The 72,089-nt window shown below is 41.9% G+C and overlaps 1 protein-coding gene across 1 annotated transcript; it reads right to left on the bottom strand.

The window, feature by feature from the left end:
- Positions 1 to 17,315: 17,315 nt before the first annotated feature.
- rchy1 (ring finger and CHY zinc finger domain containing 1) lies at positions 17,316 to 66,461 on the bottom strand. The gene is made up of 9 exons (XM_073042358.1): positions 66,349 to 66,461; positions 57,280 to 57,399; positions 34,020 to 34,135; positions 32,117 to 32,195; positions 29,534 to 29,578; positions 28,767 to 28,825; positions 24,024 to 24,053; positions 20,609 to 20,729; positions 17,316 to 17,485 (listed from the first exon to the last, which is right to left on the bottom strand). Exons 1-9 carry the CDS (start codon positions 66,400 to 66,402, stop codon positions 17,363 to 17,365), a joined length of 747 nt encoding a protein of 248 aa, XP_072898459.1. The 5' UTR covers positions 66,403 to 66,461; the 3' UTR covers positions 17,316 to 17,362.
- Between the last annotated feature and the right edge of the window lie 5,628 nt (positions 66,462 to 72,089).

Here is a 72,089-nt window from a genome sequence, read left to right as displayed (position 1 = left end):
AGGAAGGAATGAGATATATTTCAATAAGACAGCATCAGTCATAAAGGATCCCCACTATTTGGGTCTGACCAGTCTAATTTAATTGATAACCAAGTGTATTGATAAGGACAAAATAATAGATGTAGTTTTCATGGAGACTCAAGAATCTGGTGCTAAAAACAATTTACTGGAGAAACTCTGTGGGCAAGACTGCATCTGTGGAGGGAAATGGACAGTTGATGTTTTGCATCAAGACCCTTTATCTGGACTGCTGAGTTACACGAGACTGGTCCAAACAGTTAGGAGATCCAGGATGGTTTGGCAAACTGGACTTGGCAACAGAGGACAGATGGTGATGGTAGAGGGTTGCTTTAGTAATTGTTTGCCTGTGGCTAGTGCTGTTCCACAATGTTTGATGCTGGAATCTATGCTACTTGTATAGGTGAATGAGACAGATGTTGATGTAGGAGATATAATCAGTAAGCTTGCAGATGATGTGAGGGCTGGAGTTTTAATTTAATTTATTTTTATTTAGCGATACAGCACAGTAACAGGCCCTTCCGGCCTGACAAGTTTGTGCTGCCCAATTACACCCATGTGACTACTAACCCGTACGTCTTTGGAATAAGGGAGGAAATTGGAGCATGCGGAGGAAACACACATGATCACGGGGAGAATGTACAAATTGCGTACAGATAGCGCTGGAATTGAGCTCGGGTTGCTGACTTTACACTAACCCCCATGCTACAGTGCCACCACAGTCTTAGGCCGTAGGGTGATATTGATATGTTGGCAAAATTGCAGATGCAGTTTAATACAGATAAATGTGAGGAGATACAATTTGGGAGTACTGATGAGTTTAGAATATATACAGGAGTAATAGCGTCTCAGGGAGTGTTGACGAATAGATGGACATTGGTGTGTAAGTTCAGGGGTCCTTGAAGATTGCTGCGCAGGTAGATAGCATGGTTAGAAATACATATGGATAACTGCTTCGTTAGTTAGGGCATTGAATACAAGGGCAGGGAGGTTATACAGTACTTTAACTTTATAACATTTTGGTTAGGCCTCAACTGTGTGCAGTTCTGGTCACTAAGGTATAGGAAGGATGTGGCAGTGCTGGAGGGGGGATTCGGCAAGTTGTCTGGAAGAAGTTTAGTGATGAGGAGAGACCGGAGAACTGGTCTGGTTTTCCCTGGAGCAGAGAAGGTAAAGAGGGGACATGGTGAGGTTTATGAAACTAGGAGCGGGGTGAGGTTTGGAGACGGTGGCAAGAGGATGATGGTGGAGGCAGAGAGAGCAAAGATAAAGAGTAGATGGAGTGAAACGGGGAGAGAGAAAAGGCTGTTATCACTAGTTACTGTTTGCACACTTGAAAATGACTGCTTTTCTGGTACGTACAGTAGGACATGAGGTTTTCACCTGAAACGTTGATAGTTGCTTTGTCTCCAGAGTTGCTCCAGCAGATTGTGCGTCACCCTAACATACTGTAGATGAATGGTGAGAGAATAGGGGAGTTGATGGGCATGTGAATGAGGATATGTTACAGGGGTGTTGGGATCATTGGTATTGCACTGGGAGATGACATAGACTCAATGGGCTGAATGGCCTTCTTCACTATAAAAAGAAAACACTACCATATGAGGTATGAATGGTTCTATCAGCAGGTTAACCTGAGATCTCTTTGGGATTCCAAAACAACACTACAAGTAAAGCTTTTTGCAGTTGACACAGCACATTAATTACCAGGGAGGGGTCACTTGGGTTCTGTTACATTTGAGCCACTGTAAAGCAGCTGTCAGCCTCACTGAGGATGCATTATTGATCTGACTCTCTGCACAGGAATGACAGACAGCTTAATTGAGTCAATAACTTTCAGGACAATTACAAGAATGAGTCAGCTTCAAGCACAATATCAATGCACTCCTCCTCCTCTCCAGAGGATTGTAACCTCAGTCAGCTCCAACGCGAGCACAACCCTCCCCACAATCAAGGTCATCTTCAAGAGACCATTCCTCAAGAAGGTGGCATCTATCACGAAGGACCCTCCCCATTGGGACGTGACCTCTTCTTATTACTGCCATCAGGGTGGAGGTACAGGAATCTGAAGACTTGACTCCAACAACTGTTTTACTCCTCCGCCATCAGATTTCTGAACGGTCAATGAATCTATAAACACCACCTAGTTATTCCTTTTCTTTTGCACTATTTATTTATTTTGTGATTTATATTAATTTCATGTCTCTTTGCTGTACTGCTGCTGCAAAACAATAAATTTCATGACATTTAAGTCAGTGATAATGAACCTGATAGTAATTCTGATCATTCATTGGACCATTGAATGTGATGCATTGGCTAAATAGATTTGCATATTCTCCACTATTGATTTTATTAGCTTCACAGAATTACATGAATACTGTAAGTGAGATGGACCATTTGCCATCTTTGTTTCATTTACCTTAAATGATGCAAAAATACACCTACTATAGATGACCTGTAGAAATACCCTGGGATACTTGCCTGCACTATAACTCTGCAGTTCAAACCTTTGTCTTGGCAATTTTTGTAGAGCCTTTCCCAGTCCCTGTTTACTCACTGGTTTCAACCTGCTTATTATAAGCACTGCTATTGTGCTTTGTGCTATTGTTTAGCCTAAGTTTATCCTTTTATTTAATGTTCACTTGATACCTCTGGAAGGTTACCGCAGAATCACGGCCATTCATGGGCAGCGAGCCAGGAGTTGTATTCTTTTTCTTTCTTTCCTCCTTACTTACTTTTTCTCTCTCTCTTTCTCTCTCACTCACTCACTCACTCACACACACACACACACACTCACACACACACACACACACACACACACACACGCACACACACGCACACACACACACACACACACGCACACACGGAGACACACACACACACACACACTCACACACACACACTCACACACACTCTCACACACACACACACACTCACTCACACACACACACACACACACACACACACACTCACTCACACACACACACACACACACACACACACACACACACACACACACACACACACACACACACACACACACACACACACACACACACACACACACACACACACCTGGAGACACACGAGACTGCAAATGCTGGAAACTTGAGCAACAAACAATCTGCTGGAGGAACTCCGTGGGTTGAGCAGCATCTGTGGGAGGAAATTAATTGCTGATGTTTTGAATTGAAGGCTGCATCACACCCAGTGGAAAAGGCGACAATTCTTTACTCTTTCCAGGTGCTACTTGATCCTCTGAGCTCTCCAAGCAGATTATTTGCTGTTACAAAGCAGAGCTTTCTTTGTGCCAACATTTTACATCAAGAACAATACTATCTTCATGTTTTTCTGTCAGTGACAAACAGACCAGTTCCATAGGAACATAGAACAGTACAGGCACTTCGACTCATGATGCTGTGCCAACCTTGTAAGATCAATCTAATCCTTCCCTCCCACAGAGCTCTCAATTTTTCTATCATCCATGTGCGTATCTAAGAGTCTCTTAAATGCCCTTGCCTTTCCCACCTCAAACCCTGGCAGTGGGTTCCATTAATTTACATTCTCTGTGTAAAAAACTACCTTTGACATCTCTCCTATACTTCCCTCTAATCATCTGAAAAGCACGTCCTCCCATATTATTCATTGCCACTCTGGGAAAAAGTCTTTGATATCCGCTCTATCTATGCTTGCTGTCATCTAATACACCTTTATCAAGTCTCCTCTCATCCTCCTTCAAGGAGAAAAGCCCTACTCGCTCAACTTTTCCTCATAAGATATGCTCTCTAAACCAGACATGATCCTAGACCATAAGATATAGGAGCAGAACTAGGCCATTTGGCCTAATCAGTCTGCTCCATCATTCGAGCATGGCTCTGATTTATTTTCTCTACCCCATTCTTCTGCCTTCTCCTGTAACCTTTGATACCCATACTCATCAAGAATCTATCAATCTTGGCTTTAAAGATACCCTATGATTTGGCCTCTACTATTGGCTGTGGCAATGAATTCTACAGATTCACAATTCTCTAGCTAAAGAAATTCCTCCTCATCTCTGTTCTAAAGGGATGTTCTTGTATTCCAAGGTTGTGTCCTCTGGTCCTGGGCCCCCCAAAATTGGAAAAATCCTCTCAACATCCATTCTATGACGGGATTTCAATATTTGATAGGCTTCAATGAGATCTCCCCCTCAGTCTTGTAAACTCCAGCAGGTACAGGCCCAGAGCCATCAAATTATTGCTAATTATTGTATTTGCTTTTGTCACTACTGACTCAACCTGATAAATCACCCCTGCACTCTTTCTGTAGCTTCCACATACTTCCTATAATGAGGGGACCAGAAATGAACACAATGCTACAGTTGTGGTCTAACCAGAGTGCATAAAGCTGCAACATTATCTTGGGACTTTTGAACTCAATCCCCCAGTTAATGAAGGCTATCTTAAGCACTCTATCATTTTGCATGGCAACTTTGAGGGATCTATAAATTGGGACCCCATGATCCCACTGTTCCTGCACACTGCCAATAATCCCTCCGTTAACCCTATGCTCTGCCACCAAGTACAACCTTCCAAAATGTATGACTTACACTTTTCTGGATTGAACTCCATCTACCACTACTCAACTCCACTCTGCATTCTATCAGTGTTCTGTTGTAAGACACCACAATCTTTTACACTACCCATGACACCACCAACTTTCATCCCATCTGCAAACTTACTAACCTATCCTTCCACTTCATTGACTAAGTAATTTATTAAAAAATTCACAAAGAGCAGGAGTGTCAGAACAGTTCCCTGCCAAACACCACTAGTCACTGACCTCCAGGCAGAATACACTCCATCTAATACTATCCTCTGTCTTCCGTGGACAAGCCAATTCTGAATCCTGTAGCCAAGTTTCCCTGGATCCATGCCTCTTGACTTTCTGAATGAACCTACCATGGGGAACCTTGTTGAACATCTTACAACATATCCACCATGCTACCTTTATCAATTTATTTTGTCATTCCTTCAAAAAGCCATTCAGCCTTGTGAGGCATGACCTGGCCCTTACAAAGCCACGTTGACAATCCCTAATCAGATTACACTTCTCTAAATGCTTATAAATCATATCTTTAAGAATCCTCTTCAATAGTTTGCTTACACTGATGTAAGACTCACAGGTCTATAGTTCCCAGTGTTACTCCTATTTAGATTTAGTGATATAGTGATTTAGATGCATATCATATTTTTTTACTGAGTTAAGTATTGTATGTAATTAGTTTTTGCTACAACAAGTGTATGGGACATTGGAAAAAAAAAGTTGAATTTCCCCATGGGGATGAATAAAGTATCTATCTATCTATCTATTAGCTTTCTTGAACAAAAGAATAACATCTCCTCTCCTCTATTATTCTGGTACTACTCCTGTGGTCAGTGAAGTCATAAAGATCATTGCCAATAGTGTGGAAATCTTTTCAATCACTTCCTGTAGTACATGGGTTATATTCCATCCAACCTCAGGGGCATATTTATCCTAATATTTTTCAAAAGTTTCAACACTGTTTCTTTCTTAACCTTGACATGTTCCAGCATATTAGCCTGTTCTACACTGACCTTACATTCGTCAAGGACCCTGGTGAATATTGAAACAAAGTATTCATTAAGGACCTCCCTACCTCCTTTTATTTGAGGCATGTTCACTTTTATCCCTAATCGATCATACCCTCACTCTATCCTCATGTTCTTTGCACACATGTAGAATGTACTTGCTAAGACCTTCTAGCTCTCCTAAGTCCTGTGTAGGTGGGTGAGAGTGGAGTTTGTGGGGGTAGAAGGTCATGGGCACATGAGGGAGAATAACTTCCAGGAAAGTAAGCAGGGAAAGGGATCGATGGAAATACTTAGTGATCTGGCATAGAACCAATGAGCCAAATAGCCTCTGTCTTTGTCAAAGAAAATATCAAAAAAAAACCTTGCTAAAACTCCCATCTCTGTCCAGTCATTTCTAAAGACCATCTGGATTCATGTTTGATCAGTGCATGTATATTCAATGGTTCAATGACAGAGTGCGGTTCCATTTATTTGTTGACACATAATGGCCACAGAACCATTATTGTATCACTGTTATTTCAACAGAGACAAGTCTCACTCTGCATACAGTAATGACAAAGCCCATTAAAGTAATATAAGACTCAGAGGGAAAGAAACAGAAGGCATATTTTCATATGGATAGCTATTAAGTGTGAGCCATACCCTCGATCTGTAACAGCACGGACCTCTGTCATTAGCAAGGGGTGTGTGAAAGGGTTGCAGTAAAAGTTTCCCGGAGATTAAGAAGTACAATGCAGAAGCAGGTATAATGCAGTTAGCAGCACAGTAGCTTAGCGGTTAACATAATGCTGTTATAGCGCCAGCAAGCCAGGTTCAATTCCACACTGCATGTAAGGAGTTTGTATGTTCTCCCCATGACCAAGTGGGTTTCCTCTGGGTGCTCTGATTTCCTCCCACATTCCAAAGATGTTAGATTTATTGGTCACATGAGTGTAACTGGACAGTACTGGCTCATTGGGCCAGAAAGACCTGTTACATAAGAAAGTAAGAAGTAGGAGCAGGAGTAGGCCATCCGGCCCATCAAGCCTGCCCTGCCATTCAATAAGATCATGGCTGATCTGTCCGTAAACTCAGCTCCATCTACCTGCGTTTTCCCCATAACCCTTAATTCCCCTACTATGTAAAAACCTATCTAACTGTTTCTTAAATATATTTAGTGAAGAAGCCTCAACTGCTTCCCTGGGCAGAGAATTCCACAGATTCTCCACTCTCTGGGAATAACAGTTTCTCCTCATCTCCGACCTAAATCTTCTCCCCTGAATCTAGAGGCAATGTCCCCTAGTTCTAGTCTCACCTACCAGTGGAAACAACTTTCCTACTTCTTTCTTATCTATCCCTTTCAAAATTTTGTATGTTTCTACAAGATCCCCTCTCATTCTTCTGAACTCCAAAGAGTATAGTCCCAGGCGATGACTCAATCTCACCTCATAGGTTAACCCCTTCATCCCTGGAATCAACTTGGTTAATCTCCTCTGCACTGCCTCCAAAGCCAGTATATCCTTCCTCAAGTAGGGAGACCAGAACTGCACACTGTACTCCAGGTGCGGCCTCACCAGTACCCTGTATAGTTGCAGCATGACATCCCTGCTTTTGAATTCAATCCATGCGGTATCGCTAAGCAAAGATAAATAAATAAAAGCCTGCCAGTAGTGATTTTAAAAACACAAACACGAAGAGATCTGCAGATGCTGGAAATTCAAGCAACACACACAAAATGCTGGCGGAACGCGGCAGCCCAGACAGCATCTACAGGAAGAAGTACAGTTGACGTTTTGGGCCGAGACCCTTTGTCCTGATGAAGGGTCTCAGCCCGAAATGTTGACTGTACTTCTTCCTGTAGATGCTGGCTGGCCTGCTGCATTCCACCAACATTTTGTGTGTGTTGCTGCCAGTAGTGATGTTGTATTAGGGTCTAAATTGGAATTTAATTTGTTATTTTTCCTGTAATCTTATTTTCTTTATGCTCCCTTATATGTTTGTATAATCACCTCTTGGTCTCTAAATTTTCAGATTTGTAATATTGTTGCTTCTGTACTGGAATTTTCATTTTGTCTGTGAACCTGAGATGGCATAGCGGTGTAAATCAAGATTGTTCTTGTTTCACAAACTGTTCTTCTCAGCGAAACTCCCTTTTTTAAGCCAGTTTCTACTAGCTTGCAGTATAAAGAGAGAACAGAAGGTCTAGTCCTTTGGTGTTCCCCTTTTCACTTGGCTTGTTACTTGCTGTTGTGATACTTGCCTCGCTGGTACAGACTCAATCTATCTGACCTGTACTATGATGAACATCAAAGAAATAGCCGTAAACCTAATTCTTGACTTCTGAAGGGCCTCCTGGACAATCTCCAGATCCGGCAGTAACTTTGACCAGGGTGCCAAAAGCTTTCAAAAGAGAAACATGAGAATAGGACACAGAGCTCTGTGTCTTGGAGAGGGAAAAACAGCTGAAAAACAGCTTTTTCCCCAGAGCTGATGTGTAACTGAACGATTAGTCCCCACTCACCCATCCATAGTCCACAGGCAGTATAGACAATCAATAAGTGCAATACATAGGCATGAGCAATATTTCAGTCTAAAAGGGGCAGCTACTTTGATTTCAGAGCTCTCTTTTTAAAATCTCAGCTTTAATTCTAGATGCCATTTTCTAGTTAATTGTTGAATTTAATAACATGGCCATGTGCAGTACTTGAATAGAGCAGCTACTGTTTTTTTTAAAGTTGATTGTTTTTAATTCAATTGTAACTTAGGTGTCACTCTAAATAACTCAGACATTATTTTAAATTTAGTCATGGTGTTTTTAGTAATTGAATTGCCAGGATGCAGTTTTGTGTTGAATGGAGAAGCACTGCAATCTCATTATCTTCAGCAATGACAACAAAGCTTTTAGCTCACTAAAAAAAAGCAGAGGATCATGGCAGAAGCCTAAGGGCCCTCACCACCAGGTTCAATAACAGCTATATGGTTCCAACTAGGTTTCAGCAACACAATGACAACTTTGATTAATTCACATGAAAATTGATTTTTTTTTGTTCTTCTGACTGTATTTCTTCTTGTAACTATCACACGCCGATCAAAAAGCTAACACAACCAAATTAATTTCCCTTTAAAAGATTCACAGACAATAAGCTTACAGAAGCTGTGGCCACTCATTGTGTTGTCACATAATCATATCTATGCTTGTATGCATTTCAAAGTACATGGGGCCACATTATTGCATGGATCATTTGTTGAAAAGTAATGTGTCTTTACCTCAAAAAAGTCCCTTGGTTTCTGACTGGCTCCTCTGACAATATTTATTATTTTCCATTTTTTAAACAAGCTCGGTATTTTTTTTGGATTTCCAATGTACAATGAATTTTACTTTATCCAATTGCTCCAGGGGAGAATCGGACAGAATAGAAAGATCAACAGCAAGACTCTTTCATTTCAAAGGGAAGACACAAAGTCATGTTTATTGTCATATGCACAAGTACAGGAAGATCCCAATCATGTCTTTGCCTCTATAGGTGCTGCTTGACCCATTGAATTCCTCTAACAGTTAACAGATGTTTAAATATTGCAGTGCCTATATATAGATGGAATAATTAACTACAGTCAGCCTGATATGTTTCAGGCACAGAGCAGCAGAACCTCAGTAAAGGCAGTTTCCACTCTCTCCACACCAATTCTAACCTTAACTATGAAACCCACAGACAAAGGGTTTGCTGCTGTAGTGTGGCAGATTTACCTCTACCTTTTTGAGGCCAGGCAGCAATTCTCAGACACCTCCCCTTACTTACCCCTTGAAAAGGGCTCTGGACCATGCGAAAATTATCTCCAACACCATCCCTAACCTCATCAACTCCGAAGAATTCTGTCCACTACTACCAAACTTAGTTCCCTGACCCCGCAATGTACATTTCTATCTCCTACCCAAGGTCCACAAAACTGACTGTCTGGGTAGGTCCACCGTCTCTGCCTGCTCCTGCCCCACTGAACGTGTGTCCACATACCTCGACTCCATTCTATCCCCCTTGGCTCAGTCCTTACTCACCTACATCCATGACTCTTCACATGCTCTTAATCTCAACAGCTTTCTATTTCTTGGCCCTGGCTGCCTCATTTTCACCATGAATGTCCAGCCCCTATACACTCCATTCCCTATCAAGAAAAGCTTAAATCTCTCTGCATCTTTCTCAAAAAAAAAAAGACCCAACCAGTTCCTCTCCACCACCACCCTCTTCCATTAGGCAGAACTGGTCCACACCCTCAACAATTTCTCCTTCAGCTCCTCTCACTTGCTCATAACTCAAGGGGTAGCCATGAGTCTCAGCAATGCCTGGCTTTTTGGTAGCTACATAGAAAAGCCCATGTTCTAAATCTTCCCCAATAATGCTCCCCAATTCTTACTCTGCTATATTGAAAACTCCATTGGTGCTGCTTCATGTTTTCATGCTGAGCTCATCAATTTCATCAACTTTGCCTCCACTTTCCACCCTGCACTTAAATTCACTTGGCGCCTTTCTTGATCTCTCTGTCTCGATCTCTGGTTACAACTTGTCTACCAACATCTTTTATAAATCTACTGATTCCCACGGCTGTCTTAACTATACCCCTTCCCATCCTGTCCCCTGTAAAAATACTATTTCCTTTTCTCAGTTCCTTTGTATCTGCCAAATCTGTTCCCAGGATGAGGCTTTTCTTTCCAGGATATCAGAGATGTCTTCCTTCTTCAAAGAACAGGGTTTCCCTTCCTCATAATGCTGACCTCACCGGCATCTCCTCCATTTCCTGGACATCTGCGCTCACCCCATCTTCTCAACACCTTAAAGGGATAGAGTTCCTCTTGTCCTCACCTACCAGCCCATACGCCTCTGCATCAAATACATCTTTCTCTATCACTTTTACCATCTTCAACAGGATCCTACCACCAAACACACCTTTACTTCCTCCCCACTCTCCGCTTTCCACAGGGATCACTCCCTCCACAATTCCCTCGTCCATTCATCCCTCCCTCCCCACTAATATCCCTCTTAGCTACACCTGCTCATTCAGCTCTTCCCTTACCTCCATTCAGGGCCACAGTCCTTCCAGGTGAGAAAATTCACCTGTGAATCTATTGGGGTAATCCATTATGCCCGGTGCTCCCGAAGTGGCCTCCTCTACGTCGGTGAGACCCGACATAAATTAGCGAACCGCTTTGTTGAACATTTCTATTCCATCAGCCAAAAGTGGGAATTTCCTGGTGACCAAACATTTTAATTCCTATCCACAGTCCCATATGTCAGTCCATGGCAGCCATAGTAAGGCCACTTTCAGGGTGGAGTAGAAACACCTCATATCCCTAGGTAGCCTCGAACCTGATGGCATAAAGATCCATTTTTCCTTCTGGTAAATTTTCCTTCCCCCTCCCTCTGCTTCTATTCCCCACTCTTCTCCTCACCTGCCTACCACCTCCCCCAGTACCCTTCTTCCCTTTTTCCCATGGTCCACTTTCCTCTATCAGATTCCTTCATCGCCAGCCATTACCATTCCCACTATCTGGCTACACCTCACCTTCTAGCTAGTCCTTCTTCCCCTCCTCCTGCTTTTATATTCTGGCATCTTCCCCTTTCCTTTCCAGTCCTGAAGAAAGGTCTTGGCCCGAAATGTTGTTTATTCATTTTCATAGATGCTGCCTGAGCTGCTGAGTTCCTCCAGCATTTTGTACAGGTTGCTCTGGATTTCCAGCATCTGCAGAATCTCGTCTTAACTACTGAATAGCTCTCTAGTATGTTAAGATGGATGCTTGAGCTCACAATCTACCTCGCTATGATCTTGCACCTTATTTGTTTACCAATTCTGTTATTGGTTTCCCTTTCTCTACCTCAATGCACTGTGTAATGATTTGATCAGTTTGTACAGTATGCATAATCTTTTCACTGTTTCTTGATACGTCACAATAATAAACCAATCCAATGGTGGATGAATCATTAACTCAATAGTTTTCTTTCTTCAACTGTCTTCATCTGATGCCTTGGATTTCAAGCTCTTCATGTGTGCCTTTGTGGACTGCAGCTTTCAGTAAAATTCCTGAGATGAACAGCACAATCAATCTGAAAGAATCTGTCTATAAAGTGATGCTCTGAAGCTGCAGTCAGAACCACTGTACTGTGTCATGGTTAATTGCAAAAGGGAACTCAGAAGTGTGTAAAGGGTAAGGCTGGAGGGTAACCTGAAATCATGAAACATTGAATAATGTTGACATGATGTTTCTTCTTGTGGGGAATGTAAAGTGATGGCTAAAAAAAAGCAAGACAGTTGACTTTCTCAGGGAGTAAATCAGACAAAACATATCGGCACATCTAAAGGAATCTGATGAACTTCAGCACGGAGGAAGAAGACTAAGCTTCACCTTCAGCTGGTAAAACCACTGTCTCTCAACTCTCGGGCCTCCTATTCAATCCTGACCTCTGGTGCTGTCCGTGATGAGTTTACACATTCCCTGTGACTGTATGGGTTTTTCCCCCACATCCCGAGGACATGCAGTTGGTGTGTTTAATCAGCCAAAGTAAATTGTCCCTACTGTGTGTAGGTAGGTGATTAAATCTGGATAAGAGTATTCTGTTATGTCCACCTAGATTTGTTCAAAGTAAATTTATTTATGTCTATATTGCCATATATTATCTTGAGATTCATTTTCTTACAGGCATTTATACAAAAACTACAATAAAATTTTATAATAAAAACTACACAGAAATAAAGATGGACAAGCACTAATATACAAAAGACAAACAGCAAATAAAAATAATACTAAAGCTGTAAGATGTCAAGTCCTTGAAAGTGAGTCTGCAGGGAACAGAATCTGTTAATAGTGGTGAATGAAGCTATCCTTGCTGGTTCAGGAGCCTGATGCTTGTAAGGTAGTAACTGCTGAACCCAAGGCTTCTTTACCTCCTGGATGAATGACGGTAGAAGTTTGAAGAGGACATGGTCTGGATGGTGGGGGTCTTTGATGATGGATTCTGCTTTCTTGTTACAGTGATCCATGTAAATACACTGAACAGTGGGGTGGACTTTGCCTGTAACGGGCTGGGCCGCATCTATCATTTTCTGAAGCCTTTCCGTTCCTGGGCATTGCTGGTTCTAAACCAGCCCATGATACAAATAGTTAGGATACTCTCCTTTGACAGACTGACTAGGCTCCAGGTCACACAAAAACAAGGGGTCAGTGTGGGCATAGTGGAGGATTACAAATACCTGGGGATACGAATGGACAATAAACTGGACTGGTCGAAGAACACTGAGGCTGTCTACAAGAAGGGTCAGAGCCATCTCTATTTCCTGAGGAGACTGAAGTCCTTTAACATCTGCCGGATGATGCTGAGGATGTTCTATGAGGCTGTGGTGGCCAGTGCTATCATGTTTGCTGTTGTGTGCTGGGGGAGCAGGCTGAGGGTAGCAGACACCAACAGAATCAACAAACTTATTCGTAAGGCCAGTGATGTTGTGGGAGTGGAACTGGACTCTCTGACTGTAGTGTCTGAAAAGAGGATGCTGTCCAAGTTGCATGCCATCTTGGACAATGTCTCCCATCGACTCCATAATGTACTGGTTAGGAACAGGAGTACGTTCAGCCAGAGACTCATTCCACCAAGATGCAACACTGAGTGTCATAGGAAGTCATTCCTGCCGGTGGCCATCAAACTTTACAACTCCTCCTTCGGAGTGTCAAACACCCTGAGCCAATAGGCTGGTCCTGGACTTATTTCCACTTGGAATAATTTACTTATTATTATTTAATTATTTATGGTTTTATATTGCTATATTTCTTCACTATTCTTGGTTGGTGAGGCTGTAACGAAACCCAATTTCCCGCAGGATCAATAAAGTATGTCTGTCTGAAAAGTCCAAGAAAGAAGCATTAATGAAGCACGGCAGAGAGTAAATGGGCCTGCTTCCATGTTACATCCAGATTGTGTAAGGAGCTCAATTAGCCACGTGTGAAACTCCTGGCTACTCGGAGTTACTTTTCCAGACTTGTCCCTTTACTACACTGCCCAACCATCATCACAATGCCATAGAATCAGGTGCTGAGAGTCCATTTAGCCCTTCCATTCTACACTGGCACTGTAAAACTCTCTTTCATCAATCATTTATTTGTTCACCACCCCACCTCCACCAGTCTTTCTCCGAATGCATAACTTTCACCTTGAAAAAGCAAATTTAAACTGCTTCCACTGCACTTTCAAATACCACATTTTACATTAAAGCATTTGTTACAAAACATTCTCATCTGTCTTCCAGTTTGGTTGCCAAACTGAATTCCTTAAGACCATAAGATATAGGAGCAGAATTAGGCCATTTGGCCCATTGAGTCTGCTCTGCCATTTCATCATGGCTGATCCATTTTCCCTCTCAGCCCCAATCTCCTGCCTTCTCCCCATATCCCTTCATGCCCTAACTAATCAATAATTTATCAACCGCTGGCCTTAAATATACCTAATGACTTGGCCTCCACAGCTGGCTGCAGCAATGAATTCCACAGATTCACCACTATCGGGCTAAAGGAACTTCTCCTTATCTCCGTTCTTAAAGGATATTCCTCTATTCTGGGGCTGTGTCCTCTGGTCTTAGAGACTCCCACCAAAGGAAACATCCTCTCCACTCTATAGAGGCCTTTCTATTGAGGTCACCCCTCATTCTCCTGAATTCCAGTGAGTAAAGACCCAGAGCTATCAAACACTCATTAGATTTGCCCTTCAACCGCAGAATTATTCTTGTGAACCTCCTTTGAACCTTCTCCAGTGTCAGCACATCCTTTTTTAAGATAAGGGCCCTAAAACAGCTCCCAATACTCCAAGTGAAGCCTCACCAGTGTTTAATAAAGCCTCAGCATTACATCCTTGCTTTTATATTCTAGTCCTTGAGATATTTGGACAAGTACACAGTAGGAATATGGGTCAAATCTAGGGAAATAGAATTTGCTCAGAGAGGCAACTTGGTTGGCAATGGACAAGTTGGACCAAAAGGCCTCTTTCCATTCTGTACAACTCTGACTCCTGTTACTTATTTAGTGATAAAGGTACATCAGCAGCTTAGTCATTCCTATATTTACTGATAGCTTCACCTGATCTGGTTGTGAAATCAAAGCAGCAGCACCAGAAAATGGACAATAATTGCAGGGCAGTGTTCTGTCTACACCCATTAGGTTTCAGTGACAGTGAAAAAGAAACATCACCAGCAAAGCGAAACCTTTTGGAAAGGGAGAGTTGGAGTAGGAAAACGAGAGAGAGCAGGGAGGGAAGGAAGGAAAAGAGGAGAGATGGGTGGGGTGAAGAGATGAGTCGGATGGGAGAGAAGAATTTGGGGAAGGGGAGAGTTAGGAGAATCGGGGGGGGGGGGAGGGTTGAAGGGTTGCCTCCCAGCCAATAATTAGTATATTTCTCTATTGCATAATTTTGTCTATTCCATCGTTATTGTGTTGGTCATCTTAGTTCATACAATTTAAAGTGAAATTACACTGGCGGAACACTCAAACCCATCAAAACTCATTACTGAACACAAACAAACTTTTACAGATGTACTGCTGAAAGTAACCTGACTAGTTGCATCATGGTCTGGTACAGCACTTCCAATGTGCAGGAATTTAAGAGGCTGTGGAGAGTAGTATCTATAGGAGGTACTGACTCAGGCATCTATCAAAGCTCACCATCATCCAGGCAATGTTATTTTCACACAGCTAGCACCAGGCAGGTGATACAGAAGCCTGTTGTCTCACATCACCAGGTTCAAGAACAGCTACTTCCTTTCAACTATTCGGTTCTTGTACCAACCAAAACCTTAAACATTACCTTAGTACAGCAACACTATACCACTTTCCTTTTGTTCTAATTCTTTTCTGTTTTGAAATTTGTGCATAATTTCTGTTTATGCTTTACTTGTGAATGGTATGTGATGGTATGTGTCTGTGACACTGCTGCAAGTAAGTTTATAATTGCACCTGTGATATGACAATAAACTCCACATTGACTTTTCATACATCCTCTGCTTCCATTGTAGTGAATGGCACTTAAATTCTAGGCATGGTCTTCTGGTCTGTAAGAGACTGGCGCCATCTAGCAGTTGAAAAGACCAAGATGCATAATTAAAACCAAAGCTCTCACTGCTGTTCTACACGAGGGTGAAGAGATAAAGCTGTGTTACCTGCTGAAATGAGACATTTGGAATGATAGACATACTGCTCACAAAATGGGGCGGCCTGGTAGTGTGGTGGCTAGTGCAATGCTATTACAGCTTGGGCATCAGAGTTCAATTCCACTTTCCTCTGTAAGAAAGTTTGTATGTCCTTCCAAAGAAACATAACATACCGGTGATAGTAGGTAGGGGAGTGTGTATCTGTACGTATATATGTAAAAAAATAAAATCAATGTATAGTGGACAGTGAAGAAGACTGTCTACAAGCTTTTCACTCATCTTGGTACATGTGACAATAATAGAAAGCAATACAGTTGTTTCAAGGTTAAAACATAATATTGCGTTTTGAGCAATAATTACAATCCATAGAGATTCACCTTCATCTGATTAAATGACAGTTTAAGTAATTTGTACACTTGTCCCTGCAATCACACCAAATCAAAATGTCACCAGGAGGTAAGTAGCTGGGATCTATCTGCTGTATTAGGCACATTTCAGATCTATGGATTCCAATTACATTTCCAGAATATATACACTCCATGTTGTAACTACCATTCCTTTATTATAGAACTTCTCATGATGTCAGAAAATCTTAAGCAGCTTTGAAGCCAAAGTATCTTTGAATTACTGATAAAATGGAGGAAATATGGTGCATACTTTTCACATAGCAATTACATATTTTAGCTGTTGGTTGAGGATAAAGAATCTAGTCCTCAAGACTGCCACAGGATGCTTTTTAAAATCTGATTAGGCAGCAGTTAGTTTCACAACTGGCACCTTTGACAGTGCTGCACTCCTTTACTACTGAACTGGGCCTGATGAAGGGTCTCAGCCAGAAACATTGACAATACCCTTTTCCATAGATGCTGCCTGGCCTGCTGAGTTCCTCCAGCATTGTGTGTGTTTTTCTTGGATTTCCAGCATCTGCAGATTTTCTAGTTTCTGACATCAGCCTAATTTTTTGTTTGAACTCATAACCTCCTGACTCAACGGAAGATGTGCTACCCACTGAGCTAATGTTAATTTATGAATGGGTCGCCTGTAATTATTGGGCTGTGCCAATAAGTGTTGTAACCCAAAATGGACCTGTTAAAATCACAGAGGAAATTGTATAAAACAATACAGCATTCAAATGTCACAGAGTAAACTAAAGTCACCTTAGAATAAATGTTATACATTTATCATGCTTAAAAGATCTTCTATTTCTAGAGTATGTTACCAACATAGGTACTCTTGGAAAGAATAATGAGACATGGAAAACTTGCATCAGAAATTTTGAATTGCAGACTGAAAGCAATTTTTCCAATAGCCAAAATTATAGATCATGAAGATGTCCAAAATAAAGTGTCTTACAGAACATTATGATGAACAATAAGAACACTTCTTCTAAATACAATAATTGGCTCTTGTAAAAGGCAGGAAATTGTTAGGAAATGGAGACAATAACAGAACATACTGCTGAAAAGCTGAAAAGTATGACTGGTTTCTGAATCAATTAGAATCAAGATTGCTGGTTGAAAAATAGTCCAAAGGAATGAGATATTGCAAGGCTACTTTTAAGAGTTTAATTGTGTATTCTACAGAATATGGGTTGTGTATCATTGCTGGAGAGTGATTAGTCCTCCATCCTGGGCCGTGTTGTACGATCCACACCCACTGCACTTCAGACCCAACACATGAAATGGCGCAGTACTGTGGAGCTGACAGTCATTACACATTATCTACAGAGGCAATCAAAAATATAAAGTATTCATTAGAAACAATGACAGAACATGATGAGTACACAGATGCTTGTATTTCTATAGCACCTTTAATGTCCTTAGGACACCCAAAAGTATTTTCACCCCATGAAGAAAATTGATTTCTGCACAGTAAGCTCCCACAGGCAACAATACGATAACAATTAGAAGTTGGCAGAGAAAAAGCAAGAGAACGTCTACTACCAAAAGGGAAGTTAGGACCTTGCTCCCTTGGCTCTTCCCAAGGCATCTGTTTGCTTATTGTGCAGTATTCCTCAGTACAAGCACTGGGACTGCCACAATGGTTTTGGTGCCCTAATCACTGGAGTGAAACGGGAACCAGTCACCATGTTCTGATTCAAGAACGAAGATCAACTATCATCACGGACACTACTTTCAAAACTAAAGTTACATAACAGTAAAAACCTAGAATGTTATAAACAGAGCAGAATAAAAAAGATATTCAGAATCAGATTTAACATCACCGGCGTATGTTGTGAAATTCGTTAACTTTGCGGCAGCAGTGCGATACAATACATAACAATAGAGAAATAAACTGAAAACATATTATATAGTTAAATAAGTAGTGCAAAAAAATAGAAATAATATAGCAGTGAGGTAATGTTCATGGGCTCAGTGTCCATTCAGAAATCAGATGGCAGAGGGGAAGAAGCAGTTTCTGAATTGTTAAGTGTGCGCCTTCAGGTTTCTGTACCTCCTAACTGATGGCAGCAATGAGAAGAGGGTACGTCCTGGGTGAAAGGGCTTATTCTCAGAATTGTGGACTGAAATCAGAGGGTGTTGCAAGTGAGGAACAAGCTGCTAGCGGAAGTAATGGCTGCAGGTTCCTTTGCAACATTTAGGAAAAGTTTGGAATGGAAAGGGTATGATAGATAGATAGATACTTTATTCATCCCCATGGGGAAATTCAACTTTTTTTCCAATGTCCCATACACTTGTTGTAGCAAAACTAATTACATACAGTACTTAACTCAGTAAAAAATATGATATGCATCTAAATCACTATCTCAAAAAGCATTAATAGCTTTTAAAAAGTTCTTAAGTCCTGGCAGTAGAATTGTAAAGCCTAATGGCATTGGGGAGTATTGACCTCTTCATCCTGTCTGAGGAGCATTGCATCGATAGTAACCTGTCGCTGAAACTGCTTCTCTGTCTCTGGATGGTGCTATGTAGAGGATGTTCAGAGTTATCCATAATTGACCGTAGCCTACTCAGCGCCCTTCGCTCAGCTACCGATGTTAAACTCTCCAGTACTTTGCCCACGACAGAGCCCGCCTTCCTTACCAGCTTATTAAGACGTGAGGCGTCCCTCTTCTTAATGCTTCCTCCCCAACACGCCACCACAAAGAAGAGGGCGCTCTCCACAACTGACCTATAGAACACGTTCAGCATCTCACTACAGACATTGAATGACGCCAATCTTCTTAGGAAGTACAGTCGACTCTGTGCCTTCCTGCACAAGGCATCTGTGTTGGCAGTCCAGTCTAGCTTCTCGTCTAACTGTACTCCCAGATACTTGTAGGTCTTAACCTGCTCCACACATTCTCCATTAATGATCACTGGCTCCATATGAGGCCTAGATCTCCTAAAGTCCACCACCATCTCCTTGGTCTTGGTGATATTGAGACGCAGGTAGTTTGAGTTGCACCATATCACAAAGTCCTGTATCAGTTTCCTATACTCTTCCTCCTGTCCATTCCTGACACACCCCACTATGGCCGTGTCATCAGCGAACTTCTGCACATGGCAGGACTCCGAGCATGAAAAGCTATGGTTCAATGGGATGAGGCAGAATAAAATGTCAGCACAGACTAGATGGGCCAAAAGGTCTGTTTCTGTGCTGTAGAACTCTATGACTCTAAGTGGCAGGCTAAGATTTAAATTACCAACTGACTCGTCAGACCACTTCTGAGAGATTCACGTCAACATGCAGTACAGAATAGGAGTCATCTGCAGACCAGCTGGGAAGAGTAGAGCCCCTTTTGTGAGAGATATCTCACGGCCCTGGCACATGTAACTGGAACTCCTGCTGTCTGGGTTAGTGGTCCATCACTACAGTTACTGAACTGTCAGAAGCTAAACTGTCCTAAATATAGCAGTAGAGAAACAAAGTGCAGATTTTGGAAATTTGTGCAAAGAACAAAACATTAGAGGAACTCAGCTGATCAGGCAGCATCTGTGAAGGGTAATGCTTAGTTGGTGTAACACACACAAAACGCTGGTGGAACACAGCAGGCCAGGCAGCATCTATAGGGAGAAGCACTGTCGACGTTTTGGGCCAAGACCCTTCGTCAGGACTAACTGAAAGGAAAGATAGTAAGAGATTTGAAAGTAGGAGGGGGAGGGGAAATGCAAAATGATAGAAGACCGGAGGGGGTGGGGTGAAGCTGAGAGCTGGAAAGGTGATTGGCAAAAGGGATACAGAGCTAGAGAAGGGAAAGGATCATGGGATGGGAGGCCTAGGGAGAAAGAAAGGGGGAGGGGAGCACCAGAGGGAGATGGAGAACAGGCAGAGTGATGGGCAGGGAGAGGAGAGAAAAAAAAGGGGAAGGGGGGAAAAAAAACTAAATATATCAGGGATGGGATAAGAAGGGAAGGAGGGGCATTAACAGAAGTTGGAGAAGTCAATGTTCATGCCATCAGGTTGGAGGCTACCCAGACGGTATTTAAGGTGCCAACACCTTCTGGGAAGAGGGATGGCACAATGGCCAGCATAGATTGGTTGGGTCAAGGGACCTGCATCTATGCTGTATTGATCTGTGACTCTAGTGTAAATGGGTGGTTGATAGCTGATGTGGAATCAGTTGGCCAAAAGGCCTGTTCACTGCAATGTGCCTCTACATTTTGTTCCATGTAATTGCATGTGTTTCCTAGGTCCATAAGACAGTTAAGTGAAGTTTAAACAAGGACACTGTCAGTCATATAATCACAGCAGAATCTGTTTAACAGATTAACTTTGCAGTTTTTGGCAGTGCCTGGAATTATGGAAATGGTCAGCTTGGGTTCACTGAGCCAAATAGTCTCACGGTATGGCTCTAACACTCTTATGACTAACACATTAGTTGTGTACAATTGAACTCTTACCTTAACAGCCATGTTCTGATAGTCAGATGGCATTGGTGTCTGAGCGATTTCTGTATCCAGCTCTTCCCAGTACTTACTCATGTCCGTCGCAGACTGCATACACAAAGGACACCGATAGGCTCTGAAACAACAGATGAGTTTAGGTAGGCCAGTCAAAAACCATGGGCTGGATTTCACTGTTATCGGAGGAAACACAAGAGACTCTAGAACCAGGAATTTGGGGCAACAAATAACTTGTTGAAAGAACTCAAAGGGGCAAGTAGCATCAGTGAGAAGAAAAACTGTTGATGGTTTGAGTTAAAACTAGAAAGAATTCCTCCCCCCCCCCACAGAAAACCTTGAGCCACTGAGTTTATCTAGCAGCCTGTTTGTTATACAGCTGTTGGACTTAAGCTGCCAGGAAAGGTATCCCTCTCTTGGCTCTCCAAAAGTACCAAGTGCCATGAAATTTTGGCCAAGAAATTAAGTCACATTGATGTCATATGATACACATGTGAACATTTCTTAATTTCAAAGCAGAGCACAACTGCAATCATTTCTAAGTTAAGTCCACAAGACCATAAGATATAGGAGCAGAAATAGACCATTTGGCCCATCGAATCTGCTCTGCCATCATCATGGCTGATCTGTTTTCCCTCTCAGCCCCAACCTCCTGCATTCACCCTGTATCCCTTCATGCCCTGACCAATCAAGAAACTATCAACTTCAGTCTTAACTATGCATAAAAACTTGGCCTCCACAGCTGCCTGGGGCAAAGAATTCCAGATTCACCACTTTCTGGCTAAAGGAATTCCTCCTCATTTCCATTCTAAAAGGACACCCCTCTATTCTGAGGCTAACCCTCTAGTCTTAGGCTCTCCCGCCACAGGAAGCATCTTTTCCACATTCACTCTATCAAGGTCTTTCGCCATTTGATAAGTTTCAATGAGATTACCCCTCATTCCAGCAAATACAGGCCCAGAGCCATCCAGCACTCTTCATATGACAAGCCAGTCAATCCTGGAATTATTTTGTGAACCTCCTTTGAATCCTCTCCAGTTTCAGCACATCCTTTCTAAGATGAGAGGCCCAAAACTGTCACAATACTCCAAGTGAGGCCTCACCAGTGCTTAATAAAATCTCAACATTATATTCTTGCTTTTATAGTCTAATCCTCTTGAAATAAATGCTAACAACATATTTGACTTCCTCATCACAGACTCAACCTGCAAATTAACCTTTAGGGAATCCTGTACAAGGACTCCCAAGACCCTTTGCACCTCAGTTTTTTTAATATTTTCTCTCCATTTAGAAAATAGTCAACCATATTACTTCTATCAAAATGCATGACTATACACATCCCAACATTGTATTCCATACGCAGTTTCTTTGCTCATTCTTCTAATCTGGCTAAGTCCTTCTGTAGCTTCTCCACTTCCTCTCTACTTCAAAACTACCTATCCATAATCATCTGCAAACTTTATAAAAAGCCAACAATTCCATCATCCAAATCATTGACATATAACGTAAAAAGAATCAGTTCCAACAGAGACCCCTGAGGAACACCACTAGCCACTGGCAGCCAACCAGAAAAGGCTCCCTTAATTCTCACTTCTTCCCTCCTGAGTCAACCACTGCTTTATCCATGCTAGAATCTTCCCTGTAATATCATGGGCTCGTAGTTTGTTAAGCAGTTTCGTGTGTGGCACTTTATCAAAGGCCTTCTGAAAATCCAAGTACACATCAACGAATTCTCCTTTGTCTATCCCGCTCGATATTTCTTCAAATAATTCCAACAGATTTGCCAGGCTAGATTTTCCCTGGAAGAAACCATGCTGACTACAGCCTATTTTATCATGTGCCTCCAAGTACCCTGAGACCTCATCCTTAATAATCAACTCCAACATCTTCCCAACCACAAGAATATAACTAGTCTATAAATTTCCTTTCTTCTGACCCTCTCCCTTCTGAAGAAACTTTTGGTGTCCTCTTTAATATTATTGGTTAGCTTACTTTCATATTCCATCTTCATCTTCTTAATTACATTTTTAGTTGCCTTCTATTGGTTTTTAAAAGCTTCCCAATCCTCTAATTTCCCACTAATTTTTCTTCTATTATATGCCCTCTTTGGCTTTTATGTTGCCATTGACTTCTCTTGTTAGCAACAGTTGTGTCATCTTTCCTTTTGAATATTTCTTCCTTTTTGGGATAAATATATACAATGCCTTCCAAATTGCTTCCAGAATTTCCAGCCATTGCTGTTGTGCTGTCCTCCCTGCCAGCGTTCCTTTCTAATTAATTCTGGCCAACTCCTCTCTCATGCCTCCAATTCTCTTTACTCCATTGTAATACTGATATATTTGACTTTAGCGTCTCCTTCTCGAATTTCAGGGTGAATTTGATCATATTCTGATCACTTACCCTCAGGGGTTCTTTTGCCTTAAGCTCTCTATCAATTCTGGTTCACTGCACAACACCCAATCCGGAATTGCTGATCACCCTAGTGGGCACAGCCATGAGCTGCACAAAAAGCCATCTTGTATGCACTTTAGAAACTTCCTTTCCCGGAATCCAGCACCAACCTGATTTTCTCAATCTAGCTGCATAATGAAATTCTCCGTAACTATTGTAACATTGCCTTTCGGCATGCATTTTCTACCTCTTGTAACTGTAGACCACATCCTAACTACTGTTTGGGGGTCTGTATACAACTCCTATAAGGCCTTTTTACCCTTGCAGTTCCTTAGCTCTATCCACAATGATTTAATTCCTCTTCTAATTATCTGATTTCCTTTTTTACGAACAGACCAACACCTTTCTGCCTGCCCTTTTGATTCAATGTGTATCCTTGGACATTAAGCTCCCAGCTATAATCTTCTTTCAGCCATGATACAGTAATGCCTGCAACATTATACATGCCAATCCGCAACTGTGCTACAAATTCAGCTACCTCATTCTGTATATTCCGCACATTCAAATGTAACACCTGTCCTGTATTCGCCCTTTTCAATTCTGTCTGCCTTCTACATTACAACTCATCCTGTTGACTGCGATTTTGCCGTCAACAGCCTCTCCTCACTACACATTGCCTGTTTGTAATCCAGCTACCTCATCTTCAGCACAATCACCTGTCTTTCCCACAATACTTCTTGCATTGATATTTACGCAACTCAAGACACCAGTCGCACCATGCTCAGCCTTTTGATTCCCAACTTTGTCAGAGGTCTTACCAACACCTGCCTCCACAACCTCTCCACCAAGAGTTCTGGCACTCTGGTTCCCATCCCCCTGCAAGTCATGCCACTCTGGAAATTTAAACATACACTTCTGACGGGCTGGGAATGTTACACATGTTAGTCTCTAGGCAATGTTTGTTTGGTACGTTGCTCAGAATTTATTTTGTTCTCCTAAGATGTGTCAGGAAATATAGACTCACCCTTTATTAAACAGCATTTCATGGCAAGTCCTGGAAAGAAAAACAAAAAGTAAATAAAGTTGTGTTAAAGTTCACACCAACCAATTTTCATGTCTACCTACATCTGCATCAGAAACTGGATGCATGCATTCATTTTCAGGGAAAAAAAAAATGATGCATTGTTATTGAGTCTCTATAAACAATTCTAGTCCAGGTAAAATAGTTCAAATTAATCCAATCCTCACAAAACCTAAAATTTAACACTAAGGAACAACAAGTAACTTGTAAACTTTTCCTCCTTTCCTGTGATAAGTTAACCCGAGTACAACCATGGCAAGGGAATTGAAACTGCTTCATTATTGGAACTGCTTTTTTCAATATTCACTGGGCCCAGGCGTAGCATTTTGTGGTGATTAATAGTAACCTATGGAAGGTTTGCCATGGGAAGAGGACCTGCATGGTTAGGAAGATGCATTTGATAACTACCATTTAACTTTTAGACATTTTATTTTTAATAGTTAGCACACTAACAAGGCTATAGGTCATGTGAGCATAATAGACCCCAGCACGGTTCTGAGGGGAGTGCAGTCTTGTCAAAGGCCTTAATTACCTCAATTTCTTCACTTGCAGACACCAGTCAGTTCAGATTGGCAACATTTCCTCCACAATCGCCATCAGCAAAGATGCATCACAGGCTGTGTGCTGAGCCCCTTGCTCTACTTGCTTTATACTTATGACTGGGAGGCTAAGAGCAGCTCCAATGCCATATTTAAGTTTGCTGATGACACCACTATCATTTGCCAAATCAAAGGTGGTGACAAATCAGCATATAGGAGTGAGATTGAAAATCTGGATGAATGGAACCACAACAACAACCTCTCACTCAATGTCAGCAGCAAAACCAAAGAGATGTTTATTGTCTACAGGAGGAAGAAAGTGAAGGCCTATTAACCTGACCCTATCAGGGGATCAAAGATGAGAGGGTCAGTGTTGATGTTTCGGAGAATCTGTCCATCTAAGTGCCATTACAAAGAAGGCACAGCAGCACCTCTACTTTCTTAAAGTTTGCTAAAATTCAGCATGTCATCTAAAACTTTGACAAACTTCTATTGATGCACAGTGGAGAGTATAGTGACTGATTGCATCATGGCCTGGTATAGAACACCAATGCCCTTGAACGGAAAAACCTATAAAAAGTAGTGGATCCAGCCCAAACACAAGAAAGTCTGCAGATGCTGGAAGTCCAAAGCAACACACACAAAAAAAACACTGGAGGAACTCAGGTCAGGCAGCATCTATGGAAAAGAATAAACAGTTGATGCTTCGGGCAGAGACCTATCTTCAGGACCCTGGTCATACAGCCCAGTTTATCACGGTGAAGCCCTCCCTACCACTGAGCACATCTGCACTGTTGCAGAAAAGAAGCATCCATCATCAAGGACCCCCACCATCTAGGCCATGCTCTCTTCCCACTGCTGCTGTCACGAAGGAGGTATCAACCTCAAGTCCCACACCACCAACTCCAGGTGCAGTTATTACCCCTCAACCATCATGCTCTTGAACCAAGGAGGAACAACTTAACTCACCCTACAACTGAACTGATTCCACAACCTATGGACTCACTTTCAAGGACTCTGCAAAACTCGTGCTCTTTCATTGCTTTTTTTTGTATTTGCACAGCTTGTTGTCTTTTGCATATTGGTTGGTTGTTTGTCTCTGTTATGTATAGTTTTTCATTGAGTCTATTGTGTTTCTTTCTACTTACTATGAATGCCCTCAAGAAAATGAATCTCAGGGTAGTATATGGTGACGTATATGTAGTTTGATAATAAATTTACTTTGAACTTTGAGGTATTAGGCACTGACCTAAAGTTGTTAAGAGATAGAAGAGCAGGAAAGTTCTCTCTAAAGTTCCTGATAATACTTAATCCTAAAATGACATTACCCTATCACTGAACGTAAACACATTGAGCTTGTGAGAGCTTGCTGTACACAAATTGGCTTTTGCATTAAAATGGACACTACAGAGTCAAAGATAGTGCAATAGTTGTGAATCAGTTTCAGACATACTAATAGATGCAAGATGCTAAAGAAATATAAATCTTTCTAGATTTTATCTAATTATACACTGTAAACTCAAATTACCCTTTCAAGTGATATTACTGGCCACTTAATTTATTGCACCTACACTGCCTTTTTCCAAAAACCTAGTAAGAAGTTCACAAATACATCTCCAATTCTGCTTTGAAAGTTCCTTCTGCATCCACTTCCATATTTTAGATGGCACATTCCCAGAATTTCACTACATTACGTAAAAGAGCTTGCATTTTCTTCACATTTCCTACACAGCATTCTTTTTTTTTACCTTGAGGAAGACAACCCCAGCTTCCTCAGTCTCTCCATGGAACTGAAGTTCTTCATTCCTGAAGTCATTTTAATAACTCTCCCCTACGTCAAACCCAAGGCACAGCATCATTCCTAAACTGCAAAGCCGAGAACTGGACAAAAAACTCCAGTTGAATCTGAACCAAGGCGTTTGGCACACTGTCACTCTACTTGAATGAAATGTTTAAATAATTGGAACTTCCCTACCAGGTTGATGAAGCCATCTAACATGAAGCTCAATGATGTTAAAGGTTTAAAAACAATAAGCAATTTACAACTTGATGCTTATTGTATCATAATGGGGAGATTCTTTGCAGGATTGTTGCCAATCAGAATCTGATATTAAGCCAGAAACATACAGCATGGATACAGGCCCTCCTGCCCACTGAGTCCATGCTGACCCTACAATATTCCCTTCTTTCCCCACCATACAGTCAACTCAAGATGTATGCTAACCCTTCCCTACATAAGACACAATTTACAGTGCCAACCTGCTGCCTTTAGGACATGGGAAGAAGCTGGGGCAGCTGTGGGAAGCCTACAGGTTCACAGAAAGTACAAACTCCACAAACAGCACCGGAGGTCAGGATGGAATGCAATTCACTGGAGCTGTGTGGCAGCAGCTCCACTAGCTGTACCAGTATGGTGACCATGTATGAGATACTAGGCAGATGATCAGAAACATTATCAAACGTGAGATTTAAACAGTGGTCCTGAAACCGGAGAGTTTTATAAAACTAATTCCAGATATTGGGCAAAAATAGCCAAAGCCATGGCCAGTGATGATTAATATCAACACACTGTAACGTTTTTGAGCTAGAGGTGAAGGGAAAGGTCCCATAGAGCATGACTCACTTGGACAAATTCAAGCCCATAATTTCTCTCTACTTGGCCACAACAGAACAGAAATTTCCACTCTATGCACTAGTTTGTAGCCTGGCCTGGATTCCTGTCATGAGTAGTATTGTAACTCTAACTGATGTGATCACTGAGTCTCAAAGATTCAATACAATTCATTCCCAACATACTGCAACAAGCTCAATTAAGTTGAGAAAAATGGTGAAGATTTCCAACTTTCATTTGCACCACTAAGGTGCTGACCATATAAAGATGCAGCTACAGAGGCAAATTACAATCAATAACGTAAAGAATTCCAGTGGAAAAATAAATCCAGGCAGACGTGGGACACCAGACAGGCAGTATGCCATTTCCCATTTTGCTCTTATGTAAGACAAGGGAACGATCGATTTGTTCTCTCTTAGCCTGCTTAATTTCAAGCTTTCCACTCCAATGACAAAGATGTTCATGAGTACATGGATCACTATTTAAAGAACACACTATACCAAATGTTATTACTTCACCTGTCAAAGATACACAATGTACATTTACATTAACTTAAACTTTGGCAGACACAGTGCATTATCAAAATGATTCTTAAGAATGCTTCTCTTGTACATTCTGCATCATGTAGATGGTCACATTATAATAAAATTCCAATAATCTGACTTTGGTGGTGCCATATTGGCAGATTTCCAAGACAACTGAATGTTCTTCCCATTAATGCCTCATTGACGTTTAATTTCACACCATATTATTCTAAATTTTCCAGGAATTGGGGCCTGCAACTGAAACCAGAGTAGGGTAGAGAGTGCAGGAACCAGGGCTACATGAGTGGACAGGGAACATGGCAAATATCACCTGGAAAATGGATTATCAGATCAGTGATATTTCATGTTGAAACTGTACAGAGTGGAGAGGCAAGATCTCCTCTTGGGACAAATACTGCTCAGCCCAGAGTTCCTCCATTAGATTGTTTGTTGTTTCAAATTCCAGCATCTGCAATCTCCTACATCTTGAGCAGATTAGTTTTACTGTAGAATGTAAACAGCCCCTAAGGGAGAACTTAATAGCATACTGTACCAGCTTACCACTAAACTATTTTAAAACCTTTAGGATCACAATAGTATGTATGCTACTGATAATACTCCAAGAGTAAACATTAGCCACCAAAAGAGATGAATTAAGAATGTGCCTATTCATAGCTTAAACTCTTGCTTTGGTGATATTAGTTCCACTAGTGTATCTGCAGGTCTGATACTGGCTACTGCAGAAGGACATAGCTCAAAGAAGAAGAATAAAGCACCAGGTCCAAGCCTTTAACACACAGTATACTTTTCATTTTCATTTCTTTCAGCCAATTGTCAAGTGTTGACTGATACCCATGAATGCTTCGAATGAAGTATACTTCTAGCTGCACTGGATCATCACTGCACTTCATGAATTGCTTTAATGAATGGCTGCAGAACTCACAAGACGCACCAGAATGTACTTTTACCCAAGGCATCTGCTTGGTGAAAAGTTAGAATTATGTTCACCTACTTGTGAAGAAGATGTCCACAGGCAAGGACGTGAGCACCAATGCGAGACGTATGAATGTCCTGTTACAGCAAAAATGAAAGAGTCAGCAGAAATAACTGGTAAAATGGAGATAGGGAATTTTAGTTCCCAAGATAGATTCTCTGCCCGAACTGGTAAATCTGCTTCAAAGAAAGCAAGGCCCAGGAAATCAGCACAATTTTGTTACCACCATACGAGTAACTTCCTGTGGAGTGGAAATCTCCAGCAAATACCCCTGGACCCAAAGGCTGTATTTTGAGCTATACATTGTATACAATATCCAGCACACATTTCATTTGAGTGTGCCAAAGATTTGTGAACACAGCTCAATGAAGTGACCTTTTTACTTAAACTCAACTCAAGAGTCTGAACCAAAGCCTCTTATTTAATAGTCATGTGCTTTGGCTCCTCCATCATGCAATCCTCATGGAAAGGATTATAGACAACCCACTAAGAATCAATCATTGTTGGAGATACATGTGTTATTCATGACTCTAGGCTGATGTTTTGTTGTTTACAATAACTTATGCTTGGTTAGTTTATGATGAAAACTGTTGCCTTCAGAAGCTGGACAAATCTGTAATGTTTATGCCCAACACCCAACTGCTCAACTTATCTGTTGTAAACTGGATGAGAGGAATTGAGTGGCTAAAGTTAGGTGCTAGTGGTCAGTTCTGGAACATAGAAATACTTGTAGTCAGCAACAGACCGAACACCAATTCTATCTACAACAAATGCTTTTATCTTACCTCCATGCATACTGGGCAGTTCTGTCGTGAAACATTTTCAACACACTGAAAGACAAAATACTCAAGTCAGTATTCAAATACCATCAATGATAGCAATGAACAGCAAAGGTTAAACATTCTGACAATAAATACACCGATATAACTCCGATGACAGCTAACATCATTTTGATTAAGAACCCCAGACCAGGTTAAGATAGTGTATTTAGTGAAGTTTTCATGGCAGTGAAGTATTTGGGCATGAAGTAAAATGAGAAAATTGACAAATCAAATGCAAGAAATGGCTCTGCAAGCAGTGAATGAGAGACAAAGGGCCAGTACTGGAACTCCAGTGGGAATAAATGGCTACAAAAGCAATGCTTGATAGAAAGCAAATAATTGAAGGGTGGAGGGTATAGTCCCAAAACAGAGGGTGAAGAGGCCCCAAACTCATTCTCTCTCTCTCTCTCTCCTTTTAATACAGTCCTTCAATCTTATCTTGCTGACCAAGCTGTTAGCTTCCCAGATTAGCTCCTTATGTAATTCTATAATCAAACAATGCATTTGTTATCTGTCACTCTTTCTGCATAAAAAAACCTCATTTTTTGACCCAGCCTAAACAGAAAATCTAAACACAATTTTTGATTAAGTGACAAGTCATATTTTCATGACTCAGAACAATTTTCATCCTGATGCTCACAAGAGCAAGGGTATTACTGTTCTTTAATTCTGTTATCACTATTGAACAGAGCTCTTGTACAAGATGACTAGACCTCACAATCTACCTTGTTATGATCTTGCACTTTATCATTTAACTGCACTCTTTCAGTAGCCTTTACACTTTATTCTGCAACGATACCATTTTAAAAAATAATACATTTAGAAATATAACGTGGAATAGGCCCATCTGGCCCTCTGAGCCACACTGCCAGCAACCCCCGATTCAACTCTAAGCCTAAACAGTGGACAATTTACAATGACCAATTAACCTACTAACCAGTACAACTTTGGACTGTGAGAGGAAATCAGAGCACATAGAGAGTATCCAGGCATTCCACCGAGAGAACGTACAAACCCCTTACAGAGGATGCCGAGATTGAACTCCAAACTCTAATGCCCTGAGCTGTAATAGCTTGCATTAATCACTATGCCACCATGGCATGCTCACCGAAGCACAGAAGCTACAGGCCAAGTTCTAGAAAATGAGATGAATAATGATGGTTAACATGAACATAAGATCATAAGACACAGGAGCAGAATTAGGCCATCTGACCCATCGCGTCTGCTCTGCCATTCAATCATGGGCTGATCCTTTTTCTACCCCTCCTCAGCCCCACTCCCCGGTCTTCATCCTGTAACCTTTGATGCTGTGTCCAATCAAGCACCTATCAAGCTCTGCCTTAAATACACCTGGCCTTCATAGTTGCCTGTGGTAATAAATTCACCAAACTCAGGCTAAAGAAATTTTTCCATATCTGTTTTAAATAGACACCCCTCTATCCTGAGGCTGTGCTCTCTTGTCCTAGACTCCCCCACCATGGGAAACATCCTTTCCACATCTACTGTCTAGGCCTTTCAACATTCAAAATGCTTCAATGAGATCCCCCCCCCCCATCCCTAAATTCCAGCAAGTACAGACCCACAGCCAAACATTCCTCGGATGATAACCCTTTCATTCCTGGAATCATCCTTGTGAATTCCCTCTGGACCCTCTCCAATGCCAGAACAACTTTTCTTACAAGAGGAGCCCAAAACCGTTCACAATACTCAAGGCAAGGCCTCTCCAGTGCCTTATAAAGCTTCAGCATCACATCCCTGCTCTTGTATTCAAGACCTCTTGAAATGAATGCTAACAATGCATCTACCTTCCTCACCACCAACTCAACCTACAAGTTAACCTTTAGTGTGTTCTGCACAAGGACTCCCAAGTCCCTATGCATCTCAGATTTTTGGATTTTCTCCCTATTTAGAAAATAGTCTGTACATTTGTTTCAACTACTGAAGTGTATGATCATGCATTTTCCAACATTGTATTTCATTTGCCACTTCCTTGCCCATTCTCCTAATCTGTCTAAGTCCTTCTGCAGCATACATATTTCCTCAAAACTACCTGCCCTCCACCAATCTTATCAAACTTGGCAACAAAGCCATCTATCCCATCATCTAAATCATTGATATACAGCACAAAAAGAAGTGGTCCCAACACTGACCCTGACAGGGAGTACCAAAGAGTCTACTTCTGTGGTACATGGTTCTGAACAGGCTAATCAGTCTAACTGATTTTATATTTACCCTCTAAGAGTCCCAACTTAATCCAATCACTACTTTTCTTCTGTAGAGATTGGTAACCTATTTAAATCCCAACTTTACAATAAACATTGCTTTTAAGCAAATTCTTTGGACTTTCATATATAACAGAAGGTTTTTATTTTGTCTTTTCACAAAATGGAGCTTTGGTGGCACCTCGAGGCCAGGTGCTGCAAGTTTCCAACCTACATGATTGGGAACTCTTGAAAACTCCAAGAATCTGTCTCTCTCTACCCAGACAGGTAAAAAGATAAGAAATACATTGAGGACCAAAGAACACTTAAACTTGGTCTCACCAACCTTGTGGTTCCCACGAAGATGAGTAGCTAGACACAAGTTACACTTCACACAGTGGAAAAAATCATCTTTTGGTCCAATCCTGCAATGAAAAGTGAAAGGCTAAAATAGCATAAGGTCTACAGGTATACAGAGTTATTTCTGTACAAGCAGTGTCTCCTGCTAGTAAGAACATTTTGGCTTCAGCTAAAGATAAGGAGCCATGTTGTCCAACTTAGGAACATGGTGTCAGCCAATCAGGGTTGTCTTGGTACGTGTAACTTTCTGCCCAGTGGAACATCTGGAAGTGCTGGGCAGGAGATTTCTGAATTTGATTTGAAATTTGAATATTCAGCTACTGAAGGACAGTAGTTTGGTTTTGGGTCTTTCAGCAGGAGCTGCAGAGCCGGGCACAAGGGAAGATGTGACAGAATGCCATTTGTTGTAAGAAGTGCTTTGTGCAGATGAATGGTTCCAAGGAGGAAGAGTCAGTACTCCAGTTCATTTGAGACAGTCTTTAAGAAAAGTTCAAACTGTGGCTGGTTTCCTTCATACAGAATGTGGGTTCAGCTCATGAGTAAAGCATTACACCCAACTATTCCAGAAACAATCTCCAATGTTTATGTGCACATTTAAATTGGTATAGCTGTAATGTGCCCTTTTTTTCTCTAACAGTTCGTTAAGATTGAAAATTTGGTAAACATATTTCTTTTGTAATTTTATGATCTGTTAATTTTCTGGAATGATAACTTTGCATGGATAAGTATTTACACAGCATTTGATACAACCAATGTTCCTTAATTGGAACATCCTACCTTCCATGTTTTGTTGAACACCAAATTATACTGACACTAGATGTATAATGTTCATGAAAAGTGACCTTCTCGTCACTGAGTCACATGGCTGTTAGCAGAGTTAACTAATGAAACAAGTTTGTATACAAGCCTGTGTCAGGACTGCACACAAATGAAGGGAAAGGTTATTTAGTCCAATACTTGCACTTCTGGCAAAGACCAACATAATCTGTTCTGTCTTAGACATAAAAATCAGGGTAAAATATACCCATACACCCTGACCCTCAAAACAGATTATTTATCCAACTTCATTCTTAAAGTAGCCTACTGCCTTCCACAGGTAACACACTCCATGATCAGGGGAGTAGAGAAAGAAAGTATCCTAGAAGGGGTTTTGCTATCACAATATGCATGATGTCATAGAGTTTACAGCATGGAAACATGATCTTCGATCCACAAGTTGCCTACCTCAGCTAGTCCCATTTGCCTGTGTTTGATCCATATCATTTGTTCTCTGTCACCTCTAAAAGCACAATCCAGATGGCACTGACCAATTCTTTGAGTTCTTAATTGCATTTTTTTAATCAGCACATTTGGCCCATCTACGCCAGGTCTCTGAAAGAGCTCTCCACTCATTCCTTCCTCTTCAATCTCTCTTCCCAGAACTGCAATTTCTCAGTTTCTCCAATACCCTTGTGAAAGTCTCTACTGATCCATAGAGACATTCTTTTAAGCTTTGAATTATCTCACTTATGTGGCTCAGTACCAGATTTTCTTTTCAGAAATCTTGTATTGCTTTACATCAGAATAGCTTACATCAATGTAGACCTTTTTTCCAATCTGTTTCAATCTCTTTTTACGCTGTTCTTTCTGGATCATAAACAACAAAATGTGTTTTAAAAAATTCAGCTGCCTTCTGCTTCTTCTGAAGAATATCAATTTTCACAGTTACAACTGACAGCTATTCTAATATGTAAATTATTCTCAAACAGACTCTGCTACCAAATATTTCTCAATGTATTTGCTACTCTCAACTCTTATTTAAACAACACCAAATTAAGGTTACTTCAATAAGCAAACCTTAGTGTAAAAACACGAAAACTAAACATTAGAAAGCACCTCCTAGTACTCACCTGCATATACCACAAGATGGGCAGTGGTACTGTTTCTTGTCCACATCAAACAGGTGACATGTGTCGCAGTAATATTCCCCAAATACAGTTTTACAGCTTTCACAGCTCTGTTGAACCTGCAGTGAAAATGTTCAGGACGGTATTTGAGTTTCCCACCAGATTGAACAGCAACAGTACAACATAATTAATACACAAACTGGCCATGTTCTGAAAAAAATGGTTTTTTTGATTAAAAAAAATAAATGTTGCATATTGAAAACATCTGGTCTCTCATTTTAATTTTACATAATTAAATTCAATTCCCCGTGGCTTCTATTAACAGAAAGCTAAGTTAAATAAACTGTTAGTGACTTCTCGGTAAATTGGTTTATTATTGTCACATGGCACATGAAAAACAAGCCTTGCGACCATTTATACAGCCCAATTCATTACAACAGTACATTGAGGTAGAATAAAGGAAAACAGTAAGAGTGCAGAATAAAGTTTTACAGTTACAGAGAAAGTACACTGCAGGTAGACAACACAATGCAAGGTAGATTGTGAGGTTAGGAGTCCTTGGAACTGTTCAACAGTCAGCAGGATTAAAGCTGCCCTTGAGCCTGGTGGTATGTGCTTTCAAATCTTTGCATTTTCTGCCCAGTGGAAGAGGGGAGAAGAGAGAATGACTAGAGTAGGTGGGGCTTTGATTATGTTCAATGCCTACCAAGGCAGCAAGAAGTGTAGACAATGCCCATGGAGGGGAAGCTGGTGACATTTCCTAGCATGGCATCAAAATAATTGAACCCAGACAGGATACCAGTGATCTCAACCTTCTCAGGACTGTAGATGTAAACAGAAGCACATGCATTTTCTCCTTTCCTGAAGTCAATGACTAGCTTCTTCCCCACTGCCATCAGGTTAATAACCCCGAATACCATAATATGACCTTAACATAACCATAACATAAACCAAAACCATAACATCTGGAATGGTTTTCCCTCTCTCCCAATCTTGCACTAGCATCATTATGTATATCTTGCATGTGCACATTATGTATAATTGATATTAATTTAAACTTGTGTAAGCTTACAGTACAAATGTCTTAGGTACATATATAGCTAGGCTGCTCAAGACTTTTGCACAGTCCTGTATTTGTCAACAAGAAGAGGAAAGAGAGTTTGTTAAGTCTAGCAAGAACAAAAGATGTTGGGAATTGCAAAGGTGGAGTGCTGTGGGAGGGGTGAGGGACAGGTGGCAGAGGTGTGCCAGGGGCAGGGCATGACAGGGGTGCAGACACAACCAGCCCCAAGACACCAGGCAAGATCATTTGATTCCAAATGTTTGGTTTATTGATCATTACAGAATGTTTCTGGTGCTTCCTGCTCCTTCCCCTTACCCGTCTCCTTTGCCCAAGCATGATTCCCCTCTCCCTATCGCCTTCCACCTCTCAGTCCACAAGAGACCCATATCAGAATCAGGGTTATTATTACTCATATACGTCATGAAATTTGCTTTCTTCTGCTGAAGCAGTACAGTACAATACACAAGTCTAAAAGAAGAGAGGCAAGGGTGGATACCGGACCACTGGAAAATGATGCTGGAGAGAGAGTAATGAGGGACAACAAATTGGCAGATGGACTGATTAAGAGATTTTCTTAATCTTTTAATAGCTCCATCTCTTTAATCTTCTCTTGCGTAAGAGAAGTCAAAGCCAACATAAAAGCCAAAGGGAGGGAATATAATAGAGGAAAATTAGTAGGAAGTTAGAGGATTGGGAAGCTTTTAAAAACCAATAGAAGGCAACTAAAAAGTCATTAAGGTAAAGATGGAATATGAAAGTAAGCTAGCCAATAATATTAAAGAGGATACCAAAAGTTCCTTCAGACAGATAAAGTGTGAAAGAAAGGTGAGAGTGGACATCGAAGTGCTGAAAATCTATGCTGGAGAGGTAGAAATGGGGGACAAGTAAATGGCGAATCAACTGATTGAGTATTTTACTGTGGTAGACACAAGCAGTATGGTGGAAGTTCCAGGTCAGGGGGCATGAAGTGTGTAAAGTTACCATTATTAGAGAGAAGGCTCTTGGGAAACTGAAAGGTCTGAAGGTAGATAAGTCACCTGGACCAGATGGTGTACATCCCAGGGTTCCGAAAGAGGTGGCTGTAGAGATTGTGGAGGCATCAGTAATGATCTTTCAAGAATTCCTTAGAGATTCTGATCAACGTTGACATAATGGCATCACACAGTTGTTTCAGATTTATTAGTTGCACATTCAAGTTGCGAATCTCCCGTTCTGCCACAACCCAAGGCTGCTCTATCAGATTACCATCTGGTGGCTGTGGTGGCCATTAGAGTGCACTGAACTTGTCATGTTTGTGGAACCAGCTTGAGATGGCGTTAACTTTGTGATATGGCATGTTATCCCGCTGGAAATCCTCTGGAGGATGGGTAGACTGTGGCCATAAATGAATACACAGGTCAGCAACAATACTCAGATAGGCTGTGGCATTTAAATGATGCTCAACTGGTGTTAAGGGGCCTAATGTGTGCCAAGAAAACATTCCCAATATCATTACACCACCATCACCAACCTGACAGGAAGGATGGATTCATGGACTCACGCTGTTTAAGCCAAATTCTGTCCTTACTGTCTGTATGCTGCAGCAAAAATCAAGATTCATCAACCCAGACGATGTTTTTCCCATCTTCAACTATCCAGTTTTGGTGAGCCTGAGCCTTTAGAAGTGCTTTGGTGCTTTCAGTGCTTTAAAAGGGATAGAGAGGGGGGAAAAGGGGAGGAGGGGTGGCATTACCAGTCAGGGATACCATTACAGCTGTAGAAAGGGTGGGTAATGTAGCAGGATCCTCTTTTGAGTCAGAATGGGTGGAAGTCAAGAACAGGAAGGGAGCAGTTACTCTACTGGGGGTATTCTATATGCCCCCTGGTAGCAGCAGAGATACCGAGGAGCAGATTGGGAGGCAGATTTTGGAAAAGTGCAAAAATAACAGGGTTGTTATCATGGGTGACTTTAACTTCCCTAATATTGATTGGCTCTTGATTAGTTCCAAGGGTTTAGATGGGGCAGAGTTTGTTAAGAGTGTCCAGGATGGGAATTGGGGGGGGGGGGGGGGATCCTAAGTGATGACGTAGGATCGAGACGTTGGGAATCCAGCTCCCTCGTAAAAAGTAATGAAATACGGTTTAAATGAAGAAGAGTTAACAAATACCTACTAGAAACTATTTATAAGCAACTCAGGATTATTTTTAGATATGGCTCCTAAACCGAAACAGAAGAAAGCTACTACTTCGAAGACTGCGCAAATCGGCCGGGGGAAAAGGCCTAACCATCTCAGCGAAGCCTCGTACTCAAGTTGGATCTCCTCCCGGCGAAGTGCATGGCACTTCTGATGATGCAGGACAGGAAGCTGCAGCAATGTCGGCGGTCTCTAAGAAGAAACGGCAAGAACAACGCATGCGCGAAGAAACAAGTATGCATGAACAGATATTAACAAAACTACAAATCCCAACTACGGCTGGAAGTGAAATTGGAAGTGAATCGGAAGTGGAATCAGACTCTTTGGGAAACACAGATGAAGAAGAAGAGGAAAAGAAGGAGGAGATTAAAGGAGACATAAGAGATATCCTGATATATATGATGAATGAATTAAAAGCTATAAGAACAGATATAAGAAGGATGTAGATTACACTCGATAATGTGGTGGAAAAACAAAAGAAGATGGATAATGAAGTTAAAGAGATGGAAGTAAAAATGGAAGAAAACACTGAAAGAATAGAGAAGATAGAAGACAATAATCTTGCCTGGACAATAGAAAGAAAATGGATGTTGGAAAAAATAGATGCGCTTGAAAACTCTAGTAGACGAAATAATATTAAAATTGTTGGTCTTATGGAAGGTACAGAGGGAGAAAATCCAATAAAATTCTTCCAAGAATGGATTCCGAAAATTTTGGAAATGAAAGAAGGAAGCCAAGTAATTGAAATTGAAAGAGTACACAGAGCTTTAAGACCAAAACCTCAACAAGATCAAACTCCAAGATCAATTTTGATAAAATGCTTAAGGTACCAAGATAAAGAAATGATCTTGAAGGCAGCTACTCAAGGTGCTAAAAAGAGAAATGGGCCATTGATGATAGAAGGGAAAAGAGTTTTTTTTTATCCAGACATAAGTTACGATCTTCTGATGAGGCGGAAGGAATTTAATCCAGTGAAAAAATCTTTATGGGAAAAGGGCTATAAATTTGTATTGAGCTACCCAGCAAAATTGATAATTTTCCTGGATAACGAAGAAAGAAGATTTTTCGTTGACTACCGGAAAGCGGAGAAATTTGTACAAAAACTACCTGTTATCCACGAGGAGTAGTAAAGAATTATAGAAATGAAGTGGACTAATGATGAAGACTGAAATAAGGTTGGACTTAACGGACATTTATAAGAAAAAAAAATATTTGAGGAGTATTAATTGGGAGTAGAGACATTAATTATTTTCTTTTTTTTAATTCTTTTTATTCGCAACATTAGCGGGGGGGGTATTTTGTTTTTTTTATATATTAGTTACCTTTCTTCTACTTTTTTGCCTGGATGGTTGGGGAGAGACTCATAGCAACATGGAGAATTTTAAAGAGTTCCCAAGGTATTATGAATGATTAATTTACTTAATTTTTTAAGTTTTAATGTTAATGGACTTAATGGACCTGTGAAAAGAAAAAGAGTTTTAACATATATTAAGAAAATGAAAGGAGATATAGCTTTTCTACAAGAAACACATTTAACAGAAACAGAACATAAAAAATTAAAGAGAGATTGGGTTGGAAATGTTATTGCAGCTTCATTTAATTCAAAATCGAAAGGAGTTGCAATTTTGGTTAATAAAACTTTACCAATTAAAATACAAAATGTAGTAATTGATTCTGTGGGGAGAATTGTCAATTTTTTTCAGAATTATGGACTCTTATGAACATTTATGCACCAAATGAAAATGATGCAAAATTCATACAAGAAGTTTTTTTGAACTTGGCTGATGCACATGATAAAATATTAATAGGTGGAGACTTTAATTTTTGTTTAGATCCAGTTTTGGATAGGTCAACTAAAGTTGCTACAAAATCAACAGATAGACCTCAGTATGTGCGGTTGGGAGACTGTAGGTCTGACACGGTGGTCAGCAGCACAGGAGCGCCGCAGGGAACCGTACTCTCTCCGGTCCTGTTCACCCTGTACACATCAGACTTCCAATATAACTCGGAGTCCTGCCATGTGCAGAAGTTCGCTGATGACACGGCCATAGTGGGGTGTGTCAGGAATGGACAGGAGGAGGAGTATAGGAAACTGATACAGGACTTTGTGATATGGTGCAACTCAAACTACCTGCGTCTCAATATCACCAAGACCAAGGAGATGGTGGTGGACTTTAGGAGATCTAGGCCTCATATGGAGCCAGTGATCATTAATGGAGAATGTGTGGAGCAGGTTAAGACCTACAAGTATCTGGGAGTACAGTTAGACGAGAAGCTAGACTGGACTGCCAACACAGATGCCTTGTGCAGGAAGGCACAGAGTCGACTGTACTTCCTTAGAAGGTTGGCGTCATTCAATGTCTGTAGTGAGATGCTGAAGATGTTCTATAGGTCAGTTGTGGAGAGCGCCCTCTTCTTTGTGGTGGCGTGTTGGGGAGGAAGCATTAAGAAGAGGGACGCCTCACGTCTTAATAAGCTGGTAAGGAAGGCGGGCTCTGTCGTGAGCAAAGTACTGGAGAGTTTAATATCGGTAGCTGAGCGAAGGGTGCTGAGTAGGCTACGGTCAATTATGGAAAACTCTGAACATCCTCTACATAGCACCATCCAGAGACAGAGAAGCAGTTTCAGCGACAGGTTACTATCGATGCAATGCTCCTCAGACAGGATGAAGAGGTCAATACTCCCCAATGCCATTAGGCTTTACAATTCAACCGCCAGGACTTAAGAACTTTTTAAAAGCTATTATTAATGCTTTTTGAGATAGTGATTTAGATGCATATCATATTTTTTACTGAGTTAAGTATTGTATGTAATTAGTTTTGCTACAACAAGTGTATGGGACATTGGAAAAAAAGTTGAATTTCCCCATGGGGATGAATAAAGTATCTATCTATCTATATGCTAATGCAACTGGACCAGGAGATTGCTATAAAAAATGCTGTGTCCGAGGATCGGTGGGCAATCAGCGACTAGCTCAATGACTGTCTCAGCTTTGATTTGCAAATTAAAGTTTAACCCTTCTTGAAGAATCTTCTGCGTCTCTTGGTCATTTGTGGGGCACGAGAAACCACGACAAAATTGGCGACCGCGGCAGGACCAGAAAGAGACCCGCGGAAAGGAAACGGCAGATTGGGGACGCTTCCCAGTCCTCCAGGGACCCCCACAAGACTAACAGAATTAAGGGTGCACCCAAACAAAAGGTAAGCGCTTTTTGCGACAATTTGGACTAAGAATTCTGTTGGTTTTGGGGAGGTCTTGGAGTCTCAGAAGTGTGGAACCACTGCCGAAGGGTCTCTCCGGTCCAAAGAATCTGGCAGAATTGGGGGTTAACAGGAGGCTCAGAGGATTGATCAAGAACACTGCAGTGAGGGTAAGTACAAATAAGCTAATAAGAAGTTAAGAAAAATTCCACGTGGTGTTGGTAAGTCCCTGTGGATACCGCTTCGTATGAAATGAAGGTCTGAACGGGCAGGGAAAGGAAAAATAGAGAAAATCCTCGTGGATACCGCCTTAAGAAATAAGGGTCTGAATAGATGAGGTGCAAAGAGAAAGTTCTGTGGATACCGCTCTGAATAGAGGTCTGTACGGGCAGAACAGAATAGGAAACAAGGACAGTCCAATATATAGTTTAAAGCACTGGTAGATAGACGATTGACTAGGCATAGAATTAGAGTAAATAATATTATTCAGTAAACGAACTGTGAATCCCTGAAATACCTTAAAAAGAGAACAACATGACAGGTAAAGGAACGGCAGTAGAGATTCTGAGCAAAAAAATCCCGGTAAATAAATATGAGATCACAAAAACTGCAGAAAAATGGGAAAAGAGAACCAAAAACCTGGTCACAAAATGGCCAAGAGAAGGAACGTTTGATATAAGCTTGTGTGAAGAAATGGAGGCACTAATTAAAAATTACAAACCAAAAGATAAATCTAAGAAAAGAGGGCAAAAAAGAGAACGAGAAATGTAAGTGCTAAAACTCTTCAGAACAGAGGGAGAAAGGCCGAGGAGGACAGGTAGAATATTGATTACAAGCGAGGAAGACACTAAGGTGCTGGAGAAACAGCCTGTTAGAGAGAGAGGAAGGTACAGTGAGAAGCTGGCTTCAGCTCCGTACCCGGATGTGAAAGAAACAGTAAAGCCCCCTCCCTATAATGAGGAAGGAACCCCTAAGCAGTGCCCACTGCTGACGGGAACAGTAAACATGCAGGGAGAAGTACAAGTTTGGGATAATGAGGAGGAAAAAAGACAATACGAGAAGGAAAAAGCGGCAATATGGAAGGAGATACAGGCAGAAAGGATAAAGGTGGAACAGGCAAAGAGAGAAATGAAAGAAGAGATTGAACAGATGAAATACTTGAGAGAGGAAAAGGGGTATGAGGAGTATCAGTTATACCATAGAAATAAACAGACTAGAAAAGAAAGTGGCTCATCAGGGCAGGAAGAGATGAGGCATTCAAGAGGAAGTGGAAAAAAGATAGGAGATGAGAGTCTTGGAGAAACATAAGAGAGAAGGGAATCAAGCACGAGTAAGGATCATGAGGCGTCCCTGCCACAGGTGTACAGACACGGACAGGAAGAAAGAGAAGGTGACTCATTGAAGGAGCAAGAGTTAAGTGGAGAGAGAGAGGATGTAAGAATTTGTGGGGAAGAGGTAGGAGGCAGAAACCTAGAAGAGCAGAAGGAGGCGGTAGGGAAGCGACTTGCAGAAGTAGAGAGAGCTAGATAAGTTACTGAGAGGGGATTGCCAGAGGAGATGCGAAAAATACTCCAGGGGCCAACCAAGTATTGAATCAGGACAGAAAGGAAGGACTCCACAGGGAGACCGAGGGAAGAAGAGGACCCCGGAGAAATCTGTGTGGGAGGCAGTAAAGACATACCCTGAGACAGATGGGAAGTCAGGTGAGGAGGAGAGCCAGGGCAGATGGGAAGAAGGAGGAAGAATGATGCCGTTGTTAGTTAAAGGATCAGGACAAGTGCAGTACATCCCTTGGGGATCCCAGGACCTAGAAGGGCTGAAAAACACTCTGCCCAATCTACATGAAGGAGCAGGGAAATGGATTAGAGCCTTTGAAGAAGAAACGGCGGGACGATTATTGGCTATGGGAGATTTGAAGGCACTATTGATAAGGTTGATGGGAACCTCCAAATTTAACGAACTAATGGAAATGGCTGGCATAGTAAACTCGAACAACCCGAGAACTGATGGAGACGGGTTTGACAGAGTGAGGCAGAGGGTATGGCAGGCCCTCAGGAAGCTTTACCCACTCGAAGTGGACCCCAAAGCCTTAAAGGGGGATCCACTGGGAGACACTGAAAACCCAGCAGCCTACGTAGAAAACCAGTTGAAAAGGTGGAGACTGGAGACTGAACAAGAGGTGGAAAATAGCTTATTTATCACCACACTGTTCCGACATAGCATTTTGGATGCAATGCCTCCGCAAGTAAAATCCAAACTGGAGGAAGTGGTTGGGCTGACGTCAATGACCCCACAAGAATTTAGAGACCACGTAGTCCATGCGGTTGAGAAATACCAGAAAGACAAACAAAGGTTGGCTGAGCAGCAGGAAGAGGTGCAAAGAAAGTTAATACAAATGCAGCTCGAAGAACTCAAAAAGAAGGAAAAAGAGAAAAGCAAAAAGAAGCTGCCAGCAACCACCGGTCCGAGTACAGCCATCGAACTGGATGAAGCACCGCTATATGGAGGAACCGATCATACTGTAAGACAAGGGCCGGAAAACCCCATGCCAATAATCGTCTTTGGAGGAGCATTCCCACAAATGCCCTATCAGGAACAGACTAAATTCAAACAGCCCAGACAGGACTGGAAGTCCCAAGGAGGGGGACAGAGGAGCTATGGGCAGAGGGGACCAGTGAGGAAACGGGGGAAAGAGAGGTAGAGAGATTGTGCTGGGGATGTAATCAGCCAGGTCACATGAGAAGAGATTGTCTGTTTACACCATGGCCTGTCACACACCAGCAGGAACCGATAAGAAGGGAACTAAAGTTTAGCCAAGGACCAGCCCCCACAGGCCCAAGCGGACCTGTGAACCCCTATGCGAGGTATTAGGGGTGCCCCTAGAACTCGAGTGGGAAGGGACATTACCCAATGATAACAAGGGAGGCAGACGAGGAACCCATTGTTCAGGTTATGTTAGAAGGGCAACTGACACCAATGATGATAGATACTGGAGCCACGTACACTTGTGTACAGCCACAGTATGCCCTTCACCTTCCCATGTCAGGAAAGTTTATTAAGACGGTAGGGTTCTCGGGGAAAACACAGTTGACACAGTGCACGGCTCCAGTGTGGTTGAGAATGGGAAATAAAGGAATTGTTTTGCCGGTGCTAGTATTTAAAGGAACTCCGATTAATTTGTTAGGCAGAGATGCCTTATTGAAACTGGAATTAAAATTAGAATGCACCAGAAATGGGCTGAGTGTGGAAAGAGCAGGGGTTCAATTGATAGTGCGAGAAGACAAGAAGGCTAATGTCTTTTGGATAGGAGACATCGCAGATCAGATTCAGGAAACCTGGGAAAAATGGAAAAAGGGCATGCAGGCTATATTACCCAGGGCTGTAATGCCCAAATCTGAGCTACATTGTACAGTGATTTTTGACGAGACTCAGAACAGGGAGTTAGAGGAGAGATGGCACCTGGAGGCATGTACCCAACAGCACCTGGAAGGGGAGGCTATGATAATTGGAAAGCAAGGGGCAGCTTTACAAGTGGAACACCTTTTTAGAAAAATGGTACAGGATACCGGAGGCTGTGCCCCACGTAACGTTGTTGGTAAACAAGGGATATCAGTCTAAAGACTTAGGACCCTTAGTTAAGAGTGCTGAAACCGTAACAGTGTGGAGGAAAACCACGCCAGAGGTGTGGATATCAGAAGACAACAATTGCATTAAAATAATGTTAAGTGTAGATATGGTAGGGACAGTGAGAGAGGTCGAAATAACTCCCCAACCACACATGCCCTTGCTGGGAAAGGAAAGAGGCCAGCAGAAAGATAAAAGGTTAGTTGAGTTGCCGTCTATTCTGTGGTCACAGCATGACACGGACGTAGGGAAAATAAAAACAGCTAGTCCGGTGGAAATAAAGCTGAAAAGGGGAGCAATTCCACCCAGGAGACCACAATACCCTCTAAGACCAGAAGCAGAAGAGGGAATAGCATCGACAGTGCAGGGGTTGCTTGAAATAGGAGTGCTTAAAAGAACAAACAGTCCATGCAATACCCCGTTGCTGCCGGTCTTAAAAGCAGATAAATCTAAGTGGAGATTGGTGCATGACTTGCGAGCGGTAAATGATGTGGTAGAGGACTGGCCAGCGGTAGTCCCCAACCCACACACGCTTTTGACTAATGTTCCACCAGAAGCAAGTTACTTTTCAGTGATTGATTTGTGTTCGGCTTTCTTCAGCATTCCTCTAGCCGATCAGTGTCAGTATGTATTTGCATTTACTTACAGAGGTGCTCAGTATACCTATACCAGAATGCCGCAAGGATTTAAACATTCACCACACATTTTTAATCAGGTATTGAAGGCAGACCTAGAGGGCATGCCATTGGAAAGTACATTGGTACAGTATGTGGATGACCTGTTGATTTGCTCCCACAGCGAGGAACAGTGTGAGCAGGACACTATAACTCTGTTAGAGAAGCTAGCGCACAGAGGACATAAAGTATCCAAAAAGAAAATGCAATTTTGCGCACAGCAAATGGAGTACTTAGGCAGGGTAATATCCAAGGGAGTGAAGGCGATAGCACCAGATCAGATTGAGGCAATAACTAAGGCCCCAAAACCCCAGACTGTAGGGCAGATGATGACGTTTTTGGGAATGGCAGGGTACAGCTCAGATTGGATAGGAGAATATGCTGAGATTGTGGCACCTTTGAGAAAGATAATGAGAGAAGCAGGACATACAAATTTGAAGAACGGCTTACAGTGGAATGGAGAGGTGGAGATAGCTTTCAATACTATTAAGCAGGAATTGCAGTCAGCACCAGCATTAGATTTGCCTGACTACGAGAAGGTTTTTTATTTGTATGTATCCAACCGACAGGAGGGTTATGTCACAGCGGTTCTAACACAAGAGACAGGCACAGGAAAAGCAAAGCAGCCGATAGCATACTACAGTACGAGACTAGATGAGGTGGCTCAGGGGTATCCACCCTGTTATCAGGGATTGGCGGCGCTGTACTATGCATATGGAAAGGCATCATCTGTAACCCTGGGCTATCCTGTGACTCTGTACACACACCACAAAGTAGCAGAATTGCTAGAAAGAGGGAAATTTGTGCTGACGCCAGCCAGGATAGCAGCGTATCAGATGCTAGTGACATTTCCTGACATAACTATACAGAGATGCACTACCAGTAATATAGCCGATTTTGTCCCTTTGGGCTATGAAGGAGAACCCCATGATTGTGTAGGGAAGACGATGGCATTTGCCAAATTGAGAGCAGATTTACGGTCAGAACCACTAGAGGATGCAGATAAAAAGGTTCTGTTCGTAGATGGCTCTTGTTATAGGGATTATGATGGAAATCATGCAGGGTTCTCAGTAGTGCAGCAGGATCAGTCGAGCTATAAGATTATTAGGATGGAGTCCTGTCCCCAACCGTGTTCCGCCCAACTAGCAGAAATCAAAGCCCTGACAGCTGTGTGTGAAATGATGGAAGGTGAGAAAGTAGACATCTATACTGATTCGGCATATGCTCATGGAGTATGCCATTTGTTTGGGGCAGTGTGGAAACAGAGAGGTTTTAAAAAAAGCAGTGGAGATCCCATACAACATTGTCAGCAAATTCTAGACTTAATAAAAGCCATAATGAAACCTAAAGCATTGGCTATAGTAAAATGCCAGGCACATAAAAAGGGAAATGATGTAATAACAAAGGGAAATCAAGCTGCGGACGAGGCAGCCAGAAAAGCGTCTGGATTTACATCAGCTGTCATTGCCCCCCAGGTAAGCCTAGCTCCAGAACCTGTGGTAGAGGACCTAATTGAAATACAAGGTAAGGCAACTTTGGCAGAACAAACAATGTGGAGAAAAAGGGGGGCCAAGCAGAACCTGGAAGGCTTGTGGAGCACGGAAGACGGTTTGTTGGTAGCGCCCACCCCTCTACTGACGATTCTGATTTCAGAAGCGCATGGGATTGACCACTGTGCAAGGGGGGAAGTGATAAAGAAGGATGGTTTTTGGTCACTTTATTTACAGGCTTCAGTGGACTTTGTCTTGTCACAGTGCGAGGTATGCGCACAGAATAATGTTCGGAAGGGAATTACAACCCCAATAGGTCACATTCCTGTACCTGAAGGACCACTTAAACATCTAGTGATCGATTACGTAGACATGATAAAGACAGTGAGAGGGAAAAGATACATACTGGTAGTAATTGATCGATTTAGCAGATGGGTGGAGGCGGTACCTTCAAGAGATCAAGGGGCAAAGACAGTGGTAAAATTTCTTACAAATGAAGTGATCCCAAGGTTTGGAATACTTACAGAAGTTAGCTCAGACAATGGTTCAGCTTTTATCCAGAAAGCGGTCAAATTGGTACTACCGGTGCTGAGGATAAAGCAAAGATTTGGATGTGTATACCACCCTCAGTCGCAGGGCATGGTAGACAGAGTTAATGGAACCCTGAAAGCCAAACTAAACAAAATTTGTGCAGACACTAAACTTAATTGAGTCGATGCTTTACCATTAGCATTGATGAGTTACCGCATGCAAACTAATCGAGTGACATGCCTGACACCGCATGAGATTGCTGCAGGCTGGGAAGCTATCATACCTGTGATAGGGGTAAGCAAAAATGTTGAATGGATAAACTATATATACTACAATCAACAGAGATTCATCAACTACACCGTTTATGCCGGCGCGCTGGCTATTTGTGAGCTGGTTCGAGTGCGCTAAGAAGTGGGTCACCACAAGAGATCCTTTAGAACCAACATCATACAGGCCTATTTCTTTGTTGAATACAGATTATAAAATAATAGCAAAAAATTTATCTAATAGAATATCTAAATATTTACCAAAATTAATACATATGGATCAAACAGGTTTTATTAAAAACAGACAATCAATGGATAATATAACCCGGTTACTTAGTATAATTCATTTGGCACAAAAAAGAGAGGAAATGAGTGTGGCAGTTGCTTTGGATGCAGAAAAAGCATTTGATAGATTGGAATGGGATTTTTTATTTAAGGTATTGGAAAAATATGAATTAGGAAAATCTTTTATATAATGGATTAAAATTTTAAATACTAATCCTCAAGCTAAAGTAGTTACAAATGGCAAGATTTCAACACCATTTTGTTTAACGAGGTCAACTAGACAAGGCTGCCCATTATCACCTGCTTTATTTGTATTGGCAATAGAACCATTAGCTGAATTAATTAGAACAGATTCAGACATCGGGGGCTTTAGAGTTAATCAAGAAGAATAAAAGATTAATTTATTTGCTGATGATGTTTTGATTTATTTAACAAACCCACTGCAATCTTTGCAAAGATTATCTTTTAGATTGGAAGAATATGGGAAAGTATCAGGGTATAAAGTAAATTGGGATAAAAGTGAAATTTTACCCCTTCCCAAAGGAAATTATAATCAATGTCGATCAGTAACTCAATTTCGATGGTCAATAAATGGGATAAAATATTTAGGTATTAGAGTTGATAATAATGTAAAAAATTTATATAAACAAAATTATTTGCCATTATTAAAAAAAATAAAAGAGGATCTTGATAAATGGATGATGTTACCAATAACATTAATAGGTAGAGTTATTGCTGTAAAAATGAATATATTTCCTAGATTGCAATATTTATTTCAAAATTTACCAATACAATTACCTCAGAAGTTTTTTCAAGAACTGAATAAATATGTAAGGAAATTTCTTTGGAAAGGAAAGATGTCAAGAATATCATTGGAAAAATTGACATGTAAATTTGATTCAGGAGGGTTACAACTTCCAAATTTTAAGAATTATTATAAAGCAAATCAATTTAGATTTATTGCGTCTTTTTTTTGATGAAGAAAAACCGGCATGGATTAGAATAGAATTAGATAAGATAGGAGAAAACATACCAGAAGATTTTATATATAAATGGGAATCCAAATGGATACGGGAAAAAAAAGCATCTCCTATATTAAGACACTTGATTGATTTATGGAATAAGGTAAAAATGGACGATGAGATAAAGAAATCTTTATTAGCAAAAAGAACTTTAATTCAAAATAGGCTTATTCCTTTTACAATGGATAATAAACTTTTACATAATTGGTTCCAAAAGGGGATTAAATATATAGGTGATTGTTTTGAAGGAGGTATATTGATGTCATTTGATCAATTAAAAAATAAATATAAAATATCAAACAACACTCTTTTCTGTTATTTTCAATTAAAGGCTTATTTACGAGAAAAGCTGGGTCAAACAATGTTGATGCCAAAACCTAGTGAAATAGAAATATTAATTCAAAAAGGAAAAATTTAAAAATGTACATCTTGTATGTACAATTTGATTCAAAAACAGACAATTAAATCAGGAATTCATAAATCAAGACAAAAATGGGAATCTGATTTGAATATTAAAATTGATGAAAAACCTGGTCAAGATTACCGGTATGTTCTGATAGTATGAGAAATACAATAAATGTTCGACTTAGATTAATACAATATAATTTTTTACATCAATTATATATAACACCACAGAAAATAAATAGATTAAATTCAAATATCTCTGACCAATGTTTTCGATGTAATCAAGAAATTGGTACTTTTTTACATTCTACTTGGTCTTGTTTTAAAATTCAATCATTTTGGATAAATCTAAGACTTTTATTGGAACAAATTACTGGAGTACAACTCCCACATAGTCCAATATTATTTTTATTAGGAGACATTGAAGGGACAATACCGAAACTTAAATTGAATAAGTATCAGAAAAAATTTATAAAAATTGCATTGGCAGTAGCCAAAAAAGTTATTGCAGTTACTTGGAAATCTGATTTATATCTAACTATGGATCGTTAGAATAATGAAATATATAGTTGTATTCCACTTGAAAAAATTACATACAATCTAAGAAATGAATATGATATATTTTTGAAAATTTGGCTTCCATACCTACAAAAGATAGGATTAAATACATAGGTCCTTTGAAGATAAAATTATAAAGTAATTGGGGAAAGTAAAAATAAATATTAAAATTATTTTGAACTCCATGGAGCATGTGGGGATCCTCCGATATCCAGGCAATCTTTCTCTTCTTTCTTTCTTTTTTTTTCTTTCTTTAGACAAGGGTTAAGGAGGGGAGGGTTAAGGGGAGGGGGGGAGGGTTAATATTATTTTTCTCTTTCTTACTATTTTATCATTACATTTATTCTTTGTAATTTTCTAAAAATTTAATAAATAAATAAATAAAATGAAAAAAATAAAAAGTGTCCAGGATGGATTCCTGTCACAGTATGTTGACAGGCCGACTAGGGGGAATGCCATACTAGATCTAGTATTAGGTAACGAACCGGGTCAGGTCACAGATCTGTCAGTGGGTGAGCATCTGGGGGACAGTGATCACCACTCCCTGACCTTTAGCATTATCATGGAAAAGGATAGAATCAGAGAGGACAGGAAAATCTTTAATTGGGGAAGGGCAAATTATGAGGCTATAAGGCTAGAACTTGCGGGTGTGAATTGGGATGATGTTTTTGCAGGGAAATGTACTATGGACATGTGGTCAATGTTTAAGGATCTCTTGCAGGATGTTAGGGATAAATTTGTCCCGGTGAGGAAGATAAAAAATGGTAGGGTGAAGGAACCATGGGTGACAAGTGAAGTGGAAAATCTATTCAGGTGGAAGAAGGCAGCATACATGAGGTTTAGGAAGCAAGGATCAGATGGGTCTATTGAGGAATATAGGGTAGCAAGAAAGGAGCTTAAGAAGGGGCTGAGAACAGCAAGAAGGGGGCACGAGAAGGCCTTGGTGAGTAGGATAAAGGAAAACCCCAAGGCATTCTTCAATTATGTGAAGAACAAAAGGATGACAGGAGTGAAGGTAGGACTGATTAGAGATAAAAGTGGGAAGATGTGCCTGGAGGCTGTGGAAGTGAGCGAGGTCCTCAATGAATACTTCTCTTTGGTATTCACCACTGAGAGGGAACTTGATGACAGTGAGGACAATATGAGTGAGGTTGATGTTCTGGAGCATGTTGATATTAAGGGAGAGGAGGTTGTTAAAATACATTAGGACAGATAAGTCCCCGGGGCCTGACGGAATATTCCCCAGGCTGCTCCACAAGGCAAGGGAAGAGATTGCTGAACCTCTGGAAAGGATCTTTATGTCCTCGTTGTCCACGGAAATGGTACCAGAGTACTGGAGGGAGGTGAATGTCGTCCCCTTGTTCAAAAAAGGTAGTAGGGATAGTCCAGGTAATTATAGACCAGTGAGCCTTACATCTGTGGTGGGAAAGCTGTTGGAAAAGATTCTTAGAGATAGGATCTATGGGCATTTAGAGAATCATGGTCTGATCAGGGGCAGTCAGTATGGCTTTGTGAAGGGCAGATCGTGCCTAACAAGTCTGATAGAATTATTTGAGGAGGTGACCAGGCATATAGATGAGGGTAGTGCAGTGGATGTGATCTACATGCATTTTAGTAAGGCACTTGACAAGGTTCCACACGGTAGGCTTATTCAGAAAGTCAGAAGGCATGGGATCCAGGGAAGTTTGGCCAGGTGGATTCAGAATTGGCTTGCCTGCAGAAGGCAGAGGATCGTGGTGGAGGGAGTACATTCAGATTGGAGGGTTGTGACTAGTGGTGTCCCACAAGGATCTGTTCTGGGACCTCTATTTTTTGAGATTTTTATTAACGACCTGGATGTGGGGTTAGAAGGGTGGGTTGGCAAGTTTGCAGATGACACAAAGGTTGGTGGTGTTGTAGATTTGTCGAAGATTGCAGAGAGACATTGATAGGATGCAGAAGTGGGCTGAGAAGTGGCAGATGGAGTTCAACCCGGAGAAGTGTGAGGTGGTACACTTTGGAAGGACAAACTCCAAGGCAGAGTACAAAGTAAATGGCAGGATACTCGGTAGTGTGGAGGAGCAGAGGGATCTGGGGGTACATGTCCAAAGATCCCTGAAAGTTGCCTCACAGGTAGATAGGGTAGTTAAGAAAGCTTATGGGGTGTTAGCTTTCATAAGTCGAGGGATAGAGTTTAAGAGACGCAATGTAATGATGCAGCTCTATAAAACTCTAGTTAGGCCACCCTTGGAGTACTGTGTCCAGTTTTGGTCGCCTCACTATAGGAAGGATGTGGAAGCATTGGAAAGGGTACAGAGGAGATTTACCAGGATGCTGCCTGGTTTAGAGAGTATGGATTATGATCAGAGATTAAGGGAGCTAGGGCTTTATTCTTTGGAGAGAAGGAGGATGAGAGGAGACATGATAGAGGTGTACAAGATATTAAAAGGAATAGAGTGGACAGCCAGCGCCTCTTCCCCAGGGCACCACCACTTAGTACAAGAGGACATGGCTTTAAGGTAAGGGGAGGGAAGTTCAAGGGGGATATTAGAGGAAGATTTTTCACTCAGAGAGTGGTTGGTGTGTGGAATGCACTGCCTGAGTCAGTGTGGAGGCAGATACACTAGTGAAGTTTAAGAGACTGTTAGACAGGTATATGGAGGAATTTAAGGTGGGGGGTTATATGGGAGGCAGGATTTGAGGGTTGGCACAACATTGTGGGCCGAAGGGCCTGTAATGCGCTGTACTATTCTATGTTCTATTCCACGGTCAGTCACTTAGATCACATTTCTTCTCCATTCTGATGTTTGGTGTGAACAACAATTGAACCTCTTGACCATGTCTGCTTGCTTTTATGTATTGAGTTGCTTCCACGTGAATAGCCAATTAGATCTCTGCATCAATGAGGTGTAGAGGTATGCCTAATAAAGTAACTACTGAGTGCATGCCCTATGATTAAACATAGGGAAGCAACAAATGAATTAATTAAAAAATTAATATTGCAAGTGTTTGTAGCATTCAAATCAAACTGAGAATAGAACCAGCATTACCAAACCAATCTACACCTGATTATTCATCCCCCATTACTATTGAGAAATGGTGAAAAGCTAGAAAGACATTGAACAGGATCAGTCACAATCCTGATGAATGACTAGAGCAAGCTCAAAAGGCTAAATCGCCAACTACTGCCCATATTTATGTCCGTACTACTCAAATAATTCTTTATATCCAAAACTTGGAATACTCTTTTCACACTATCTCGTTCTTTGCTCAGAATTTACCAAAACTTTTGTCCTCTTGTGTAAAGTTGGTGGTGGGATAGAGATTCACCGCTATCAAAGGAGGTTTAAGGCACTCCTTCCCTCCGCTACCCTGCAGGCCACCCTTGGGCAAGGTGTAGCACCTGCTTAGCCCCCCCAATCAGGGTCACGTGAAGCCATGGGATCAGGTGCTGGATGGTCGTAAAAGCAGTTCAGTAGGTATCACAAGTCCTGGGTCACCCATCTTGTAAAGACCCTGCCCAGAAGGCAATGGCAAAGCACTTCTGTAGAAAAATTTGTCAAGAGCAATCATGATCATGGAAAGAATGATCAACCAAGTCATACCACACAGCACAAAACAAATGAACGTTTGTGTGAAGTACCTCAAGATAGTGGAACTTAGGAGACGATGACGCCTAACGGCGACTCCTTTGCTTGCACTTTCGGAAACAGCTCTTTTTCTATCTTTCATATCTCTATTTTTCCCTTTCAGGGTTCTTTTGAAGACCCCGACCTGGAGTTACACACTGACCGGTTCTTTGCGGGAATGGGACCCGCTCTCCGGGGTCTTACGACTGGCAGCTATTCAATATACCACGGACATGGTCTAGAATACTAGCACACCTCCGGAGTTCCGGGATTTCATGGCACTGAATGCGGGCGGACTTCAGGTCAGTGCCTCCACGGGATATCAGTGTGTCGTGGGAGACAGAAGATCGAAAGCAACAAGTTGGCTGCTGGCTGTGTGCCCATAGACCCGAGTTCTTTTTAGGCTGAGCTTGGAAAAGGCGACGTAATAGACCTTTAATGTCATAAGTCAGCGAGTTGTTTGTTATGTCTCCCTTTTTGCTGTAAAATGGGGACACCTCTTTTTCCCTTATTAGTGAGAGAGAGAGAGAGAGAGAGAGAGCCTGTGGTATGTCGAATACTGGGTGAACGAGTAGTCTTTGGGGTACTGCAAGTCTGTGTCTTTATTGATGTTTTGCTGCACGCTTGAGTGCTCGGTCAGGGGTGCTGATGCTTTTTTTTTTGCTGGTGGGGGAGGGAGGGTCATTGCTTTGCTGCTGCTTATGCATGGGGGGAGCTGGGGGGGCTTTGGGATTCTGACATTTAACTGTCATTCATTCTTTGGGGGCACTCTTCAGTTTTCATGGATAGTTGTGAAGAAATAGTATTTCAAGATGTATATTGTATGCTTTTCTCTTATATTAAATGTACCTTTGAAATTATATTTGTGACTTATAAGCGCAGAGCAGGGAAGTACAGTTGAGGTCAAAGCCAAGATGTTACTGAGCAACAGTGTTAGTGAAAGTAGGGCCCTCTGCTGTTATTAAGAGGGCTTTATTCCACAAATTGCTGCACAATTCAATGATCTTATTATGGCACAAGGAGGCAACCATTCTGCTCAGTAAATACACACAGATGCTGGGGAGCAAGCTCATCAAACATTTTCTTGTGTCCTTAATCTCTTTCATACAAATCATTTAACTTATACTAAAGGGAAACTAAAAGGCCAATTACCTACCAACTCACCTTTGGTACGTGAAAGGGCACTAAAGCACCTAGAGGAAACTAACCACTGCCATGACTAGGAGAATGTGCAAACTTCCATACAAACATTACCAGAGGTCAAATTGAACTCAGGTTCCTAGGGGGCACGAGGCAGCAGAGCTGACTGCTGCACCACTGTGCTGCCTTCAATGAAAGCAACCACTGATTCAGAGTAATAACACATGGAAGCAGGTCCTTCAGACCAAATTGTTTATGCTGACTATGGGACCAAGCTAATCATGTGCAATGTGCCAAATATGCACATATGAGACTAGTTTAATATCATCTTCGTAATTAAAAATGATGTTACTTTTCTGATTTCATTGTGGAACAAACAAAAAAGGCACACTGTACCTTTTAGAATTTCCATGATTAAACCTGCTTGCCGATTTATTAGTATCACTAGAAAACAAAGATTTTGTTTCCTGAATATTTTGGGGTATGTCTTATGGATTTTGGGCTGCTGATCTTGAAATTTACCAAGAAATTTCCCTATCACACACCATTTTTTTCTTGAAGTTGCCTATATTTGTTATTTCAATTCATATTTCAAGTCAACTAAAATGTTGCCCACAATGTAAACTAAAAAATATCTTTTTCAGGCATGCCTGGGCATGCTAAGGCAGGGCAAATGCTGCACAGCAGGGCAGGTTTTAGAAAAGCTATAAAAGCATCATGCACACGCTGCTCTATGCATTGTGTTTACACATATTGCAATCACGTTGCTGTGCTTGCTCTATGCATATAGGATATTGTGTACTCATTATAATGAAGTAGTTGTATTTTGTGATATCAAGATGTCTTGTAAATGTTTCAACTACTGCAAATACTTTGTTATATTTGCGGCAATTATACACTTAAATCTAAAGATGGAGCTTGACTCCACTTATTAAGAAAGCCTAGGAGCTCTACTTTGGCTGTAAAATTAGCGAGCAAGACAAAGCCTGGGTTCCTCACATTTGTTGCACAACATGCGCTGTCGATCTTCGAGCTTAGCTCAGAGGTACTCAGAAGTCAATGCTGTTCGCTGTTCAGATGATATGGCGAGAGCAGAAGGATATGACAGACTGCTACTTCTGTCTGACCAATGTGTCTGGTTTCTCTGCTAAAAACAGGATATCTCCCTTCAGCCATCAGACCTATGCCACATCACAATAGTCTTCCAGTACTAAAGCCACCAGAGACATGGAGACTAGAGTAGGCAAATGAAGATTTTTCCCAGAGCTGAAATGGCTAACACAAGAGGGCACAGTTTTAAGGTGCTTGGAAGTAGGTACAGAAGGGATGTCAGGGATATGGTTTTTTTTTTAAAACGCAGAGTGCTGAGTACGTGGAATGGGCTGCTGGCAACAGTGGTGGAGGCGGATACAAGAGGGTCTTTTAACAGACTCCTGGATAGGTACATGAAGCTTAGAAAAATAGAGAGCTATGGGTAATCCCAGGTAATTTCTAAAGTAAGTACATGTTTGGTACAGCATTGTGGGCCAAAGGGCCTGTATTGTGCTGTAGGTTTTCTATGTTTCTATGCTGTGATGATTGAGCCAGGAATGGAAAATGATACTGATACAGATTTTAAACCCCTTATGTCAAATGAGCCTTGTGTGATAACTCAATCTGAGTCAAATAAACTGCTCAGACTTGGGTTTGGGGAAGGCAAAAGCAGAATTACTGGGTTCAAGAATGCAAAGATGGAATCTGCTGTCACTAGGCACAAACATTTCTGTGAAGAATCTCAATATTTGAGACAGATGTTTCCCAGGATAACTATTCCCAAGAATAAGGAAGGCATTGTGGTTGGTCCACAAATCAAACAGGTTATCAATCTCTGGCAATTCGAATAACTTCTAGTGGGACTGGAGAAAATCACATGCAAAGCTGAAAATTTTCTGGGTAAATACAGAGCACCAGACTACATGCAGCTTGTTGACAACATGCTTCAAGCATACAAAACTATGAAGTGCAAATTGTCACCACAGATTAATTTTCTGCATTCCTATTTAGACTTCTTCCCTGAAAATCTTGGACACTTAAGTGAGAAGCCTCAGAAACTGAATACAAATGAAAATCATTAACATTTTAGCTTAGTTGAACTATTGCAAAGTATCAGCACCATTATACATCTTATTCAATTTAAGTTCATTTCTTCTTTCTCCAAATTCTTACCTGATCCAAGTAGTCTGAAATTATATTTGTGCTCAGTTTCGGGCATCAGAACAAACAAAACATTTATGAGGAAGCAACAGTATCAAAAACAAAATGCTGTCCCGTGTTTATTTACCGTAGATGTCGGATTATAAGCCGCTACTTTTTTCCCACATTTTGAACAGCTTTGAACACTGCGGCCTTTACTACGGTGCGGCTAATGCATGATTTTTTTTCATGCCGCCAAAAACATTTTGCCTCGTAACAGTAGACCAATAAAATTGATGAGTAGTTCACAGAGGTCCAATGAAATTGTACGATAAATCAAGCGCACTTTCACAATTAAATTATTGTAAATCAGTCATTTGTACTCACCCTCATCAACATGGAAAACACTCGAAGAAAAGCATTGTGCTGCCTTTATGGCAGTTATTTAGTTTATAATATTTTCGCTTAGTAATTCATTTGTTAGTAATTTCTAAGTTAGAAGTGTTTTAACTATATTTGTTTTCTGTACTACATCGCGGGATGCTATGACGTCACACCCGGTTTCGCTGCGTCTTGTGGGAAATACCGGTTTGCGATAAACGGGAAGGTGAGGGGCGAGCGGCATTGGATCTGAGCGAACGCTGCTTTTAAGTTAAAGGCGATCAATAACTTTTCCTGGTAGGCTGCAGTATATATATTTTTTACCAGTCGTTAGGAGATATTGGAATGTTGTTCAGTAAAAAAGTATACGCAACGTAATTTGTGTTACCGATACGTATGTATATTTAAAAGTAGCCGCGTTACAGGCACGGTTCGAAAAAAAGCATTTGCAATATGTATTTGTTTATGTTACCATATGGATTTAATTAAAAGTTAAAAAATCCTCACGTGTAATATCTTTCTGTGTAAATATCTCATATTACAACATGGGACACCTGCGGCCTAAAATCCGGTGCGGCCTGTACAAGTACAAAATTGATTTTCTTTCTAAAATTAGAGCCAGCGGCTTTTAATCAGGTGCGCTCTGTAGTGCGAAATCTACGGTACTTACCTTTTGAACTGTTTCACACTTTGCACACTGAACTTCAGTGACATTGAAGCGATCAAGCTGATGATTTTCTGCATCGTCATGACACAGGCGACAGATGTAAAACTTTCCACAGCATGGTGCCTGAAAGACCAACATTAACTTTCAGAAATTGCCTTTGCCACCCAATGAATTCAACATCTACTTGCTGTAGGTGGGTCTTTGACCTGAAATGTGAATTCTGATTCTCTTTCCAATGTAGCTGCCTGGCAGTTTCCAGCAAGTGTTTGAACAACAGGCTGTTAAATAGAACATATTCATGTCGCAGATGAATGAGTTCAAATAAGATATTTTGCAGATCAGAACCAAGTTTCATTTATTAAAAAAGCATAGATTTGAATAGCTCAGCAGAAAGCCGTTGATTAGACAATCAAGATTTGAATAGCTCAGACTCAGCAGAAAGCAGCTGATTGGGCAATCGAGGTCAGGTGACCAGGCAGTTTGAAAAGCTCAAACAAATAAATAGAGGGGTAGCTCAAGTGGAGCAGCCAGTGAAGGAGTGGAGCTTTGACTCGAGAGGCAGAGGACAAGCTTGTTCCCAATTAGTCTTTACAATGCCTCATGAGACGGTGATGTGCCTCTCCTGTGAGATGTGGCAGTCTTGGGGGAACTCCCCTCTCCTGCAGGTCACATCTGCCAGAAGTGCATTCGGCTGGGCGATCTGGAATACTGTGTGAGGAATCTGGAGCAGCAGCTGGATGACCTTTGACTCATAAGGGAGAATGAGGCAGTCATAGATGAGAGCTACAGGGAGGTAGCCACACCTAGGCTGCTGGAAGCAGGTCGTTGGGTGACAGTCTGAGGGGGGAAAGTGAATGAGAGTAGACAGGTAGTGCAGAGCACCCCTGTAGCCATTCCCCTGAATAATAAGTTTACCGTCCTGGATGCTGTTGGTGAGGACGACTGACCAGGTATGAGCCACGGTGGCAGGGCCTCTGGCACTGAGTCTGACCCTGTGGTGCAGAAGGATGGGATGGAGAAGAGGAGAGCTGTCGTCATTGGAGACTCTATAGTCAGGGGAGCAGACAGGAGATTTTGTGGACGTGAGAAGGCCACCCGCATAGTTTGTTGCCTCCCGGGTGCCAGGGTCCAGGATGTCTCTGACCGGGTGCATAACATCCTGGTACGAGAGGGAAAGCAACCAGAAGTCATGATACATGTTGGTATCAACGACGTAGGCAGGAAGAGGGATGAGGTCCTGAAGTGTGAGTTTCGGGAACTAGGCAGAAGGCTGAAGAACAGGACCTCAAGGGTGGCGTTCTCAGGATTGCTGCCAGTGCTAAGTGATAGTGATGGTAAGAATTGGAGGAGATGGCAGTTGAATGCGTGGCTGAGGAGTTGGTGCAGGGGGCAGGGTTTTAGATTTTTGGATCATTGGGATCTCTTCTAGGGAAGTGGAACCTGTACAGATTGGATGGGTTGCACCTGAACTCGAGGGGGAGCAATATCCTTGCAGGTAGGTTTGCTAGCATGGTTCGGGAGGGTTTAAACTAATTTGCAAGGGGGGGGGAGAGAGACCCGGAGCGATAGAGCAGTGAAAGAAGTGCATGGAGTAAAGCCAGATCTAACATATAGAGTGGCTTTGAGGAAAGAGAAGCAGAATAAAGGGTGTAAAGGTAGTAGGGCTAAAGTGTGTGTACTTCAATGCAAGAAGCATCAGGAACAAAGGTGATAAACTGAGAGCTTGGATACATACATGGAATTATGATGTAGTGGCCATTATGGAGACTTGGCTAGCACCAGGGCAGGAATGGATTCTCAATATTCCTGGATTTCAGTGCTTTAAAAGGGATAGAGAGGGGAAAAAAGGGGAGGAGGGGTGGCATTACTGGTCAGGGATACTATTACAGCTGCAGAAAGGGTGGGTAATGTAGCAGGATCCTCTTTTGAATCAGTATGGGTAGAAGTCAGGAACAGGAAGGGAGCAGTTACTCTACTGGGGGTATTCTATAGGCCCCCTGGGAGCAGTAGAGATACCGAGGAGCAGATTGGGAGGCAGATTTTGGAAAGGTGCAAAAATAACAAGGTTGTTATCATGGGTGACTTTAACTTCCCTAATATTGATTGGCTCTTGATTAGTTCCAAGGGTTTAGATGGGGCAGAGTTGGTTAAGTGTGGCCAGGATGGATTCCTGTCACAGTATGTTGACAGGCCGACTAGGGGGAATGCCATACTAGATCCAGTATTAAGTAACGAACCGGGTCAGGTCACAGATCTGTCAGTGGGTGAGCATCTGGGGGACAGTGATCACCGCTCCCTGACCTTTAGCATTATCATGGAAAAGGATAGAATCAGAGAGGACAGGAAAATCTTTAATTGGGGAAGGGCAAATTATGAGGCTATAAAGCTAGAACTTGCAGGTGTGAACTGGGATGATGTTTTTGCAGAGAAATATACTATGGACATGTGGTTGATGTTTGAGGATCTCTTGCAGGATGTTAGGGATAAATTTGTCCCGGTGAGGAAGATAAAGAATGGTAGGGTGAAGGAACCATGGGTGACAAGTGAAGTGGAAAATCTAGTCAGGTGGAAGAAGGCAGCATACATTAGGAAGCAAGGATCAGATGGGTCTATTGAGAAATATAGGGTAGCAAGAAAGGAGCTTAAGAAGGGGCTGAGAAGAGCAAGAAGGGGGCATGAGAAGGCTTTGGTGAGTAGGGTAAAGGAAAACCCCAAGGCATTCTTCAATTATGTGAAGAACAAAAGGATAACAGGAGTGAAGGTAGGACCAATTAGAGATAAAAGTGGGAAGATGTGCCTGGAAGCTGTGGAAGTGAGCAAGGTCCTCAATGAATACTTCTCTTCGGTGTTCACCAATGAGAGGGAACTTGATGACGGTGAGGAGAATATGAGTGAGGTTGATGTTCTGGAGCATGTTGATATTAAGGGAGAGGTGGTGTTGGAGTTGTTAAAATACATTAGGACGGGTAAATCCCCGGGGCCTGACTGAATATTCCCCAGGCTGCTCCACAAGGCGAGGGAAGAGATTGCTGAACCTCTGGCTAGGATCTTTATGTCCTCGTTGTCCACTGAAATGGTACCAGAGGATTGGAGGGAGGTGAATGTTGTCCCCTTGTTCAAAAAAGGTAGTAGGGATAGTCCAGGTAATTATAGACCAGTGAGCCTTACATCTGTGGTGGGAAAGCTGTTGGAAAAGATTCTTAGAGATAGGATCTATGGGCATTTAGAGAATCATGGTCTGATCAGGGACAGTCAGTATGGCTTTGTGAAGGGCAGATCGTGCCTAACAAGTCTGATAGAATTCTTTGAGGAGGTGACCAGGCATATAGATGAGGGTAGTGCAGTGGATGTGATCTACATGCATTTTAGTAAGGCACTTGACAAGGTTCCACATGGTAGGCTTATTCAGAAAGTCAGAAGGCATGGGATCCAGGGAAGTTTGGCCAGGTGAATTCAGAATTGGCTTGCCTGCAGAAGGCAGAGGGTCGTGGTGGAGGGAGTACATTCAGATTGGAGGGTTGTGACTAGTGGTGTCCCACAAGGATCTGTTCTGGGACCTCTACTTTTTGTGATTTTTATTAACGACCTGGATGTGGGGGTAGAAGGGTGGGTTGGCAAGTTTGCAGATGACACAAAGGTTGGTGGTGTTGTAGATAGTGTAGATGATTGTCGAAGATTGCAGAGAGACATTGATAGGATGCAGAAGTGGGCTGAGAAGTGGCAGATGGAGTTCAACCCGGAGAAGTGTGAGGTGGAACACTTTGGAAGGACAAACTCCAAGGCAGAGTACAAAGTAAATGGCAGGATACTTGGTAGTGTGAAGGAGCAGAGGGATCTGAGGGTACATGTCCACAGATCCCTGAAAGTTGTCTCACAGGTAGATAGGTAGTTAAGAAAGCTTATGGGGTGTTAGCTTGCATAAGTCGTGGGATAGAGTTTAAGAGACTCGATGTAATGATGCAGCTCTATAAAACTCTAGTTAGGCCACACTTGGAGTACTGTGTGCAGTTCTGGTCGCCTCAGTATAGGAAGGATGTGGAAGCATTGGAAAGGGTACAGAGGAGATTTACCAGGATGCTGCCTGGTTTAGAGAGTATGGATTATGATCAGAGATTAAGGGAGCTAGGGTTTTACTTTTTGGAGAGAAGGAGGATGAGAGGAGACATGATAGAGGTGTACAAGGTATTAAGAGGAATAGACGGAGTGGACAGCCAGCGTCTCTTCCCCAGGGCACCACCGCTCAGTACAAGAGGACCAGATGTTGTGGTCCAAGTAGGGACAAACGACGTGGGTAGGATGAGTGAAGGGGTCCTGCGTAGGGAGTTAGGTGCGAAGCTGAAGAGCAGGACCTCGAGGGGAACAATCTCAGGATTGCTACCCGTGCCACATGCGAGTGAGGCAAGGAACAGAAAGATTATACAGATTAATACATTGCTAAGAGGATGGTGCAGGAGGGAGGGCTTCAGGTTTTTAGATAATTGGGCTTTGTTCCAGGGAAGGTGGGATCTGTTCCGAAGGGACGGTTTACACCTGAACTGGAGCGGTACTAACATTCTTGCAGGGAAGTTTGCTAGTGCTTCTTGGGGGGGGGGGGGGGTTTAAACTAAATTTGCAGGGGGCGGGGATCCAGAATGTGAGAGAGGATAGCGAGAGGAAGAATAAAGGACAGGTGGGGATGACACGGTTCCGGAATATTAAGTGTGTAGTAGAGAAAGGTGAGGCGGAACAAGTGATAAGGAGGACACATGTACAGAGGGATGGTCTGATGGAACATGGAGTTAAATGTGTTGAAAGAATAAGTAAATTTAGGAAGGACAACAAAATTCTAGGGGCGTATAGCCCGATGGGAGTTCGGGGAGCTGGGTTAAGCACAATAGGCAGCGATTCAAAGAGAGAGGAGAAATGGGCTAAAAATTCTATTATCTGAATGCACGAATTGTCAGAAATAAGGCGGATGAGCTTGAAGCTCAGGTGCGAAAGGGTAACTATGATGTTGTTGGGATAACGGAGACATGGCTGCAGGGAGATCAGACCTGGGAAATGAATGTACAAGGGTATACGTGCTATCGTAGGGACAGAAATGTGGGCAGAGGGGGTGGGGTGGCCCTGTTGGTGAGGAATGAGATTCAGTCCTTTGCAAGGGGGGGACATAGGATCAGGAGAAGTAGAGTCTGTGTGGATAGAACTGAGGAACAGTAAGGGCAAAAGGACCCAAATGGGTGTTGTCTACAGGCCACCAAACAGTAGCATGGATATTGGGTGCAAGTTGAATAGGGAATTAACATTGGCATGTGGCAAAGGTAATGTCGCAGTAGTTATGGGGGATTTCAACATGCTGGTGAACTGGGAGAATCAGGTTGGTGCTGGACCCCAGGATAGGGAGTTCGTAGAGTGCCTACGGGATGCATTCTTGGAACAGCTTGTACGAGAGCTGACCAGGGACAAGACTATTCTGGATTTAGTGTTATGTAATGAACAGGATTTGATAAGCGATCTTGCAGTAAAGGAGCCATTAGGAGGTAGTGATCATAATATGTTAAGTTTTTATCTGCAATTTGAGAAGGATAAGGGCAGCTCGGAGGTGTCAGTGTTGCAGTTGAACAGGGGAAACTATGGAGCCATGAGGGAGGAGCTGGCCAAAGTTGACTGGATGGATATCCTAGCAGAAAAGACAGTGGAACAGCAATGGCAGGTATTTTTGGGAATAATGCACAAGGTGCAAAATCAGTTCATCCCCCGGAAAAGGAAGGATTCAAAGGGGGGAAAGGGGCCACAGTGGTTGACAAAGGAAGTCAGAGATTGCATAGCATTAAAAAAAAAAGTAAGTATGACAGAGCTAAGGTGAGTGGGAGGACAGATGATTGGGAAGTTTTTAAGGAACAACAGAACTTAACTAAAAAGGCAATACGGGGAGAAAAAATGAGGTACGAACACAAGCTAGCCAGGAATATAAAGGAGGATAGCAAAAGCTTTTTTAGGTATGTGAAGAGAAAGAAGATAGTTAAGAACAATGTTGGGCCCTTGAAGAATGAATTGGGTGAAATTGTTATGGGAAACAGAGAAATGGCAGAAGAAATTAATGAGTACTTTAGATCTGTCTTCACTAAGGAACACACAAGTAATCTCCCAGATGTATGGATGGGCCAAGGCCATAGGGTAACAGAGGAAATGAAACAGATTGACATTAGGAAGGAAACGGTGATGAGTAGACTGATGGGAATGAAGGCCGACAAATCCCCAGGTCCAGATGGTCTGCATCCTAGGGTACTAAAGGAGGTGGCCCTGGAAATTGTGGATGCATTGGTAATCATTTTCCAATGTTCCTTAGATTCAGGATCAGTTCCTGAGGATTGGAGAATGGCTAATGTTATCCCACTTTTTAAGAAAGGAGGGAGGGAGAAAACAGAGAACTATCGACCTGTCAGCCTGACATCGGTGGTGGGGAAGATGCTAGAGTCCATTACTAAGGATGAAATAGTGGCATACCTAGATAGCAGTGATAGGATTGGGCCGAGCCAGCATGGATTTACCAAGGGTAAATCATGCTTGACTAATCTGTTAGAGTTTTTCAAGGATGTAACCAGGAAGTTAGACGGGGGAGATCCAGTGGATGTAGTGTACCTTGATTTTCAGAAGGCATTTGATAAGGTCCCACATAGGAGATTGGTGGGTAAAATCAAAGCTCATGGCATTGGGGGGGAAGACATTGACATGGATAGAAAACTGGTTGGCAGATAGAAAGCAAAGGGTAGCGGTGAATGGGTGTTTCTCGGAATGGCAGGTGGTGACTAGTGGGGTGCCACAGGGCTCGGTATTGGGACCACAGCTGTTTACGATTTACGTCAACGATTTAGATGAAGGCATTGAGAATACCATCAGCAAGTTTGCTGATGATACTAAGCTGGGTGGCAGTATGACATGTGATGAGGATGTTAGGAGAATTCAGGGTGACTTGGATAGGCTGGGTGAGTGGGCAGATACTTGGCAGATGACGTTTAATGTGAATAAGTGTGAGGTTATCCACTTTGGGAGTAAAAACAGGAAGGCAGATTATTATCTGAACGGTGTAAAGTTAGGTAAGGGAGAAATACAAAGAAATCTAGGAGTCCTTGTTCATCAGTCACTGAAGGTGAATGAGCAAGTGCAGCAGGCAGTGAAGAAGGCTAATGAAATGTTGGCCTTTATTACAAAGGGAATTGAGTACAAGAACAAGGAAATCCTCTTGCATTTGTACAGAGCCCTGGTGAGACCACACCTGGAGTATTGTGTACAGTTTTGGTCTCCACGGTTAAGGAAGGACATCCTGGCTGTAGAGGAAGTGCAGCGTAGATTCACGAGGTTAATTCCTGGGATGTCTGGACTGTCTTACGCAGAGAGGTTAGAGAGACTGGGCTTGTACACGCTGGAATTAAGGAGATTGAGAGGGGATCTGATTGAAACATATAAGATTATTAAGGGATTGGACAAGATAGAGGCAGGAAATATGTTCCAGATGCTGGGAGAGTCCAGTACCAGAGGGCATGGTTTGAGAATAAGGGGTAGGTCATTTAGGACAGAGTTAAAGAAAAACTTCTTCTCCCAGAGAGTTGTGGAGGTCTGGAATGCACTGCCTCGGAAGGTAGTGGAGGCCAATTCTCTGGATGCTTTCAAGAAGGTGCTAGATAGGTATCTTATGGATAGGGGAATCAAGGGATATGGGGACAAGGCAGGAACCGGGTATTGATAGTAGATGATCAGCCATGATCTCAAAATGGCGGTGCAGGCTCGAAGGGTCTACTTCTGCACCTATTGTCTATTGACATGGCTTTAAGGTAAGGGGAGGGAAGTTCAAGGGGGATATTAGAGGAAGGTTTTTCACTCAGAGTGGTTGGTGTGTGGAATGCACTGCCTGAGTCAGTGGTGGAGGCAGATACACTAGTGAAGTTTAAGAGACTGTTAGACAGGTATATGGAGGAATTTAAGGTGGGGGGTTATATGGGAGGCAGGGTTTGAGGGTCGGCACAACATTGTGGGCCAAAGGGCCTGTAATGTGCTGTACTATTCGATGTTCTATAACAAAACATAAGGCAATTTGAGCCTTCTGCAGCAATCACTGCTAATCCTTAACCTCAGCAATTCAAGCCAGAATTAATGCAGAGGCTAACAGCCTCAGAGTACCAGAAGTACACCATCAGCCTTGAAGTCAGATGTATATCGTGTGGAGTTATGGCTAATATGAGGTGGCATACTTTTAATGGGGAAAGTATGGGGGGGATGTCAGTAAAGATTTTTCTTTTTACAGAGTATGGTGGGTGCGTGGAACGCAGTGCTGGGGTTGTGGTGCAGACGGATTCATTTGGAATATTCAAGAAACTCTTAGACACATGGATGATAGGAAAATGGAGGGCTATGTAGGAGGGAAGGCTTAGATTTGGTTAAAAGGTCGGCACAACTTCAGCCAAAGGGCCTGTACAATGCCTTATTGAAACGTAATGTTCTATCGTAACATGCGGGTTGGTAGGTTAATTGTTAACAGTAAATTGCCCCATATGTAAAGGTAGGTTTGGAGATGGGAGGTTTATAAGAATTAGAGAGAATAAAAATGGAATAATTGGGATAACACAGCTTTAGTGCAAATGGGTAATTAATGGCTGGTGTACACACGATGGGCCCAAGGCTCTGCTTATCTGTCAGTCATGACTCAAATCAACTTCGACAACTGTGAAATTTGATTTTTTAGTAATGAATTAGTAAAGACTACCGCAGAATTACAATGCCGTAAATATCGTAAGATAATTTAATGGCCATCCGAGGAGGAAATCTGCGGCCCTCTCCACAATCTGGCCGAGATGAGATTCCAGACCAATGTGGCTGACTCTTCAAGTCTCATAAAAATGGTCCAGCAAGCCACTCAATTGAAATACAGTTAGTCGTGGAGTCGAGAGGACAGTGGGGTGGAAGGAACAGGGAGAGGACGTGGGGCAGAGATGCATGTGGAGGACGGAGGGAGTGTACGAGGAGACGGACTGGGGTAACGGAAGTGGGGGTGGCAGATGACAACCGAGGAGTGGGGAGAGACGATGACCCACTCACCTTGAGCAGACAGGAACGCAAGTAATGTTCACAGCCCGCAGCGCCCTCCGCCATCGCTAACCTAGAAACGGAGACCGTTCAGCGCAGGCGCAGTGCAAACCGAAGCCGGCACCATAGAAGCGCGCGTGCGCAGTTTGCTCAAGGCCGGGGAGGGGGCGTGGTGGTGTTTGGGAGTCTATCGCGCGAATGCGCAGGCGCAGCGAAGGAGGCTTATGGGGTAAGCGGTGGGCCGTATCTTGTGTGGGTGATTGGGGGAGGTGAGTTGATGACATTGTGGGAGAATAAAAGTTCCAAATAAATCTATTGCCAAGGCACGTACAACTCTAAGATTCATTTTTTGCGAGCATGCTCAGTAAATCCAAGAAACACAATAGAATCAATGAAAAACCGCAGCCAACAGGATAGACAAACAGCCAACTGTACCAAAGACAGCAAATTGTCTTTACAAATTAAATAATATCACTATCATGAGATGAAGAGTCTTTGAAAGTAAATCCATAGGTTGAACGTTTTGGTGATGGGGTCAGTGAGTTGAATGAAGATATCCCTTCTGGTTGAGAGCCTTATAGTTGAATGGTAAATACTGTACCTGAACCTGGTGGTGTACATCCTGAGGCTCCTGTACTTCTTCCTGATGGCAGCAGTGAGAAGAGCATGACCCGGTCAGTGGGAGTCCCTGATAATGGACGCTGCTTTCCTGTGACTGCACTGTGTGTAAATATGCTCAGTGGTTGGGAGGGCTTTATCTGTGATGGACTGGGCCATATCCACTACTTTTTGTAGGATTGTCAGGAAAATGGGATTAGTTTATGAGTCTTAGATAGTTGGGTGGACTAAATGGGCCAAAGGACCTTCTATCATGCTGTATGTCTCTGTAAAAGAGTGCTGAGGGTGAAATGTTTGGCGTAAGGAATGGCAGAAGATAATCCATGAACCTGAAGGTACAGGCGGCATTCAGTAAGAATGGGCCATGGTCGTTAGCTCCACACTAAGGTATACTATCCCACTCCAGAGATTTCACAGAAATCTGGTCTGAGACTCCCATTGTAATACTGAGAGAGCACAGAACAACTGAAGAACTTTGCTGAGAGACCACTACATCATTGGGAAAGAAACTTTTAACCCAAGACCCTCCTCCTCTCTGAAGTGGATTGAAAGACTCCCACAATGTTATCTGAGGAAGAGCAAAAGGTGCTATCCATTATGGAATTACACTTTGTAGGAGGCCATTTGGTTCATCTTGTGTGATTCCACTTATTGCAAGATCTATCCAATAAACTTCCTTAGGAGAACTTTGCAAGGTTCTTAATTTCAAGTATACATCCGCTTCTATTGGAAATCGACTTTTGATTCTGCCTTTAAGTGCTTTCCAGATCCCAACATCAAAATAAATCTTTCTCATTTTCGTCATCTGCCAATCCTTTAACTTGACTAATTGGTTGCTCCTCCCCTGTCCACAGAGGTAGTTTCTCCTTATCTACTCCCCATAATTTTGAACAATTGTGACATCCCTCATTTTTCTGCTCTGATGACAATAACCCCAACCACAGCCCTCAATTTGTTGGTCAGGTCACCTTCCTTGTGAGTTTGAAGTTACTGAATGAAAAGTGTAACAAGAAAATGTGCTGAAAACCCACAATGCTACATGTCAAGTCAATACTTGCTTTATTATTTACCATTTGCCTTTGACTTCTGTCCTGATGGTAAAACCTTACCCCCAACATAGTGAAAATTACAAAAGGAGAAGTTGGAAATCTAAAAGGAAAACACTCAGAGGTCAGGTTGGGAGGATAAACAGACTTACTGCTGCAGTTTGAGGACTTTTCATCAGTAGTGGGAAGTATTTTCAGCATTTTCTGTTTTTGCCTTACTCCTTTATGTTCGTTCCATAGATACCAGCACCTGTTGTCCCAATACCCACTTCCATTCCTGTGAACTGTCCATAACGTGATCAGCTTGCAGGCCAGAACTGTGGCCATGAACTGAGTTCACAGATATCCGAAGACGCCTGTAGCTCTGCAGTGATCAACAAATCCATCCCAAGTGCTCACTTGAATGTGCATGCTGTACAAATGCTGGACATTCTTAAGCTGGGGATGGCTGTGTGAGTGAATATACACGTGTGAATAAGTCCTGACACGGAGCTCAGTCTGAACTGCCACTTAGACACCCATTAAAAGCAATATAGAAATTAAAATTAAAACAGTGCTGCAAAAAGTGCACAAAGTTCTAATGTGCGGTTTGAAAGTCACAACTGAGCCTGCACGGAGTTCTGACACCCTACCTGTAGAGGGTGTCGGGAGACCATGCAAATGAAAGCAGCACACATTACTGTATTACAATATATTTTCATGTATATCCTCAATCTTTAAACTCTACCCAATGCTCAACAGCATCTGTAGAGAGAAATGTTAATATCTTGGAATGATGACTTTTCAAAGTCAAAGTCTAGTTTATTGTCATATGCACAAGTTTACATATGCATAATTACAATTGTAGTGGCAAAACTAATCCAAAATTAAAGCAACTGCCACTAGCCTGCAACCACCATGGGGTTGTTATGCATGCTTGATGCACCAATGAAATGATCATTCCAAAGAGTCGAATCCTTTATTCAATCCGTTAATAGCAATTAGCAAACATAAAATCTTAAAGTGATTAAGTGGTCAGTAAAGATATGACCTCCACCTGATCCAAGCCACAAACAGCCTCAAAATAAGCAAGAATACGTCCCTTATTCCCTTTGCTTTTACCACACTCCCCCCAAATACTTGTGACTAGTTACCATAATAAATGTGCAAATAGAGAACAGGCACATGACTCCTACATTGCAGCCCCCTAACTGTTATACTGTAATAATTACAACTACATGATACGAAGACACAGGAGACATGAAATCTCAACATTTACAAAAGCGTCCTCTTTTGGTAAGCAGTCTGTCCTGGATTCTGATTTTCTGCAAACCAGGTTGTCCCTATTGACTGTTTCAGGAAAATCTGTCTTGAATTACTGCTGCCAAAGCTCATCTAGGTTCAAAACTGAGATCCCATTAACTGTCAGCTCTGGCCGAGTGTGGTTTCTTCCACTATCATGGTCACCTTTCAATGGTCCATTAATAGTTCAACCCAACATTGTTCTGGTTGCATAGGGTCCATCATTAACATCACAAATCACTTCCAATGGCTCCAAGTAGTTTAGGCACATTCATCCCTATCAACAGTTCAATTTCTGACAAATAAATATACTTCAAGTGAGACCATTCCTGAAGGTGTCTCTGTTGAGGAATGTTCCTCTGTATTGACGTTTAACAATTCACAATAGCTCTCACTATCTAAGCCAGCCACCTCCAATCCTGAAATGATACAGCTACACAGGACCTTCTCTTAATCCATGTTCCTTTTCCTGTCAAGTTGAGCTTGTCCATGAGGCTCTCTGTGCAGAAAACTACTGTACTTCCTTGACCTAGGGTATCATAAGTAACCACTGTCTTGTTACTCTTCTTAGACTTCACCTGAACTGGAATTATAGGAAGTTTACAATCACGATCACCAGCCCCCATAAGACCAATAAATTCCAGGATGGTACTCACTGCTGTGTAATGGCTGGTTTCAAATCTACACCTTTTTCATCAGCTCCAGGCTCTGTTTCACTTTCCACAATAGCCACAGTAGTAGCAAAGCTGCTTCCTTTAGCTTGAGAACAATTTTTTGATCAGTTTTATTCACACCTATACTTACTACCTGCAATGTAGTCTTGTATATTTTCCCAAACACCGTGTGTAGCAATCTTCACTCGTCTTTCAATGAAATTAACAATGTCAGTGAAAGCAACCTTACAGTCGTGCCTTTCTTGCAGTTCATTCACCACCAATCTCCATTCTTTTCTAAGTTCATTAGGTCATTTATTTACGACAATCTTCATGTGAACGGGCATGTTCAACTCGTACCGCCTGCATGTCTTCCATAGCATTGCAACTACTACTAAGAAAAAGACTAATCTTGAAGAACTTTTACATCTTCTGGTTTTAGATGCTGCCAAGAAAGAGCCTTTTCCAGGTAGGCCACAGCATTAACCTGCTCATCACCAAAACGTTCCTGTAGTAAAGCTTTAGCCCTCAGCTGTCCTTCCTCTGGGCTGTCTCGATTATAACTTTTAACAAGCTCTTTAGGGTAACCTCCAGTGTACAATTGAGAAAATAGAGACAGTCACCAAAATCTTCAGTCTTCCCTTCAGTGCTATTCTTGAAAGCCCCAATAAATGAATGACCACCAATGAAGATTTGAATCTCTCTTTTAGACAGAGGTGCAATGCATTGTTGTTGCATCACTAAACTTGTTATTTCTTTTTGTGATCTTACGACCTCCAGCGTGGCACTTAGACCTTTATCATCTGAAACTTGAGTGTCATCACTTTGTAAGCCAATGTTCTCTGAAGCACCTCATGCTTTCAGATATGGCATAGGTTTAGGGTGCCTCTTTGGTGCAGGCTGAGAGAGAACTACCCCTTGGGGTTCAAACTTGTGGTTCATCGACTATTGCCTCAAATGCATCCACTTTGAGATTGAGTTAAACTTCCGGTTTAAGATGGCGCTACCAACGGCATGCGTCTGCTCACTGGTAGTTTGAAAGCAAAGGAATTTCGGTAAACTAACACCACAAACAATGAAAAAGAGAGCGAAGGCAAAGCAAATTCGCGGGATGCGCCCTGCCGCTGCGCTGCAAAATCAACGCACTGGGACTTGGACCTGTGCCAGTTGGAGTGAATGATTTGGAGGGGAGAAGATGGAACAGAGAAGTTCTGCTGCCCGTCCAACTAACTGGGGTATGAAGGAGGATTACTCTAAATGCTGAGCCAAATAGGAGAGGTTGAGAACGGCTTCTTCAGCAGTGAAATCCAGATTCAAAGTGAATTGAAGGGCAGTGTGTTCAAGGTCTGGCCCATCTGCTGTGCTTCATGTCTGCGAACTTTGTGGTGATTTGCCTCGCTAATGTGATGAACTGAATACCAAGGCTTTGGGCTTACTCCAGGCTCCTCTAGGGATTTTGGTCTAAGGATTCAGTTTGGTTCGGAGTGCGCTGTTGTTGCTCGTTTCTACTATTTACATGATTTTTTTTCTCTCTTTCTCTGTGGGCACTGGGGGCTTGGTTTTTCTCATTGGGTTATTTTGGTTTCCTTGCTTTGCGACTGCCGGTAAGCAAACAAATCTCAAGGTTGTATAATTTGCATATTCTTTGATAATAAATGCACTTTGAAACTTTGAGTATGTTGGATTTTCTCTGTGCTGTGTCAACATAGGAACTCTCACCAGAGAACTGCTCAGCTGAAGCGTGTTTAGAGCCCACAGCACTTGCAGCTCTTAGCACTTTAACTCTGGCTACCTTGGCTGCAATTTATTCCTGCAATTTAAGTTCCTCCATCATCCCTTGAAGCTGTTCCACCTGTTCTTCCTGATTTCCCCAAAGCTGTTCCTGGCTTCTTCGAAGCTCTTCTAACAAGGCGTACTTCTTCTTCAATTTCTGTTGTCTTGCTAAACTCAGCTAAATCAAGGTGTGCAAACAAGACAAAACAGTGGCAGTTTCAGTTCAGCTTTTCAACAATGGATATTCAGTACTTCAATTCTTCAGCTTTTCAACAGGACCAAGGGTCAAACACTTCAGGCAAGTAGCACTATAGAGCTTTCCAGTCCAACCCGGTTGGACAGAGCAACGTTGACCACTTTAAAACTGCGTTTCAAATCCAAA

This window comes from Hemitrygon akajei, chromosome 4 (genome assembly GCF_048418815.1).
Source record: "Hemitrygon akajei chromosome 4, sHemAka1.3, whole genome shotgun sequence".
Taxonomy (NCBI): Eukaryota; Metazoa; Chordata; class Chondrichthyes; order Myliobatiformes; family Dasyatidae; genus Hemitrygon; species Hemitrygon akajei.
This window is presented reverse-complemented; position numbering and strand designations above follow the sequence as displayed.

Bases quoted from the DNA above. Each gene is read 5' to 3' on its own strand.
- rchy1 (XM_073042358.1), bottom strand. From the start codon at position 66,402: ATGGCGGAGGGCGCTGCGGGCTGTGAACATTACTTGCGTTCCTGTCTG. The intron at 29,579-32,116 runs GTTGGTGAGACC...TTTGTCTTTCAG, and splicing joins ATCTTCGTGGGAACCACAAG to TGTGTTGAAAATGTTTCACG. The intron at 24,054-28,766 runs GTAGGTGAACAT...TTTTCTTTCCAG, and splicing joins TGTGGACATCTTCTTCACAA to GACTTGCCATGAAATGCTGT.